The sequence below is a fragment of the Lissotriton vulgaris genome, chromosome 6 (genome assembly GCF_964263255.1).
Source record: "Lissotriton vulgaris chromosome 6, aLisVul1.2, whole genome shotgun sequence".
In the NCBI taxonomy this organism is placed as follows: domain Eukaryota; kingdom Metazoa; phylum Chordata; class Amphibia; order Caudata; family Salamandridae; genus Lissotriton; species Lissotriton vulgaris.
In genome coordinates this window covers 1,494,985,800-1,495,057,888 of record NC_141694.1, presented here as the reverse complement: position 1 = coordinate 1,495,057,888, position 72,089 = coordinate 1,494,985,800, and positions in this window count along the sequence as shown.

The window sequence follows — 72,089 nt, the reverse complement described above, 5'->3', positions numbered from 1 at the left end:
CCTGTCTGGGACATATACGGCGGTGTTGGGGTCATTCGGCTCTGCGTTGGGCTGGGCGTGCATGTCAGCCTGGTCCCCGCCCATTGTTACCAGGAGCAGGCAGGTTGGGACGGAAGGAGACCGGAGGTGACAGCGTGTTCTTCTGCAGCTGAGTGAGAAACAATTGCTTTTCAACAACGCTTTGCCATCCCCACGCAACGCTTTCCAGTGACTAAGCATGATGCACTCTGGGAATGCGAGTCACTACACAAGACTCGCCAATAGACATTTGCGTGTGCCTGTGGGCTGAAGGGGTGGAGCAGAGCAGGTCAAAACAGGAGGGGCGTGACATTGTGTCAGATACATTTGCCGCTTCCTGACTGACTGCAAACACCTGCGGCGCTGAAGAAGGCTTATTAGAAGCCGAAATGCATTCGCTATGACAGGGGTGTCCAATGTTTCCTTACCTGCTGTGGAGGAATAAAGGCTGTTCCCACTCGTTCTCCTGTGTTGGCCTCTTCACTTTCGGCGGCTGCTAAGGGTGATGGATCGTATGTTTCAGCGCGGAGTCCAGTAACGCGCTAAGGGGCCCCCGTCTCACCAAGCTGACTCCGACTTTGCTGGTTGCTGCTTCGGTGGCGTTTTGGAGTTGCCCAGGGTACCGGGATTTGTCGGGGTCCACCTGCCTGTCTGGGACATATACGGCGGTGTTGGGGTCATTCGGCTCTGCGTTGGGCTGGGCGTGCATGTCAGCCTGGTCCCCGCCCATTGTTACCAGGAGCAGGCAGGTTGGGACGGAAGGAGACCGGAGGTGACAGCGTGTTCTTCTGCAGCTGAGTGAGAAACAATTGCTTTTCAACAACGCTTTGCCATCCCCACGCAACGCTTTCCAGTGACTAAGCATGATGCACTCTGGGAATGCGAGTCACTACACAAGACTCGCCAATAGACATTTGCGTGTGCCTGTGGGCTGAAGGGGTGGAGCAGAGCAGGTCAAAACAGGAGGGGCGTGACATTGTGTCAGATACATTTGCCGCTTCCTGACTGACTGAAAACACCTGCGGCGCTGAAGAAGGCTTATTAGAAGCCGAAATGCATTCGCTATGACAGGGGTGTCCAATTTTTCCTTACCTGCTGTGGAGGAATAAAGGCTGTTCCCACTCGTTCTCCTGTGTTGGCCTCTTCACTTTCGGCGGCTGCTGAGGGTGATGGATCGTATGTTTCAGCGCGGAGTCCAGTACCGCGCTAAGGGGCCCCCGTCTCACCAAGCTGACTCCGACTTTGCTGGTTGCTGCTTCGGTGGCGTTTTGGAGTTGCCCGGGGTACCGGGATTTGTCGGGGTCCACCTGCCTGTCTGGGACATATACGGCGGTGTTGGGGTCATTCGGCTCTGCGTTGGGCTGGGCGTGCATGTCAGCCTGGTCCCCGCCCATTGTTACCAGGAGCAGGCAGGTTGGGACGGAAGGAGACCGGAGGTGACAGCGTGTTCTTCTGCAGCTGAGTGAGAAACAATTGCTTTTCAACAACGCTTTGCCATCCCCACGCAACGCTTTCCAGTGACTAAGCATGATGCACTCTGGGAATGCGAGTCACTACACAAGACTCGCCAATAGACATTTGCGTGTGCCTGTGGGCTGAAGGGGTGGAGCAGAGCAGGTCAAAACAGGAGGGGCGTGACATTGTGTCAGATAGATTTGCCGCTTCCTGACCGACTGAAAACACCTGCGGCGCTGAAGAAGGCTTATTAGAAGCCGAAATGCATTCGCTATGACAGGGGTGTCCAATGTTTCCTTACCTGCTGTGGAGGAATAAAGGCTGTTCCCACTCGTTCTCCTGTGTTGGCCTCTTCACTTTCGGCGGCTGCTGAGGGTGATGGATCGTATGTTTCAGCGCGGAGTCCAGTACTGCGCTAAGGGGCCCCCGTCTCACCAAGCTGACTCCGACTTTGCTGGTTGCTGCTTCGGTGGCGTTTTGGAGTTGCCCGGGGTACCGGGATTTGTCGGGGTCCACCTGCCTGTCTGGGACATATACGGCGGTGTTGGGGTCATTCGGCTCTGCGTTGGGCTGGGCGTGCATGTCAGCCTGGTCCCTGCCCATTGTTACCAGGAGCAGGCAGGTTGGGACGGAAGGAGACCGGAGGTGACAGCGTGTTCTTCTGCAGCTGAGTGAGAAACAATTGCTTTTCAACAACGCTTTGCCATCCCCACGCAACGCTTTCCAGTGACTAAGCATGATGCACTCTGGGAATGCGAGTCACTACACAAGACTCGCCAATAGACATTTGCGTGTGCCTGTGGGCTGAAGGGGTGGAGCAGAGCAGGTCAAAACAGGAGGGGCGTGACATTGTGTCAGATACATTTGCCGCTTCCTGACTGACTGCAAACACCTGCGGCGCTGAAGAAGGCTTATTAGAAGCCGAAATGCATTCGCTATGACAGGGGTGTCCAATGTTTCCTTACCTGCTGTGGAGGAATAAAGGCTGTTCCCACTCGTTCTCCTGTGTTGGCCTCTTCACTTTCGGCTGCTGCTGAGGGTGATGGATCGTATATATATATATATATATATATATATATATATATATATATATATATATATATATATATATATATATATATATATATATATATATATATATATATATATATATATATATATATATATATATATATATATATATATATATATATATATATATATATATATATATATATATACATCTATATATATATATATATATATATATATATATATTTATATATATATATATATATATAACGAAAACATGCCCCCTTTAGTACCATGCAACAGGCCCACCAGACGTGCTTGTGTGTAGAAGTCCTTTAGTCTTGACAAGTATTGCAGCATAAAGCATTTGGACTCCTTGAGAGTCTTAATCATATGCAACATGCGAGGGTGAGCAGCCATCTGATCCTATATAAGCTCAGTTTCAAAAACAGTGATGAAGGTCTACAAAGTATAAGCATTTCAAACCGAATTTTAAAGTGGCAGTGGGTAAGTCACTCAGATATTAAACATTACTTCACGCATGAAATAGTGCACACTTTAAAAATATTTAATCCAGTGGTCAATCCATTATAAATATATTATTTTGCATGTACAGATCTCATTTATTGATTTCACTCTGCGTTTTTAGAAGAACTTGAAGACCACAACTACCATAATGCTTTGTGCTTTATCTACATGATGTCCCATCCTTCAATGTCTTTCATTTAGTTACTCAATCACCTTTGAATATATGAACTAAAAGTCCACACTGCACCTTCAAAGGATCAAATTCCATATATGGCAGTGTCATTTGGTATTACTGTTCTAACAAAACTAATGTCACTCTCATTTCAAACCATGCCTCTGTTACCATTTTTTGACTTGCCTTCTTCAAGTTTTCATCTGTATGCCGTGCACGGGTCAATTGTCCCCAAACACCCAGGCTGTTTCAAAAGGGGATTTCCAAGCAGGGCAGGCCTCTCAACAGTGGCCCTGCCAAACACACTTTGTCGACATCCAGATATACAGCCAGCTGGCATCCCTTTGAGATACTGATCCAAAAGCGTGTGACGCTAGGGTCGGGGACTGTCAGGACTGTCAGGGTGCATATGTCCCAAATAAATTCGAAAACATGTACTCATTTAGTACCATGGAACAGGCTCACCATATACCTATATATATATATATATATGTATTACCTACTGGCGGTCGCCAGTAGGTAGATACAGTTAGGACCTACTTTCCATAGGAAATCCACAATATTCTATTTGGAATAACTTTGGCGCTGGTCGATGAATACACGCAAAGTTCTCCAAGTAAATGGCCTGCTCCGCTCCGCTCCTTCCCTGAAAGTTTGGGGGTGATTCGTCAAGTGGGGGCTGAGAAAAAAGGGGGGTCCCAAAATGTGTTTTCCCCATGCAATTTTCCGTAGGAACTTTTAAGTGAGGCTACAGCCCGAACTGATGAACGGAATTACACCAAATTTGGCAAAAGGGTAGAGTTCGGTTCACAGATTATGCTTTTTGTTAAATGGTGTAAATCCGTTCAGTAGTTCCTTAGAAAATCAAAAGTAAAATCATAGATATGCGAACCCTACCGATCCCCCCCCCCCCCCAAAATTAAGGCACCACTCTGCAAACGTGCCCCCTGACACGTTTGCAGAGGGGGAAATAATTCACCTTGAATACTGGGGGTCCCTGGGGTCCAAGTAGCCCACCAGAAACCTCCTATATGCACCAGGGGGCTGCCTTACAGAGACGTGTAAAGAGGCCATGCCCCTTTTTACACCTCTCTGCAACGCAGCCCCATGGCGCATACTGGAGGTTCCTGGTGGGCTAGTTGGCCCCCAGGGACCCCCAGTATTCAAGGGGAATTAGTCCCCCCTCTGCAAACGCACCAGGGGGCTGCGTTGCAGTGAGGTGCAATGAGGCCATGCCCCTTTTTACACCTCTCTTCAAGGCAGCCCCCTGGCACATACTGGAGGTTCCTGACCCCCTAGGCCTGCTCAGGGGGTCCCACAAGGACCCCCAAGGCCAAAAAATGATATTTTTTTTAAATCAAGGGATACGCGTAGGGTAGCGTACCCTGCCGACCCCCCTCCCCCAAAAAGGCACCACTCTGCAAACGCGCCCCCTGACGCGTTTGCAGAGGGGAAAATAATACCCCTTGAATACTGGGGGTCCCTGGGGGCTGCCTTACAGAGACATGTAAAGAGGCCATGCCCCTTTTTACACCTCTCTGCAACGCAGCTCCATAGCGCATACTGGAGGTACCTGGTGGGCTAGTTGGCCCACAGGGGACCTCAGGATTGAAGAGGAATGAATTCCCCAACTTAAAACGCGCCACTGGGCGTGTTTGCACACATGTCACCTCAGGCCCCGCCCCCTTCCTTCACTATTGAGCAAAATATTCCTCTAAAACCAGGCGAACTACGAATTCCAATTTACTCACCTGTTATCAGGCGAGACCTCAGTGCCGCATCTTTCAGCCCACTACTGATCCTGAAAAGTAATTCTAACCATACTTACAGTAACTTGAATTTCCTTCCATAGGCTGACAATGACTGGTTTCACTTGGAAATTCTTCAAAGTGTGAAGTTTTGGAACTTTAAAAAATTCCTCTAAAATCAGCCGAACTACGAATTCCGATTTACTCACCTGTTATCAGGAGAGACCTCAGTGCTGCATCTTTCAGCCCACTACTGATCCTGAAAAGTAATTCTAACCATACTTACAGTAACTTGAATTTCCTTCCATAGGCTAACATTGACTGGTTTCACTTGGAAATTCTTCGAAGTGTGGAGTTTTGGAACTTTAAAAAATTCCTCTAAAATCAACCGAACTACAAATTCCGATTTACTCACCTGTTATCACGAGAGACCTCAGTGCTGCATCTTTCAGCCCAGTACTGATCCTGAAAAGCAATTTTAACGGTACTGACCAGTAACTTGAATTTCCTTCCATAGGCTAACATTGGCTGGTTTCATTTGGAAATTCTCCGAAGTGTGGAGTTTTGGAACTTTAAAAAATTCCACTAAAATCAGCCGAACTACGAATTCCGATTTACTCACCTTTTATCAGGAGAGACCTCAGTGCTGCATCTTTGAGCCCAGTACTGATCCTGAAAAGTAATTCTAACCATACTTACCAGTAACTTGAATTTCCTTCCATAGGAATCCATTGTCTGGTTTTCACCAGAAAAGTTTTTAAGTGTCTATTTTCACAAACTAAAAATATTCCTTAAAATCGCCTGAATGACTTAAACGCATTCTTTCAACTGTTTACAGGAGATGCACCAGTGCTGGAACCAGGATCCACCACTGAGTAAGAAAAAGTAATGATAACACTACTTACCTGTTAAGTGAATTTCCTCCCATAGGATAACATTGGTGATTCTATGTGAAAAAAATTGTGTCAACTTTTAAAATACAATAATATTCCTTAAAAATCACTACTGTAACTAAAACACTTTTACTCAACCATTTACAGGAGATGTCCAAGGACTGAATCTAGGATCCAGTCCTGTGGTTAGAAAAGTAATCCATAAAGTAACTAATTGCATTTAACTAGAAAAATACATTGAGGTCAATATTGCATTGTGTTTGAAATTGTGTTGCCCATTGTAACAACTGTAACTACTTTACTTAAAAGTCTATTGCCTATCGATCCTGAGGGCAGATACATCATAGCGTCCTGCAGGGGTATGGGGCTAGACTTACTGGTGGTGAACGCTTATGGTCCCAATTATGATGCCCCGAAATTCTCTGAATCACTAGCTGGTATGATCGCCGCACATGACATGCCCCAAATACTGTGGGGAGGGAACTTCAATCTGACGCTTAACCCAGACAAGGACAGGTCGACTGGCCCACCTCGCAGGCCGGCGGCGGCGGCACAGATGCTGGCAGCTAGACTTCTCGTTCTAGATATGGAGGACGTATGGAGAAGCAGAAACACTGGCCCGGGAGGGTACACCCACTACTCAGCCTATCATGAAGTGCACACTAGAATAGATTATTGGTTTGCCACCTCGGGGATGCTCCGCAGCATCAGAAATTGCAAGGTCCTGCCGCGCACACTGTCGGATCATTCCCCCATACTGTTTGTCTTGGCGACCCCGGCTAGGAAAATCCCCACATTTACGTGGCGGTTTCCACCATACTCGCTCCTAGACCCTGTTTTTAGAGGGGAACTGGCTGAGGCGATAGACCTATTTTTTTAAAAGAATGTGGGGTCAGTGGAGGACTTTCACATGGTGTGGGAAGCGTTCAAAGTTTACATACGGGGCATTGCTATGTCTAAACACTCCAGCGTTCTGAAGGCTATAAGGCTCCGGCTATCGGACCTAGAGAGCCAGCTGCAGGCCCTAGAGAAGCGGCAAGTGAGCCGACCAGATAGTGCTACGCAGGAGGAAATAAAGAGTCTCATTGCGGAGTACCACGATGCAGCAGACAGGGAGGTAAAACACTTGGGCAAATATGCCACCGCCCGCACTTATGGTGAAGGTGAAAGGCCTAGCTCATTGCTTGCTCAATCAATCAATCAATCAATCAGTGACACTTATAAAGCGCGCTACATACCCATAGGGTCTCAAGGCGCTGGGGGGGGGGGGGGGGTGCCGCTACTGCTCGAACAGCCAGGTCTTCAGCTTCTTCCTGAAGGAGAGGTGGTCTTGGGTCAAGCGCAGGTCGGACGGGAGGGAGTTCCAGGTCTTGGCGGCCAGGTAGGAGAAGGACCTTCCTCCTGTAGTCGCTCTTCGGATGCGGGGGACGGCGGCGAGGGCGTGGTTGGCTGATCGGAGGTGGCGTTTGGGAGCGTAGAAGTTGACTCGGCTGTTGAGGTAGCTCGGGCCTTGGTCGTGTAGGGCTTTGTGTGCGTGGGTGAGGAGGCGGAAGGTGATTCTCTTGTTGATGGGGAGCCAGTGAAGGTCTCTCAGATGTCCGGAGATGTGGCTGGATCGTGGGATGTCGAGGATGAGTCTGGCTGAGGCGTTTTGGATCCGCTGGAGTCTCTTCTGGAGCTTGGCGGTGGTCCCGGCGTAGAGGGCGTTGCCGTAGTCCAGTCGGCTGGTGACGAGGGCCTGGGTGACGGTCTTCCTGGTCTCTGTGGGGATCCACCAGAAGATCTTCCGTAGCATGCGTAGGATGTTGAAGCACGCCGAGGAGACGCTGCTGACTTGCCTGGTCATGGAGAGGGAGGAGTCCAGGATGAAGCCCAGGTTTCGTGCATGGTCTGTCGGTTTGGGTGCGGTGCCCAGGGCGGGAGGCCACCAGGAGTCGTCCCAGGCGGAGGGAGAGGAGCCCAGGATGAGGACCTCCGTCTTGTCCGAGTTCAGTTTCAGGCGGCTGGTCGTCATCCACTCGGCTACCTCTTTCATCCCTTCGTGTAGGTTGGCTCTGGCGGCGGCGGGGTTGTTGGTCAGGGAGAGGATCAGCTGGGTGTCGTCGGCGTAGGAGATGATGCTGAGGTGGTGTTTGCGTACGATGGCCGCGAGGGGGCTCATGTAGACGTTGAAGAGGGTGGGGCTCAGGGATGATCCTTGGGGGACGCCGCAGATGACTTCGGAGGCCTCTGACTTGTACGGTGGTAGGCGGACTCGCTGTGTTCTTCCGTCGAGGAAGGAGATGATCCATTCCAGCGCCTTGTCCTGGATTCCGATGTTGCTGAGGCGCCGTACCAGGGTGCGGTGGCAGACCGTGTCGAATGCCGCGGAGAGGTCTAGGAGGATGAGGGCCGCTGTTTCTCCATTGTCCATCAGGGCCCGGATGTCATCGGTGGCGGCGATGAGGGCGGTCTCGGTGCTGTGTTTGGCTCGGAAGCCGGACTGTGAGGGGTCGAGGGATCCGTTCGTCTCGAGGAAGGCGGCCATCTGCTTGTTGACGGTCTTCTCGATGACTTTGGCTGGAAACGGGAGAAGCGAGATGGGGCGGTAATTCTTGAGGTCGGTGGGGTCCGCTGTTGGTTTCTTGAGTAGAGCGCTGAGTTCGGCGTGTTTCCAGCTCTCGGGGAAGATGGCGGTGTCGAAGGATGTGTTGATGATGTCTCGCAGGTGGGGTGCGATGACAGCGTTGGCCTTGTTGAAGATGTGGTGAGGGCAGGGGTCGGTTGGTGATCCGGAGTGGATTGAGTTCATCGTGCGGATGGTGTCTTCTGTGCTGATCGGGGTCCAGGCGTGGAGGGTGGTGGTGGGGGGGGGTGGCTGGTCGGTCGTGGTGTGCGTAGGTTGGTTGTTGAAACTGCTGTGTATGTCTGTGATCTTGTTGTGGAAGTAGGAGGCGAGGGAGTTGCAGAGGTCTTGCGATGGGGTGATGTCGTTGTTTCCTGCGTTGGGGTTGGAAAGCTCTTTCACGATGTTGAAGAGTTCCTTGCTGTTGTGTGCGTTGTTGTCCAACCGGTCCTTGAATGCTGTTCTCTTGGCGGCGCGGATCAGCTGGTGGTGTTTCCGGGTGGCAAGTTTGTAGGAGGTCCTGTTGTCCGGTGTCGGATCCCTTTTCCAGACTTTCTCGAGGGCTCGGCAGTTCTTCTTGGAGCTCTTGAGTTCGTCGGTGAACCATGGGGCCTTCTTGCTGCCGGGTCTGCTAGGCGGGGTCCTCAGCGGGGCGAGTTCGTCCGCGCAGTTGCTGATCCACTTCGTGATGTTATCGGCGGCCTGGCTGGGGTTCGCTGAGCTGGCAGGAGGGTGTTGGCTCAGGGAGGTGGCGAGCTGGTCTGCTGTGATCTTGTTCCAGCTTCTGCGGGCGGTGTGTTGCTGGTGTTGGTGGGTCGTCGTTCTCTTGAAGGTGAAGTGGACGCAGCTGTGGTCCGTCCATTGAAGCTCTGTGGCGTGGCTGAAGTCGATGTCTGTGCTGGATGAGAAGACGGCGTCGAGTGTGTGTCCGGCGAGGTGGGTGGGGGTGGACACCAGTTGCTTGAGTCCCAGGTTGGCGAGGTTGTCGAGCAGGGTGCTGGTGTTGCGGTCGTTGTTGTTCTCCAGATGGAAGTTGAGGTCCCCCAGGAGGATGTAGTCAGCGGAGGGGAGGGCATGCGGGCTGACGAAGTCGGCGATGTCCTCGCTGAATTGCGTGCGTGGTCCCGGGGGTCGGTAGATCAGGGTGCCTCTGAGGGTGGTGTTCGGGTTGGTGTGGATCTGGAAGTGCAGGTGTTCGGCGCTGGTCAGGGTGTTGTCGGTGCTGGTCGTGAGACGGATGGTGTTCTTGTGGATGATGGCGATGCCTCCTCCCATCTGGTTGGCGTTTCGGTCCCTCCGGACGATCTTGTAGCCCTCCGGGATAGCGATGGCGATGTCGGGAGCTGAAGAGGCGTTCATCCAGGTCTCCGTGAGGAAGGCAACGTCAGGGGCTGTGGCGTCTAGAAGGTTCCAGAGTTCGATGGCGTGTCTGTGGATGGAGCGGGTGTTGAGCAGGATGCACTTGAGGTGGGTGCTGCTGGAGTTCGACTTGGCGGGTGCTGGTGCGGGGCTGGTCCGGATGCAGGAGAACTTGCAGGCATGGCAGCTGAAAGGTCCGTGGGTGTGTCGTGGTGTGGCTTGATGGCATTCAGGGAGTCGGCCGGAGTTGAGAGCGATGAGGGTGGTGGCGGAGTACGTCAGGCGGGTCGGTCGGGGTCTTCGTGGGCCAGGGGTCCTGGCGCTGGTCGCGATCCGGTCGCGGACGGGCGCAGACGGGCTTACCTTTGGCGCGCCTTCGGCGCACAATCGGCGCGCCCGCTGCGCGTGACCGCTGCGCGTTCGCACGGTCGCCATTTAAAGGCGAAGTGCGCGGGTGGGCGGAGCAGCTGGGAGGCGGGAGCGGGGAGGGAACAGAAGAAAAAAGGGGCGGGGCTTGATGGCGGTGGCGGGAAGCGGGAGCGGGGAGGGAGAGCGGAGGGCGGCGAGGTAGGCGGGCACACAGGAAGGAGGCAGGCACAAATGGAAAAAAACACGAAGAAAAACGGGGCACTGGGTACAGGCAACAATGCAGGTCAAAACAGAGGCAAAAACAGAAGACAAACGCTCTGACGGCAACTAAAAAAACAAGCACAAATTTCCGACAGAAACCGGCAAAAACAAAGGGGAGCGCTCAAGACGGCTAACATTCTTATAGGCAGGAGAGGGAAGCCGCTGGTCACAGAGCTGAAAGCAACTGATGGCCAGCGTGCCATGGATGAGGCAGATATAGCTAACGTCTTCAGAGACTACTACTCGGAATTGTACTTCTCGAAGTCCGGGGACTTGTCAGCTGAAATTCTAGATTACCTGGAGCATATAAAGCTCCCGTTCCTCACTAACTCACAAAGGAAATTCCTCATGTTTCCTATACAACACGACGAGATTAGGGCGGCCCTGGCCTCTATGCGCGCGAGCAGCGCGCCTTGCATAGATGGCCTGATGGTAGACTTTTACAAAACATTTCAGGAACAACTGCTACTGTATATCTCCACTTTGATGAGTGACATTTGCATTCAGGGCAGCATGCCGGGCTCCATGAGAGAGGCAATGATAGTTACTATCTTCAAACCAGATAAGACACCCGACGAGTGCGGATCATACCGGCTGCTGTCACTACTAAACTTAGACACCAAGTTATATGCCAAAGTCCTAGCAACAAGGCTAGCGCTACTAGCCCTCGAATTAGTGGCCCCTGAGCAGGCAGGATTTATACCTAGCAGGAACCTGACGTATAATGTTAGAATGGTATTAGGGACAATCCAGCATGTCAAACAGGACACAGCAGCCATGGCAATATTCCTCGACATGGAAAAAGCATTTGACTCGGTGGAATGGCCGTTTCTACTCCAGGTATTACGGAGGATGGGACTGGGTGAGCCCTTCCTTCAAATGATTGGCGCCCTTTACAAGGGTCCCTCGGCTAGAGTGCGAGTTGGCAATGCGGTTTCGCAACCTCTCTACATCGGCAGAGGTACTCGTCAGGGGTGCCCCCTGTCCCCGTTATTGTACGCTCTAGCTGCAGAACCGTTGGCCTGCGCGCTGAGAGAGTACCATAGCCACGAGGGCATACGCTTCCCGACCTACAAAATAGTGGTGTCAATGTATACTGATGATACGCTGCTCTAAGTTCATGACCCTGCGACGAACCTGTCCCCGCTGCTGAGAGAGGTGGTTCACTTTGGTGCGCTCTCTGGCCTTAAAGTCAATTGGGCAAAATCGATAGTATTTCCTCTCACACCTGTAACTAGGCAAATAGAGATGGAATACCCGCTCCAGTGGTCCGAAGACCCGATCAGATATCTTGGAATACAACTCCATACGGACCCGGAGCTGCTCATAAGCCAAAACTACGGGAGAGCAATTAGTAAGCTGGAAGATGACATAGTGCTCTGGAATAGACTCCCACTCACTTTGATGGGCCGCATAGCCGTTATGAAAATGGTGGTCCTGCCGAGGTTCTTCTCTTTCTATTTACTGCCATTCCAATAGTATTAGCTAAGGCTTTTTTCCAACGGCTGACGAGTCTCATGATTAGCTTAGTTTGGGCAGGGAAGCAAACTAGGGTCAAGTGGTCAATTCTCACTCTGCCCTACAGTATGGGAGGTCTGGGCGCCCCAGACCTTGAACTCTACTACAGAGTGGCACCAGCGTCACACCTACACACTTGGGTGCACGGCGACACGATGATTTCGCATGTCCGCATGGAGCGACTGTTTGCTCACCCGCAACCGCTCCCGGCCACGATCTGCATGCCTTTGGACCGTAGAACTGGAACGCTGTACTCCATAACTGCTACTAACCATGCTTGGCACTCGCTACTGAAGCGGCAGAGAGGGGTGCTGCTATATTCACCAGATATGCCTCTGGAGTGGATTCTCTGGCTCCCGCCGTTGGGAGATAAGGGTGTAACTAGGGAGCTGGCGAAACTCGGAATACATAGAGCAGGCGACCTATTTCAGGATGAAGTGGTCAAAACTTGGGACCAAGTGGGTGGCGACCGCAGGGACATTCCTATGCTGCAACGATTTCAATACCACAGGGTGCGATGTGCTCTATTGGAGCTAATTGGCGCGGACATGGAGGAACCACCAGAAGTCCTAGAATTGACATACGTCATCAAGGCCAAGGAGCCCCGCAAACTCCTCATGAACCTTTATAGGATTGCTAGATCGCAAGGAGAGCACCAACTCATGAAAGCGAGACTGGCTTGGCAAAGAGACCTGGAGACCACGATAAACGACGCGGTGTGGTGGTACTGTTGTGAAAGCACGAAGCGGATCTCGCTCAATGGGCGGCACAGGCTGATCTACTTTAAATTCCTGCAGAGGGTCTACTACACCCCGGAGAGACTCCATAGATACGGTCTACGGCAAACGGCAGACTGTGAACGATGCCACACTGCTAATGCTGACTTCATGCATTTGGCGTGGAGCTGCCCGGGAGTCCAGGCGTTCTGGTGCGACATCTTCTCGGAAATGAGTAAGATCCTGGAGGTAGACATAACCCCGGAACCTGGCTTAGCACTCATGGGAAACTCAAAGCGACTTCCAGTCGCGATTCGCCGACTTACGGATATGGGGATGCCTATTGCTAAGAGGGTAGTGGCACATTGTTGGATGAGAGGACCGCTCCCTACCAAAACTAGATGGGCGCGAGACATGTTGTACTGCAGCACCCAAGCGGAGCACTATAGTGAATTACTGCCCCCCAAGAGGCGCCCTAAAAACTTTTGGGCTTTGTACCAAACGTACCTTAGTGACACGGAGCGAAGGGGACCGCAAGTCCGGAGACAGGGACCCCGGACCAGTAGACTGACAATGGCACAAACTCGGTACTACGAATAGTGGGATTGGAGGGAAGCACACCTGACTCAGAGATTGGTACACGGAGCCTGTTAGAGGGGGAGTGAGAGACGAGCTATTGACAAAGAGCGGGATGGCGAGGCGGGCACACTGCTTACCTCGTGGGTGGCTGGGGCACCGGACCGTGGTAGACACTTTTGCCTGGGCGGCTCTGATGTGGAGCTGGCGTGGCTCTTGCGTGCATTTAAAGGAAGCGTGGATGTGAAACTGGACAAGGCCTCTTCATGACACTTATACACTTACCACAAACTGTGATGCAAGGAGGGCGGGGAGTGTGGGGGGGGAGTCCTCACTTGGATTGTTGTTTTTGTTCGTAAGTTAAGACACGAACGCACCTAACTTTAATCTGAGCTTCAGTGTTGAGGGGAGGGAGAGAGGTGACGAGCTGCTGGTGTACGGACTGAAACCAGGCAAGATAACTGCAACGTGCTCTGTCGGAAAGGATAGACGGCTGATTTATTTGCCCCCTCGAGGGATACGCCGCTGGACCCCCGGGGTTGTCGGCTGATGGGCTGTGTCTACTCATGCCTGATGCTCAGTTTACATATGCATAATGCGGCCGGCCCCTGAGGTTGTAGGCCTAGAGCTGTGTCCTTGAAGTTCATGCCAATTAAAAGTTGTTTAAAAAAAAAAGTCTATTGCCTATTTGCAAAGTATTTAAACTAAAGTAATTCATTCTGAGAAAGTATATTTTGTAATGTAATGTATAATGTAATTACAATGTAATTAAAAAAATAAAATATCTAAAAATAAATAGTTTAAAAAAAATGTAGTAAATCAGTATAAAAAAATATATAACAATTGATATATTTAAAAATTGTCATTTAAAAAACCTTCGAAATTCACTGAAAAAACCAAAGGTTTCAGGCCTGATATAGTTAGGAATTAGCATTTAAAAAACCTTTGAAATTCACTGAAAAAAACATAGGTTTTAGGGGTGTTATAGTTAGCTGGACATTTCACTCGTACAAAACCATTGAAATTCCTCGGATATAGTTAGTTGTACTAACTATATCTTGCGCGCCCGCAATCCACTGCTGATGATGCACATATTACATCATTCATGACATGGTCAGTGACATCACTGATGACATCTCAAATGACATCACTGATGACATCATCCAGGTGACGATACACCTCATCATACACTAGTATAACCTTTCATCACTCACTGTAAAATATAGAGTACCATATGTGAATCCATTAACACACCAATACAAGTTTCTAAAAAGCCACTCAGTGATTCCTAGATCTATACACACATCTAATCACTTACCCACAGATTCACTCATACATGCAGTCAATGATCAATAGAACACTATCAAATATACTTATACACCTATATCGACATTACACACCAGCACACATCCTATTCACTTATGAAGTCATCCTATTCACTTATTCAAACAATGGATCATACTTACATTTACTTAGCTATACACTTACACAAACACCACTTTATCTATTCATACTTAGTGTGTTATAAAATCACTATTACAAGTATACAGTTATCCATACAGTCACGCATACAATCACTGAGTCTTATGTACACTTATTTATAAACAACAACTGACACATACATTGCCTTTTATTTTTCTACTTTGTTGGACATGTACCATTAAGAGAGATATTTGCTCATCACCACACCCATAAAGATATTCACTCACCCAAACAACTGTTATAACATGTAGACTTAAAATCATATACCTACTAAATCAACAATTCACACATCTTTGGGCAGTCGCACACCTCCCACCGAACCACACACACATTCACTCTCCCATACAAATACTCAGTTAACTAATCAATAACTAATATAGACTTTCAAATAGCTAGTAACCAACTGGAGAAGTAGTTTTTACAACAACTGACAAAGTGATACAGTTGTTCACACAGTTTAGTTACTATCCAATATATTTAGAGAGACACTTTAAATTAGTCAAGTAAACAGTCAATCACACTGCTACTAAATCCTCCATCCAGATATTTATATTTATATATCCACTCATTCTTCAATGCAAATTGCTATATATATAATACATATTTAAATAACGAAGCAAACCAAATTCACTGGATGATGTCATCAGTGATGTCATCAGTGATGTCATTTGAGAGGTCATCAGTGATGTCACTGACCATGTCATGAATTATGTAATATGTGACATCATCAGCAGTGGATTGCGGGCGCACGAGATATAGTTAGTACAACTAACTATATCGGAGGAATTTTAATGGTTTTGTACGAGTGAAATGTCCAGCTAACTATAACACCCCTAAAACCTACGTTTTTTTCAGTGAATTTCTAAGGTTTTTTAAATGCTAATTCCTAACTATATCAGGCCTGAAACCTATGGTTTTTTCAGTGAATTTCAAAGGTTTTTTAAATGCTAATTCCTAACTATATCAGGCCTGAAACCTATGATTTTATTCCGTGAATATATATATATATATATATATATATATATATATATATATATATATATATATATATATATAGAGAGAGAGAGAGATAGATAGATAGATAGATAGATAGATAGATAGATAGATAGATAGATAGATAGAAAGATAGATAGATAGATAGATAGATAGATAGTTATATAGATTGCACTTGTATCGCTCGACGCTGCCGCATCCCAGTTCTGCTACTCCGACTGGTTTAAAACGAACAAGCCAGACCCAGCTCTTGTGCAAAGGTAGTGTTTATTCCATCAAAAGTTTAACACCTAAGCAGTCCTGCATGACATAGTTATATAGATATATATATACGTAAACACACACACAAAAAATATATATATATAACCTACAGACGGTTGTCAGTTGGTAGTTATAGTTAGAACCTAGTTTCCATAGGAAGAGCATTTCTGACTTGGCTATAACTTTGGGGTCGGTTGACCAATCTTCATAAAATTTTCCCAAAAAAGTGTCAAGGTAGGTTCTGTGTCATGGAATGTTTGGGGTGATCTGTGCAGTGGGGACTGTGAAATTGGGGCACGAAAGAAGGGTGCACTTATAATGTTAATTCCCATAGGAACATTTAACTGCAGCTACAGTCTGAACTGCTGGACAGACTTGCACCACATTTGGCAGGGAGGTAGACGTTGGTTCAAAGAAGTGTCTGTTGCTTATTTGGTGTAAATCCGTTCAGAAGTTGTTGAGAAATGTAAGGTCAAAATTATAGATGTATCTCTGGCCGCAAAGCCTTCTCGAACAAAGATGAGCTTGTGCAGGGAAACGCACTGCTCTGATTGGCTGCCAAAACTTCAACCAGGTAGTGTTGGCAGCCATCTTGGGACTCTGCTTCACCAAGTCCCCAAACAAATAAGTGAAAATAAAGAAAAGGGAGCAGGGTAGGAGTACCCTGGCCCCCAAGCCCAGGGACCCGCTACAGCATAAAAGCATTAACAAAACAAAAAAAAGAATTGCAGCAAAATTGCGATATTTGTGTAAAAGAACTTGGACTGCCGTGCTTGCTTTTAAATAACTCCCAGGTGGGCCAGGTCCTGGGGGTATGTACTAACTATAGCAGGGGCCCCCGTGTATCAAAGCCCTGGGGTCTGCCACATACCTGGGGCACTTTTCATTATTAATGTGGGTGGGCACACTGGGAAGGTCAGCGCACTGCAGGCAGGGAAATAGCCACCTCCCTGGGGCTATTTCCAAATATGTTGGGGGGCCTCCCAGACTCCCCCTGCCCTGGGGACAGCCACCTCCCGGGGCTAATTTAAGCAATATAGGGGGTCTTCACGGACCCCCCCTGCTCCGGGGACCACCATCTCACCAGGGTTCATTTGAATATTGTTGGGGGGGCCTCATGAACCCACCCTGCCAGGGGACTACCACCTCCCTGGGGCTAAAATAAATACCAAAGCGTGGGGAGCTCCGGGCCCCACATGCAGGCCGGTGGACCACCACCTCCCCGGGGCAAATTTGAATAAAGGTGCACGGCCCCCCCTCCAGAAGCCCAACCTGGTCCTGGGGACAACCACACCCCCAGGCCCGGCTCCAGCAATTTCATTGTGTGCCCACCCCGGGACATTCCAGTATGTTATGGCATGGCGGGAGCACTTATCCCGCAATGCCACACCAAACAGTGTGCTGTGCTATGAGCAAGCACACTTCGCTTTTTATACACAGGAAGCTGCATGTCAGCAGCTCCCCTGAGTGTAAAAAGCAATGCCAGCTCCCGCAGGAGGTGGAAGTCGGCCGGGGCCGCGGGGGCCTTCAGGCCTTCAGGCTCATCTCGCGGTCCCCAACGAGGTGGCCATTCCCCAGGGGATGGAGTGTCCGGGGCTTACAATGGCCAGGGAGGGGGGCCACTCTGCCCCCTCCCTTTAAGGATTATGTTTAAAATAAGTAAAGGTCTTGCCTTGGGAGATAGGGGCTAAAGCCAGCCTGAGGAGGGGGGATGCGTGGCCCCTTCCCTTTATAAAAAAAAGGGCAGGTCCCAAGAGATGGGGTCCCTCTGCCCAAAATGGTCTAGTGAAGGGGGGCCGCGCGCCCCCTTCCTAAAAAAGAAAATAATCAACAACAAAAAGCTGGCAACTCACCGGAGGCCCCGCTCCCTTTCTCCACTACTGTACAAACGCAGCTCCTGGCGCACTCCTGGTTGGGGGATGAAGTCCTAATGGCTGCTGAGGGTCCTTAGGGGCCAAGAAGACATCCTGTTCTCCCCAGTAAGCCCAAACAGTGGGATTGCTGAGAGATGGTTGGAGGCCATGCCCCCTATCTCCACCACCCTGCAAACACCTTTCTGGGTGCACAGCTGGTGGGTGGATGAGGTCCTGAGGGTCTCAGGACTAAAGTGGACTTCCTCCCTGAAGCAGTAAGGTGCCAGGAGGTGCGTTTGCTGAGTGATGAAGAAAGGGGGTGTGACCTCTGAAAACCTCTCAGCAATGCAGCTGTGTGGGTCTTACTGGAGGTAACAGGAAGGCTAGTTGGCACCAATGACTCTGAAGAGCCAAGGAAAATTCATCCCCAAACTAGTAGTGTGCCAGGAGGCGTATTTCCAGAGTAGTGGAGAAAGGGAACGTGGCCATCGAAAACCTCTCAGAAAACCCACTGTGTGGGACTTGCCTGCTGTAACAGGAGGACTTATTGGCATCAGGGACCCTCTGGAGCCAAGGGGACTTCATCTCCCAACTAGAGGTGCATTTGCAGAGTGGTGGAGAAAGAGGGCCTGGACTCGGACAACTTCTCAGCAATCCTGCTGTGTGGGACTTACTGGAGGTAACAGGAGGAGTATTTAGCCCCAAAGGACATCCCTGGGGGCCAACTACCCCTCCTGTTCCCTCCAGTATGTCCCATTCAGCGGGATCGCTAAGAGGTCTTCAGAGGCCACACTCCCTTCCTCCACCGCTCTACAGACGCAGCTCCTCGTGCACTTCTGGTTGGGGCATGAAGTCCACTTTACTCCTGAGGGACTTTGGGGGCCAAGAAGCCCTCCTCGTACCTCCTGTAAGTCCTACACAGCAGAATTCCTGAGAGCTGGTTGGAGGCCCCGTCCCCTTTCTCCACCACTCTGGAAATGTGACTACTACTTTAAAAACCATAGAAATTCACTGATAAAACAAAGCTTACAGGGACATTATAGTTAGGAATAAGTATTTAAACAAAGGCTACAGGGACGTTATAGTTAGGAGATTATAATTTTTTGAAACCTTAGAAAGTCACTGCAAAAAACAAAGGTTACAGGGATGTTATAGTTAGGCTGACATTTCACACGTACAAAACCAGAGAAATTCAGCAGTTATAGTTAGCTGAGCTAACTATAACTCGCACCCTCGCAATGCACTGCTAATGACCTCATATATTACATCACTCATGACATGGTCAGTGATATCACTCATGACATCATCCACAGAATCTTTGTTGGACCCACTCACACCCCAACATAACCTTTCGTTCATCCACTCCAACTTCCCCACTAGATGCTCAAAACCATTGACACACCCATACTAGTACTTACACATCCACTCACTGATTCATAGGTCTACACACACATCCACTCAGTTACTCATACAGCCACTCATACACCAACTCACTGACTAATACAACCACTGCTATATCTACTCATATACCCATGTAGCCCCTCACACACTGGCAGTCACTCACAGGGCTACTCACACACCTTCTCACTCACCTACAGAGTCACACAGTCATTTACTCACCTATACAGTTATACACACACCCACTCATTTATTTATACAGATACTAACACATTCTCTCTCGCCCATACAGTTACTCACACAAGTGCATACTCTCCCATACAGCCACTATCACAAACCTTCACTCAAACATACAGACATTCATATACTTCAACACTCACCTACACTGCCTTTCACATATCCAGTTACTCACCCATATACCACTGACATATCCACTCACACATCGGCACAGCCATACTTACACTCAGTCATCTATGCAGCCCTTCGCTTAAACACTCACTAACCCATACAGCCACGGACTCACCCACTCACTCATCCATGCAGGCAGTCACACACTCTCTCACCCAGCCACACAGACAATCATACAGGTACTCAGATAACCAATCGTTCACCCATACAGCCACTCACGTACCCACTCACCAACCCATACAGCCACTTAGACACAAACGGACAGACTGATACAGACATTCTTACAACCTAGTCACTCATCCATACATTTACAGAGACACCTAATCACTCACTAATACAGTTAGCCACGCACCCACTGAATCACCATACAGGCACAAATGCACCCACTGTTTCACCAATACACCTTGGTATATATTTTTAACACATAAACCTTTTAAAAACACTCAGAGTGACTGGATGATGTAAACAGTGATGTAGTTTGAGATGCCATCAGTGATGTCACTGACCATGTCATGAGTGATGTAATATGTGAGGTCATAAGCAGTGCATTGCAGGGGCACAAATTATAGTTACCTCAGCTAGCTATAACTGCTGAATTTCTCTGGTTTTGTACAAGTGAAATGTCAGCTTAACTATAACATCCCTGTAACCTTTGAGTATATATATTTCTGTCAGTCAAGCCATTTGTAAAATGGTCACTATTAGTCAATGCAATTATGAGGCCATGCAAACAGCCAATGTTACTAAGTTGGAGAAGTTTTGGCACTCACTTAAATATGAAACCAAGAAGATAGATCCGGATTAATGGATTCATAAATATCCTCAGGAGCAAATTATATTTGAATGACTGTTCAATCAGGGGAATCTGTTTCTTCCCAATACAGAGTCATAGGCCAACGTTTTGTTTTTGTGCTACAACTCAAATAAAACTTTAGATCTATTTAAGAGATGTTTTGGTAGCCCTCAGTGAGATGGGACATTCAATGATATATGCAACAGTGGTCCATTTGTGCTCAAATAAATAAATTGCATCAAAAGACCCCTGGGTTTTTTCCCTCTCTGTGCCACATTAACCCTGGAAGAAGATTTCATTGAACTTCATAACTTATTTACTATCATTACCAAAGTACACTGGTTGTTGCAGACTTCTTTTCCAAGCTACCTACTGCTTCACGGCTGGGTATGGTTTTTCTGAAAGAGCTTGCCCGGTTCCGACTGATAGATGTTCCCAGCTAATTTCCAAATTCTAGAAAATGCTAATCCAGCATCTCGGCACAGTCTATTTTAATCCAACGAGCCATCACTACCAAACTGATGGCCAGACTGTGGGAATTAACCAGTCATATGATCAATACCTGTGCTACTATGCTATGAACCAACAAAAGCAGTGGATCGCTAATTTGCCCTTGACTGAGCTGGCTAATAATTTACTCATTACATTCTTCTTTTGGTCAATCCCCATCCTATTGTTCTTTCGACTTTCACCTGCAACTTTTTCCAGACATCGCGCCACAAACCTCTATTCCATCAATTATATCTCTACTAACAGCAATCTCTACTATACATTCAAACTCGATCCTTCATTTACAGCAGGCTAAGGCAGATTACAAATGTTTTTGCAGATCGCCACAGACAATGGACCCCCAGATACAAAGCAGGGGATTTAGTTTGGTGATCAACTTGTTTTTTGTCATTGCCTGCTTTTCATTTCTAAGTCATACTTCTATGTGTAGACTCATTTATTAGCGCCTGATTGCTAGGACAGGGAATGGTAGTCTTAGCAATCCCTGTTTTGCTTAAACAGAACTCCAAACCAGTAGCATCCCCTCCACTAGTTATTAAAGATGGGTCCCAACTGTTTGAGTTAGAGTGCAAGTGTATAGTACACTGAAGGAAGGTAAAGAGTCAGTTGCAATAACTGATAGGGTGGAAGGGCGTTGACCTAAACGTTCTTGGGAACCACCAATGTTTGTCCACACCCCTAGATTAATGACTGTTTTCCATCAGAAATTCCCAGAGAAACCAGAACCAGGAGGGAGAGGTACTGAAAGGAATGAGTATGGTATCTGAGATTTGTGTATTGCTAAAAGAACACCTGTGAGGTGCATCCCTTTAAGGATGCGGTGGAGCAGCCTCTGGGGTGCCATGAGTAGCAAGCGAGCCTGAGTCAAGGGTAGAGGAATTCTGGGTCACCCCAGGTAGCAACAGTATGTAAACATCATAAAGACAATAAGAAGCTGCCTGGCAATTTTTGTGTTGTATTGACTATTTGCTTGTAGTTTGTTTCGCTCACCAATCCCATCCCTCACCATTGGTATTTTCCTACTTTATGGTTCCTCAGTATTCTGACCTCTTTTGCCTACTACTCCGACCTTACTCTTGGATCCTGTTTTGGTTCTGGCATACCACTGTGTTTTCCCTTTATGTTTTTTTGACCTCCTTGCTGTTAAGCTGACATTACTCTCTGCACTTATTTGGCTTTGTGGTATTGCTCTGTTCACCTCTTTTCTTTTCCCTACTCATGCGAGCCCTGATCACCTTCCTGATGTTGGGTCTTACTAGCTTCATTTCCGCTCGGCTTAGGTTCACCGTAGCCCGTTTTACGGAAGCCGGTGTGTATACTTGTATGGGTGTACTGTTTGTCTCCCTCTCCCTCTTAACTCCATTCCCCAACCCCTCCGACGTTTGACCCTGGTCTGACACATCCTCCATGGTACAGACAGGGACAGCCTCTGGGGAGTGAGGTGAATTTTTGTCAGAACTCATCAGATAACATTGTCAAAACCTGACAACATTCACAAACACTTGGTTCTAACCATGTACTCGATCTCTGCTAGAGATTATTAGGCGACGGCGGACCGAGAGACGCCGCCCAAGGAAGAGGAGACCTGTACCACAACTAAGGAATCGGGTTTTAAAAGGAGACCGGTGACTCAGCTCGTGTCCTATTTGGGAATCAGTGATAAATGGAGAAGCACATGATGGGTGCCACACTCCATATGAACTTGTGACAATTGATCCAGGATATTTGAAACATGATCCTTGCAGGATTACTAAGAAGACAAGGACTGAACCCTCGAGGTCCTGAGGATAACCCCCACCAATAAGGGGCTTCGAAACGCGTCGACCCTCTGTTTGTTCAAGGCCAATCTTGAGATAATACTGTTATAAAAATATTGAGATTGTAAAATGGTTTTGATGGCCTTTCAGACGACTATGGTGTTGTCGTTAGAAATGATTTAAAATAAAAATAGCACCCCACCATTGATAAGAATGGGTTCTGTTGAACCTCGGTGAGGATATTTCACGCTTTCTCTTTCTTCTACTAAACTTTTCTCACTTTTGTCTTAGTATTATTATTTATTTTGTGTGTATTTACCCCTCATCCAAAATTGCCCTGATTGCTAGATGAATGTGTATGACAGTTTCACTGAATAAATGATAGATGGTGAATGGACTGGATGAAGTTTATGGTCCCATTTCAAAATAGGTTTGTGTGTGTTTTTGTCTGAAGCTTTTCACACAATATGGATTAACTTTAGCACAAATTCACTTTCTCTTCCGCCCACTTTGTATAATCATCAAACTTTTTAGATATAATGTGATAAAAAACATTTATGAACTTTAAAAAATAAAGAGATTAAGTCAGTCACAATTTTTTTTGTGTTTATGCGACAAGTGTTTAACATCATTGTGCATTTAAAACTCGTTGAATTGACAGGCAGTACTGGCATCTTGTTTTGTTGAGAGATTATTAGAGGCACTCACTGCATCCCTTCTCAGATCACTTAGTGAACAACGGTTCAGAAAGCCCTGATTCTCAGAAAGAATGTATATCTCAGACAATTATCTCACTCCAGCACAAACAACATTTTATTTATGTAATGTTCACAAACACATATTTTATTTTTAGTAGCTTTTCAAATAGTAGGTGTCAATATTAAAAAAGTGAATCGCTTTCTGTTTACTGGCCTCAGAAGGATGAAAGATTTCAACAGCCCTACCGGGATTCTAATATGGCGCAACCCCAATGTAAAATCTTAGTAAATCTGGACCTCAGTAGCCCATATAAATTATATATACCAAATAATTTAGGGGGGGGGGTATAAATTGTATCTTATATTTAGACTGTAGATTAATACATATAATGATTCGCCAGAAAAGTCATTCTAGATTATGACAATAAGCAGCCAATATTGCTTGTCCATCTGTAAATGAGGAAGAAACTATTATATGCCATGTTTTTCCATTTCCCTCATCCATTATCCTCTCAAGTAAAATACTGAAGTCCAGCAATGGTACTTTTTGAACAGCAGCCAGATCTGAATATTGTCAGCAAGCAACAACAGCCTCTAAAAGGTGGAACTGGATATTCCTAAGAGTTGCAACTAGCAGAGTGGCCGTTTTAGGAGGGGTCACTTGACGTGCCAATGCAACCACCTTTGGGCTACATTGTCCTAGTGGCCATGTTGAAAACCTCCTCACACCCTACTTTCAAAACATGATCTCATGTATTTATAATAACAAACCTTCCACCTTTATCGGAGGGCTTATTCGTAATACTCGTACCCTCTGTGGATTTTTTTGTTTTAAAACCCTAGTATTTATATAAGTGCAAGGCCTAACTATAACGTCTCTTTAACTTTTGTTATTTTCAGTCAATTTTTGGAGTTTTGTTAAACATAAAATAATGTATTATTAACATACGTAATTATAAAGTCACGTTTAACTTTGTTTTATTGATTTTTGACATTGAAGCAAATACATTACAATTCTCACATACTCCCATGTAAGTACATTGAAGATTAACCCCGAGCATAAACCCGTCCCCATTATAGCGACACCAGTTAGCGAAAGTTTGTTGGGGTATCGAGTGTCCATGGGTGCAGGCGGGGCCAAGGCTCCCGGTACTTGGTCGCTTGTCCCCCCCTCCCAAAATGCCCAAAAAGAACAAAAAACAAAACTCTCCCCCTGGAACCCCCCCACCCACAACCGATGTGCCATGTCCCTGCCCCCCTAGGTCAACGTATGTGAGGACAGCCAGATGTCTACTTTCCAGGAGTATCTGTTGGGGTCAAAGTGTCAGTAAGTCGCAAGAGGCGAAGATACTTTGGGCAGGTAACTTTGTTAAATTCCGTTGAGAGGAGTGACAGAATAGGTTGCCAACTTTCGGTCCGACTCTTTGGTAATTATCCACTTTTCAAAAGCTGTCAGTCTTCTTTTGACAAAAGGGCGTACCTCCGGCTGTGTCAACCAATGTCGAATTTGAAAGTACTGAAACCTTTGCGGGGCTTTGATGCCGTAAAGCCACGATAAATCGGAGAGTTGGATGAAACCCTCAAGATCGAATAGATGGCCCTCCGATCTACAGTCCAACAGCCGCCACTGCTGAAACGCCCGCCTCTCTAATCCCGGACTAAATTCAGGGTTATCAAACAAAGATGTGAGCGGTGAAAGGAAAGTGGTGAGCCCCCTCTTAGCCGCTACTGTGTCCCATACACGCAGCACAGTGCGAGTGATCGGGGATTTCTGAAGGTAAGCCGGCCTATCAGAGCGCTTTAGGAAAGGTATCTTCCTTAGCGATGTTTGCGCCATCGCCCTGTCCTGAAAGAGCCATCTCTTCTCCGACTCAGGCCGGCTCCATTCCACCAGTCTCTCAATTGCGCCACCTGAAAGTATTGCTGTAGGTTTGGGATACCCATGTCCCCCTCACCAGGAGGTAGGTAGTATAGGTCTCTACACATCCTTGGCCTTTTCCCGGCCCATACAAAGTGTTGCACCGCTTCTTGTAGCCTTTTTATGGTACCCAAGGGTGGGACCACCGGGAGGGTTTGAAAGATATAGAGGAGCTTGAGTAAGACGGACATCTTTACCGCCGCGACGCGCCCAAGCAGTGAAAGGGGTTGTTTTTGCCATCTCCTTAAGTCTCCATGAACCTGGGAGGTGATATTTGTGTAATTCAGAGTGACTATCCGCTCAGTGGATGGGGTTAGGATGATCCCCAAGTATGGGATCGAGGCCTGAAGTTGTAGGACCCATAATCCAAAGAAGCATTGTGGTTTGTATGAGCGTTGCAGTCTAACAGGAGGAGCATTGATTTCCCCCTATCAATTTTGAAGCGGGAGACCCTCCCAAAGGCCACCGGCTCCCCCAAAAATGCAGGCACTGATTGTTTAGGCTTATTCAGTGCAGCCAGGATGTCATCTGCGTACAAGCTAATTGAATGCTGTTACCCCAAATTGAAATTCATACTATGTTGGGGTTATCTCGAATCCTCTGTGCCAGGGGTTCTACATAAAGCGCAAAAAGAAGGGGCGAAAGCGGGCATCCCTGCCTCGTGCCACAACGGATGTCGAAGGGCTTTGAGCCTATGCCGTTGACACAAATTGTCGCTCCTGGTTTGTCGTAACAGCTGGCGACCCATGCCCTAAAACGATCCCTGATCCCAAAGTGAGCCATTGTTTTATTTAAAAAAAAACGGTCTACCCTGTCAAACGCCTTCTCGGCATCTATGGACAGGAGCATGGCGTCTGACCCCCTGTAATAAGCTTTGTCTATTAACTGCAGGAGGCGTTTAGTATTATCACTGCATTGTCTACCGGGGATGAAGCCAGATTGATCCGGCTTGATGATGCCAGGAAGCTGTGGACCAAGTCTGGAAGTGCGTACCGCTGTGAGGAGTTTAAGGTCTAGGTTGAGTAGGGAGATTGGCCTGTAAGCGGCACATTGGGTGACGTCCTTACCTGGTTTAGGTAGTACAATGATATCGGCCTCTAACATATCAGAGGGTATGGACCCCGGCCCCTGGAACGAATTAAAAAGTCTGGTTAGGAGCAGTGCTAGTAACGGGCAAAAGTTTTATAAAAGCCGGCGGAGAAGCCATCCGGCCCAGGCGACTTCAGGGGTTTGAGACGAGATATCGCTCCGACCACCTCCTCTGTCCTGATTAAGCATGGGCGAATTTTGCGAATCTCGCGTTCGCGAATTTTGCGGATTTGCGAATTCGCAATCCGCAAAATCCGAGAATTCTAGCGAATTTGCGGATTTTTTTTTTTTTGTGTTCGCAAGGATTTCTGCCAGTTCGCGAGGGTTTCGTACCAGTTCGCAATTGCGAACTTACATTTCGGCAAGCAACGGTCGCGATTATGTTGTTTCTACGTCTGGTTCATCATCACAGGTTCCCAGCACCTTCTGTTTCACCACTGCAACCCTCTGTTACATCAATGCCACCCTCTGGTTCATCATCACTGTAGATTATGGGGGGAAAAGCAAGCACACCAGCCCTGCTTCAACTGACATGAATTAATTTGGGGTTAGTTTATTAATGTGTCACTGTTTTAAAACTCCAGTCTGGCACCTGCTTCCTTATCTGTAATTTGCTTTCTGTTGCAGTGCATTTTTTTTTCCCAGGACCTTTGTGGCCTACTTGTAGCTATTCTATGAGCCTGCTGTGAGGGTCAGAGCAGGGTCATACAATTGTTGCAACTAGCAACTGAATTCTGGAGGGGCCCCAGTCAGGAAGCACTACAGGGAATTGTTACTAATGATGAGTTTGAACTCTAGCACCTGCCGCGTGCTTTCAGTTTGCAAAACATGTTTTACTGCAATTTTGCGGGATTTGCGGGGAGCGAACACTCGCGAGATCGGATTCGGAAGCCGCAAATTCGTGCGAATATGCAATTTGTTTTTTTGCGGCGTGTTAGTTGGCAAGGTTTTGTGCGTTTTTGCGAGCCGCTCGTAGCGCAAGGCGCGAAGTTACCCTCGCGGTCGTTCAAGGGCGCGGCCATCTTGTTTGCCTGGCGTATTTCCGTTTCCGGGCGCGAAGTGTAATCTCGCAAAGTCTGCGGCTTGCCAGTACAGTTTCGCGCTTGTTCGCAAGGAAAATCTCGCGCGAACTTACCCGCGCGGTCGTGAACAGGCGCGGCCATCTTGTTTCTCATTCATTGCTATGGTTCTGGGCATGGTCTTTGTATCCTCTCTAAATCTCTGCCATCCTTTGCTTGTTTGTAGTTTTTTTTAATCTATTTTACTTATTATCTATCCCTCTATTTTTCTAGCCCTATATTTTTGTGTTTACTGCTACTTTTGGTTAACTACTTTTTTAAACTCTTTTCTTTTCTTCTCTTCCCTATTCTATTTTCTTTATTCCTTTCCGCCCAGACCATGGTGAAGGGAGCCGGGAAGCATCCCGAGAAGGGGAAGGGTCCCGCACCCCGTGTCCGGCTCCCGTGCGGGCGTTTGAGGGGGGGGGAGGTCGTACCCAGGGAGATCTTTACCCCGGAGGAGGTGGGACAACTCATTTTTTATGTTCAGCGCCGCCTCCCCAGGACCATCATGGGAGGCGGCAAGATCAGTGCCGGGTACGGGGTCCGGGAGCGCCGGAAGCGGTGGGAGAAGGTGTGCCAGGCCATTTACCACCACTCTCGGGTCTGGCGCACCTACAACCAGGCCACCCACCGCTGGACGGATGTCCTGACCCGTGAGCGAGATCTGCTCGACCTCCTTGGCCTTGAGATCCCCGGGCTTGGTGAGTAGTAGTAGCTATTTCTTTACTACTATGTTTTCTCCTGCTGTGTTATTATATTGCAAATTTTTGTTTTTTACCAAGAGCAATAATGCTGCTCATTACATTGTAGGTAAATTATATTTCAAAATCTTCTGTGCATTTCAGGTACACTGCTCTACTTCTTCTCAGTAGTGTTGCTACTATGCTTATTTGTTTTAGATTTTGTGTTCATTTCATTGGCCTGTGAAATTATGTATGAGTGTAGTTTAAAGAACTGCGTAATGCTACACACTAAGGTTCAGATTTTTAATTACCGGCGCATCCCTGCAAAGTAGCAGGGATGCGCCAGTAATTGTGCGTCACGCCACCATCACCCATGGTGCGCCGTATTTACAATGCGGCGCACCATGGGCCCAAAACGTCACCAAAGCGTTACGCATCTGTGCCGTAAAGGCGGCGCATTGCTGGAGTTGCGTCGCAACGATGGTGCAGCTCCATCAATGCTCTGGGGTGCCCTATCTCCCAAATGCTGCGTCAAGCCGTACGTCTGCTTCAAGCAGGCGCAGGGTTTGAGTCACGCATCATTGTCCTCAAAATGACTGATTGAAATCTTGTAGATTTCCCTCAGCCACTTTTAGGATGCGTTCCTGCGCAGGAACGCCCTCCCTTGCGCCGGAACACCCCCTTATTGGCGCAGGGCTTTACAACGTGATGCATCTCCCATATGCGTCACGTTGTTAATATACGCCGCACCATTGCGCCTCTTTTGTGCTGTCGCTGCGTCACAAAAGTCACGCAACAATGGAGCAAAAGAGCCGCAAGGGGCTTCTAAATCAGCCCCTACAGACTCAAGTCCAGTCCTTCCTTTGTACACATGGCCATAAGAAGAAACAGTGGTGGTGGATTGATAGTTTGAGTATTTTAATGACTGGTTAATGTAGTAGGAAACTTTAGTGTTGTCGCTGATCTTCAATCACGATGGACTTTGGCTGTCACTTCGCGTGCTGTGGACTGCTGCCTGCCAATCCTATGCAAACCTTTTTAGTACTTTGTTTAGTGAGTTACATAAGGTAATTTCCAATTCGACGGTCCGCAAATCAAGCAATACCAAAGTAATAACGTAGTCGACCACATGAGATTGGTCAATAATATATCCCGTGGAGTAGTTGTCTATTTGCTATTTCGCAAAAATATTTTGTTAGTTCTTTTGAAATGTTTGATTTGGTTGACAAATATCATCCATGTTTTCTGTTTTTCTTTCTTTCATGTTGTACATCAGCTTCCCCCAGGGGCAAGAGGAGGACACAGGAGGAGGAGGAGGGTGCTGTTGACGATGCAGGCCAGGACCGGGCAGGCGAGGGCTCCTTTGCTGGCCCCAGTAAGTTTTAATTTTAATATAGAGTACTTATTTTTTCCTAGCGTTCCTCATTCGATTTTTTCTAAATCGTCTTTGATCTTCTTGTAGACAGGATCTAAATTCTTATCCTGCCTCGACTATGACTCCGTGTAGTATTACTAGATTATTCTTATTAGTCTGTCTGTGTAGCTAACTAAGATTGCACATTTGGCATTTCCATTGGACTCCCATTCTAGTCAGCAATAGATCTATGCACTGAGTGCAGTCCTCTGGGATTGTCCATAATGTCTTTTCAAGTATTCTAGATGTTTATGCTTTGACAATTGCCAACAATAAAAAGGTGAATGACCACCAAGAAAGAATAAGATACTACTTTACTTTTGGTTTGGATAGGAGGACAATCCATTCTACTACTGTTGCAGGGACAAATCTGCACAAACAGAACTATGGACACTAAATAATGCATTGCTTAGCTTATCAATTATAATAGGTGCTGTTAGACTTTCCACATACCTCAGTGATAACAGACTTTGTAGTTGAACCCCCAATCTCCTTACTGACTAGATAGTGTGGCAGAGTCATTTAGCTCCCAAAGTCACCGATGGCAGAGGCACGAACTTATGCTTGCAAAAATTCCAAAACCTTTAGCTCATCCACTCTAGTCTGGAGGACCAAAAACCACAGAGTCTATTTGAGTTTAAAAGCTTTATTAAAAGTAAACACATTTATTGAAATCAAGTTTGTCATAAAAGTAAACGTTTAACTGGAAATGGAAAAGTGCTTAGTGCTGACGATTAATTGGACACATTTCTTGTGGTCGAGCCGAGCTCTCACCTGGTTTGAACTTGATCCTGCTCGTGTTCTTAGAAGTCAAGCTTCTGTCTGTTAGGAGAAAAAGTGGTGCGTGTTAAAAATAAAAAGCAAGCATTCATCAGTTGTGCCAAAAAGTGTAGCAAGACAACAGCCTTCCAGGGAAAAAGGGACATTTTTACTTTACAGTAGACAGTCACAAATTATTAAATTGTATACAGTTTTTTTCACATTTCTTTCTTCCTCCTAGACCAAATATTATATAGTAGTGAGTGGTGTATTCTAACATTATTAAATGTACTTTATAGGTGGAACATCTGGAGGCGGGGCCAGCGTCGAGGTGGTGGTGGCATTGGACGAGGAGGACAACTCTGGGGAGGAGGCGGTGCAAGTGCCGAGCAAATCTGTGGGGGATGACACGGTGGTGGCGGGCAGAGGTAAGCTATACATTCCTTACTCATTTGAGATTGAAGACTGCAGAGTGTGCTTTCTGCACGGGTGTATTATAAATAAACCAGGTAGTAGGCTCCTCTAAATGTACTTCGACTTAGCTGTGAAGTTTTTGGCGAGAAGAATCCCAATCAGATCTGAGGTGAACTTGATGGAAGGGCTGAACGAAAAGCGAAAGAAGGGTGTAAGTAAGTGTGGAAGGACGAGAAATGTAATGATGACTGGCAAAGAAGAATGATATGTGTTTGCTTGGTCCCCGAGGTGGCTGGGAAGGAAAGAATATGGTATGGTGCATGGCTGGGTAAATGATGAAGCAAGGATGGGTGTAAGGAGAACAGCCTGGGTGGGTGAAACAGAAACTGTATGTGTGCATATACTTTGAATGGATGGATGCCTGGATCATTCATGGTACTATCTGACTCTTAGATAGCATATGTGTATCTAGAGAGAGTAGACGGTCACTGGATGAACTAAGTGTTACTTTGAAGAGCATGTAACACTGCACCCGCACGTCCGTTCCAGTGTTGGAAAGGCAAGGAAAAGAAGTTGTAATTTTGTCCAAATACTACCATGAATAGTAGCAGTAGTTTGTATTGCAACTGCAAGCACAGCATATATCCGGTTATTACGGTGGACACTCCCTACCTCTCTTAATAACTTTAGTTTAGTAGTAGTACGTCATTCATGTGTGGGGTTATCACTGTTCACTCCATAATAAGCAAAGCACCTAAAGTCATCCCATATGTCATCAAATACATCCCATGTGAAGTGATAGATAATCAGATTATTTAGCTTCTTTATTTTCCTTTTCTAATACTCATTTGCACTGTAGGGTGAAAGCTAAATTAATTAAGCAGTAGCCCTTTTAACAGAGTATTCTCAGTGCCACCCGTAATAGAAAAGTAAGAGCTTCACCACCTGCATGTACTGCTCCGGTACAGTAACGCAAGTCTGTCTCACTCACCATGGTGTGCGTCTGTTTTTCTCGGGTGCAAGTTCACTGCACTGGCATTATGCCGGCTTGCATAAGATAACGTACCAATTTTCCTAAACAAGAGAGAAGAAGAAGAATAAGACTGGTGTACTGTCATAGTCGACTGTAATAGAAGTCCATAGTGCTTGTAGAATTTGTCCCTTAAACTCCCACTAATGTTAGAGCAAGGATGAAGAAGTCGGAGGTTACATAGATACTGTCCTCAATAGTTATGTACTGTGCTTTCAATTTGCTACTTGTACTGTGACAACTTTCTGCTCAATCATTTTGTGTTAATCTTAAGGAGCATTGGTTACAGACTATGTCTTTCTTTCTTCATGTAGTTGCTCCTTCCAAATCCAAGACACCATCAAGGAGGAAGGAGCTGGCTCGAATGGCCCGGCAACGGAGGCTGGATGCCACTGTCGCTGAATATCGGCGGCTGGTGGCCCTGGAGGAGGAGGAGACGCAGTCTGGTACAACAACAACGTCCACGGGGACAGCTGCATCCTCCTCCGTGCGGGCTGCCAGCCAGCGCAGTGCTCCAGCGGTACGGAGCCGGGCTACCAAAGCCCAACGCCAACGCCGAGCAGCAAAGACAGCAGCTGCCCCCCACAGGATTTGCAAGGCACACCGGCGCCGCTTATCCCTCAGACTGTCCTACCTGGAGCAGGAGGTCCTGAACTATAAGAACTTGGTGGAGGGCCTCTGCTTCGAACTTGCCACCCTCCGCAAGGAGCATGATGCCCTGGCTGCTAAAGGCAACAGCACCCTGCCATAGTGTCCCTTGCCCCTTTTTTAGAGACTTTTGGGGGGTGGGAATTGGGAGTTGGGTTTTTTGGGGACTTTTGAAGGACAATCGTTGGGGTTAGGGAGGGTCTTGCGGGAGAATATTTTGTTAGGGCTATAAAAATATAATTTTTGAAACTTTATCTGACCATACCTGTTTTTTACAGCTTTTGAGTCTGGTGGGTGGGGGTTTAACAGTAAGTTTGTTTTCCTGAATAGTCCTGTGACTTTAGTAGTACTACCGTCAATCTCTCGTCTCTCCTAATACTCCATTATACTACCTCCAACCAAACGCCTATCTTACCTGTAATTTCTGTTTGCAAGTAGGGCTAGGCCCAGGACTGGCTCCACGGGAAACAGCGAATAAGGTTGGCAATCCTGGGCGGATAAAATTTCCTCATAGCGGTGGTACTAGTGGTGTGACACAGTGGCAGTTGCATGCCTATGAAAAAAAAGAAAATGAAATCTGGTTTGTCCTCCTGAGCAATACAACGGTACAATAGAGAATATAGCAGGTGACAGTACACTAGAACAGTGCCACATTGTAGCCTAACAAATGGTAAAGTATAACTACTAATTCGGTTGAAGTTCTTTGACATTAGCCATGGGTCTTTATCAAGCAGAGTAAGAATATATCCTCGGATTTCTTCACCAGCCTGTTGGTATCACCTTATCCTCCCCAGCAAGTGTGTGGATTTGTTGCTGCAATTTAGTCACACATCAATCAAAACCACACAGCCCGGGGGAAGAGGGTTAGGGTTTGAAAAATGGATGGGTACGGGGGTTTTTAGGAAAGGTTTTGTGAGACAAGAAAAAAAAGCACAGCATGGACAAACAATTGTGAACATAAACAAATCTTTGGGTACAAACCTATCCATCAATCTTTGAAAGTGCATGCACTACTGCATGCATGTCAGTGAAAAGTCAGTAGTACTTTCGACAACTGTGGAAGAAAGAATGCGACAGTACAGGGCGTGTGTGGAAATATTGATAACTATATTCAAGATAAGGTCTCTGTTGCCAGATACCTGAGAGCCTTGCTGGTCACTATAAATCCATTCACAACACTCAATGGGGTTGGTCTGGAAGGTGTAGTAGATAGAAAAGGAGAAATTGCTCTTTTTCTAGGTGTCCCCTCACTCACCAGGGTTGCCCCTTGGTGACATGCTTCATCATTGGGGCCATCCCAGTCCTCTACGGGCTGGGGCGTGCTGCGACTTGCGAATTACGTAGGAGCACTTACAAATGACTATGTGTGGTGCAGATGTGATAGTGGAGTGGACTAAGTGATGTGTTAAAGGATCAATTTAGAAGCAGAGAGAGATCCAAGAAATGCAGTCACAGTCCTAGAAAAACACAATGGATACTGTATCTGTATGTTGTTGTAGTTGTCCTGTTGAATTTGGTAAGTAAGTTGCATGCAGAAATAAAATCCTCTTATTAGCGGCACTCCTCCATTGCAGCTGACGCTTCGTCCATCGATGTTGGTCACCACCAGAAGACACCCTGTAAAAAAAGCACAGCATGGACAAACAATTGAACATAAACAAATCTTTGGGTACAAACCTATCCATCAATCTTTGAAAGTGCATGCACTAGTGCATGCATGTCAGTGAAAAGTAAGTAGTACTTTCGACAACTGTGGAAGAAAGAATGCAACAATACAGGGCGTGTGTGGAATTATTGATAACTATATTCAAGATAAGGTCTCTGTTGCAGATACCTGAGAGCCTTGCTGGTCACTATAAATCCATTCACAACACTCAATGGGGTTGGTCTGGAAGGTGTAGTAGATAGAAAAGAAGAAATTGCTCTTTTTCTAGGTGTCCCCTCACTCACCAGGGTTGCCCCTTGGTGACATGCTTCATCATTGGGGCCATCCCAGTCCTCTACGGGCTGGGGCGTGCTGCGACTTGCGAATTACGTAGGAGCACTTACAAATGACTATGTGTGGTGCAGATGTGATAGTGGAGTGGACTAAGTGATGTGTTAAGGGATCAATTTAGAAGCAGAGAGAGATCCAAGAAATGCAGTCACAGTCATAGAAAAACACAATGGATACTGTATCTGTATGTTGTTGTAGTTGTCCTGTTGAATTTGGTAAGTAAGTTGCATGCAGAAAAAAAATCCTCTTATTAGCAGCACTCCTCCATTCCATCTGACGCTTCGTCCATCAATGTTGGTGACCAGAAGACACCCTGTCCACTGCCTGCCTGGCGGATGCTGAATTGCGGCTCGCTAATGTGAAGCCTAACTCCATCCTTTTTTTCCCCATTGCACAGACTGAAACCCGGCCTGTAATTATTCAACGAAAAACAGGAAGTGATATAATATTACAACACCACTGATAAATAAATATAAGGTATGTAGGCTGTGGAGTGCAAAAACTCACACTTTGATTTTCCTAGTAGACAGTACAATATTTTTGACAGTGCGTACTCTGTCTGAGTTACCTTTTGAAGGATAAATAAGTATGGGCAAATTAATGTAGCGGATCTTTCCCCTCAAGCTAGGTGTACTGTAAACTGTGTTTTAGAACAAAATTAGATCTTCCCAGCAGTGCTCCCACCCAGACCCTTACTAAAGCCAGTCGCAAAAATGTAGAAGACCCCCAATCAAATCGGAAAAAACGAGGCCTAGCAGAAAACTGGTGACAAAACGTACTTTGAAAGTAAAAGTAGGCCCAAATACCCCCTTACCCACCGTGGATTGCATTCAAACCACTTGCAAGCAACCAAGCAAAAGTATCCATAGCCAGCATCGCTCCAAGACTCGAAAACCCCCCCACCCAAACACATGCAATAGAAATACTGCTAACCCTAACGAACCCTAAGTTAAGAATAGTGGCAAAGGCTTTCTTTAACTATGCCAAATCCCCCCTTTCCCACCCAGGATTTTCTTCAAATGACTTGCAACCAAAATTACACATTCTCACGAGTGCTCTAAGACCCCAGAACTCAGTTGCAAAAATGTAGAACACCCCGAAACACATGCAATCCTGCTGCTAGGGCTAACGAACCCTAAGTTACAAAAAGTGCCAAAAGGCTTTTCGGCGTGGATTTTGTCCCAACCACTTCCACCCGGTATTAGACCTTCCCAGGAATGGCCCAAGACCCGCCAACCCACCCGCCAAAAAGCATAACACCCCCAAACAGGCCAAAAGCAACATCTCCTACTTACAATATTTCTCGGCCTTCGGTCCAAACGCGCTGCGTAGCTAGGCCATAAGTCGGGTTTGCCACCACGGATTTCCTGAAAAGCAAATGCAATCAAGATTAGAGTGTCCCAGCAGTGCTGACAGACCCCGAAACTCACCCACAAACAGACAGAACCCCCCCCTAAGAGCACCTGAAAGGCAAGCAAGTCAGCAAAATCACTAAAAAATTTGCACCTCGGATTTGGTCCAAACCACTTTTATCCGGTATTAGAGCTTCCCAACAATGGCCCCAGAGCCGTCAACCCAAGAGAAAACGAGTAGAAGACCCCCGAACAGCCAAAGAGCAAAAGTACAAAAATGGGGACTTAGTCATTTTTTCCCAAATTTCCCAAATCACTCCGCGCGCGCTCTGCAGCTAGGCCCTAACTCCCCTCTGCCACCATGGTTTTGCTTCAAACCTCTTGCAAAGTAAAGTATCCATATCCAGCAGTGCTCCCAGACCCCGAAACCCACCCACAAACACCAGGAAGCCCCCCAAACCGGCCCCCGAAAATGCTACATTGAGCAAAATGTCAGAAATAGCAACAAAAAAAATCGGCCTGGATTTTGTCCCAACCACTTCTACCCGGTATTAGACCTTCCCAGGAATGGCCCAAGACCCGCCAACCCACGCGCCAAAAAGCATAACACCCCCAAACAGGCCAAAAGCAACATCTCCTACTTACAATATTTCTCGGCCTTCGGTCCAAACGCGCTGCGTAGCTAGGCCATAAGTCGGGTTTGCCACCACGGATTTCCTGAAAAGCAAATGCAATCAAGATTAGAGTGTCCCAGCAGTGCTGACAGACCCCGAAACTCACCCACAAACAGACGGAACCCCCCTAAGAGCACCTCAAAGGCAAGCAAGTCAGCAAAAACACTAAAAAATTTGCGCCTCGGATTTGGTCCAAACCACTTTTATCCGGTATTAGAGCTTCCCAACAATGGCCCCAGAGCCGTCAACCCAAGAGAAAACGAGCAGAAGACCCCCAAACAGCCAAAGAGCAAAAGTACAAAAATGGGGACTTACTCATTTTTTCCCAAATTTCCCAAATCACTCCGCGCGCGCTCTGCAGCTAGGCCCTAACTCCCCTCTGCCACCATGGATTTGCTTCAAACCTCTTGCAAAGTAAAGTATCCATAGCCAGCAGTGCTCCCAGACCCCGAAACCCACCCACGAACACCAGGAAGCCCCCCAAACCGGCCCCCGAAAACGCTACATTGAGCAAAATGTCAGAAAAAGCAAAAAAACATATCGGCCTGGATTTTGTCCCAACCACTTCTTCCCGGTATTAGACCTTCCCAGGAATGGCCCAAGACCCGCCAACCCACCCGCCAAAAAGCATAACACCCCCAAACAGGCCAAAAGCAACATCTCCTACTTACAATATTTCTCGGCCTTCGGTCCAAACGCGCTGCGTAGCTAGGCCATAAGTCGGGTTTGCCACCACGGATTTCCTGAAAAGCAAATGCAATCAAGATTAGAGTGTCCCAGCAGTGCTGACAGACCCCGAAACTCACCCACAAACAGACGGAACCCCCCTAAGAGCACCTCAAAGGCAAGCAAGTCAGCAAAAACACTAAAAAATTTGCGCCTCGGATTTGGTCCAAACCACTTTTAGAGCTTCCCAGCAATGGCCCCAGAGCCGTCAACTCACCTGCAAAGAGGTAGAACAACACCCCCACAAGTGCTGAGTCTTTCTTCATTGGGCGTAAACCAGCCCTCTGCTTTGATGGAAATAGGAGTCTGGAGGAGGAGGATAGAGGAGCATGTTCTTCTGAACTTGTGAACCTGAGGAATGCAGACTGCGGCACCTTCAAATCAATTAGCAAACAAGTGAAGACAGTTCTGCTGATGGGCTTGTTTTTGTGATTATCTGATTAAAGTTTGAATTATATTAACTGTGCACAACAAAGAAAGACAGACACACAGGAATAAAAGTGAATAAGGACGAAAAAGAAAGTTATTGATTTGTTGTCTCATTTTCAGGGCTCGGTATCACGGTCCAGGAATGAGAATAAGGCTTCGTCATCATACTCTGCGAATTCAGGCAGGGTGAGCTCAGTGTCACCTGACAGAGTAGAAATTCCCTCATCTATGTTGCTGGCCACCTCGTCTTCATCCGGCGCGCTTTCTCGTACTCTGAAATCTGGTGGTATGAGGTGCTGATTCATCTTGATCATTGTTAACCTCTCCACATTTTTGGGCGAGAGGCGGCTCCGTTTGGAAGTTACAATGCCACCAGCAGCACTGAAAACACGTTCAGAAGACACGCTTGCGAGTGGGCAAGACAAGTAGTTTAAAGCCAGGTTGGTGAGCTGTGGCCACAATTCTTTTTTCCCATGCCAATACGCCAATGGGTCAGCATTAACATAGACCTCTGTTGAGTCATTCAGATAGTCCTTGACCATCGAATCAAGGTTCTCCTCCAAGGTTCCTCCTCTTTGCTTAGCTGTTGTTGTGACCTTTTGAGAACCAAACCCAAGCCGAGCTAGCCAATCCTCTTCAGCCTTCAAATTTTACTGTTGCGTCTGGTGGTGCAGATGATCCGGTTGCCGGTCTCTTTAACGGCTGAGAGGTCACTTGTGCCGCAGCCACAGGTGCAGAAGAGGATTGTTGTGACTGGGGATTGCCTGCTGATGCTGATGTACTGCCTTCTCCTTCAATTTGCTGCCGTTCTCTTTCAAACCTCTTGGCTGAGGAGGCTATCCACCGTTTGTAACTTGTAACATCTTCATCAGCAAAAGGAAAGAATGCTTGGCCTGCCAGCGCCTTTTTGTAGCGTGGATCCAGAATAGTAGCACAAATGTAATGCTGGTCTGAGTGGATCATTTTAAGACGTTCATCACCTTGTAGGTGCTCTAATAATTTCTCAGCCAGAACAAAAGAGTCTTGGTTTTTTTCATCTTTTTCAAACACAGAACACACCTCCTTCAGCTGGTGCTCCAGCATGTACAACAATGGGATAGCTTTTCCCAAATTACAGTCCTCCTTGCTGACTGCACGCGTGAAGAACTCAAAAGGACGAAGCATGCATGTCAGGCTTTTAACTATGTTCCATTGCGCCGCACCCATCCTCAGGTCCTCCTTCTGAGCTGTACCATGTGTTAAGAAATAGTGATCGAGTACCGTATACTGCTCATACAGACGCTCAAGCATGTAGAAGGTTGAGTTCCAACGTGTTACCACCTCCTGGATGAGTGCTTTCACTGGCATTTGACGTTGATATAGCAGGCTCCTCAGCTGCTTCCGGGCCTTAAAAGAATGGCTGAAATGGTTGCACATTTTTCGGCAGGTGTCCAATACTCTGCACTGTCTTTATTACCCAAGAATTTTTGGACAACCAGGTTTATACAGTGCGCCAAACACGGCACTCTGAAATAGTCACCCAGCTTCATGGCCTTAACTACATTGGCGCCATTGTCCGTGGAAACATAACCAACCTGGCGTTTTTTGGGGGACAGCCAGTTAAGGACCTTTGTGTTAAAGACATCCAAAATGTTTTCTGCTGTGGTACGTTTCTCCAAACCAAACATGGCTAGTGTTGCATGTTTCCGAGCAGCTTTAAAAACAATGTCCGGGTCAACACCTGCGTTTAGCTTTGCTTTAGCCCCTGAAAAAGAGACCCAGTGTGCAGTGATGCACATGTAATCAGCGCCTGCACCACTGGTCCACATGTCTGTTGTCAGATGTATAGTGTGAACAGCACTCTTCTGCAAAGCTGCCCCAATCACCTTCAGAACATCTTCATGTAGTGCTGGAACCGCAACTCGGGCAAAATAGAACCGGCTAGGAACCTTCCATTTAGGGCAGAGCGCTGCCACTAATTCTAGAAAACCAACCCCTTCTACAAAAGAAAAAGGGAGAAGGTCCAGAGCTAGCATTTTAGCCAGCTTAGTGTTATACAGACGCGTCAGTGGGTGGTTGCGTTCATATTGCGCTTCTGTAAACAACATCTTTTTAATGTTGCCCTGGACCAAGGATTTACTGGATGATGATGATATCTTCGACCCAGTTACGCTCGCTGATGAACTTTTTCGCATTGATGTCTCACTCTCTCCCACACTCTTAGTGTGGCTCACATGGGATGTGCTGCTGACAGGGGTACTGGGTGTAAGTGAAGTGTTTGAATCGTCTTCTTCCTCCTCGTCATCATCAGATGAAAAATCAACGTTTTCATTACGTGCAATTCGGGCTTCCTTGACCGCATCTAGGTGCGCAAGCCATTGGACAGCGTGCGTTCTCTTAAGATGACCTCTCTGGCCTCCGGTACCATAGTTGGTACCAAATTTACCACGACTAACTCGAAGCTTACAAATGCTACAAATGGCTATGTTTTCCTTTTTTGGGCAAACACTAAAGAAGTCCCAAACTGGAGACTTGAAATGTCTTTGGGGGCCGGAGGAGGCGGCGATACTGGTGGTGGTGGTCCTGCTGCTAATGCCAGATGAAGTGGAGGATGTGGATTGCCGAACTTCAGTACGTTTTGCACTTTCACCACCACTAATTGAGGTCGAGGTGGATGGAGGTCCCTTCTTGCGAGGAAGAAATATGGAAGCGGTAGGTGTTGGTGTACTAGTTAACTCCAAATCCAATGATTGTTGTGTTTCCATTGACTCCTCGTCGACATCATCATCACGCTCAGCAGCTTCTCGGGATAGGGTCAAAATGTCTCTTTGCTGCATGCCCGCTGGGGCTGCAGTGACCATTATGATGACTGGCTTGTCGTCGTGAGGGGCTTCATCAGCAGCAGTATGCGTCACTTCTTGTTGAGCCTCATCACACTCCATAGCTATGAGTTTTTCGACGACCTTCCTTTTACGCTTAGGTATCTTTGTCAGATCATGGTGTGCCTCACTCTCAGACAGCCGTGGTGGCCGTGGTTCCCAATCTTCATCCAGATCATCAGAAGGAGGTGGGCTTGAAGAAGATGTAGACACCCCCCTTGATCTTTTCCTTGCTAGGGATGCGGAAGACAATGAATGATCATCAGGAGGAGTGGCTTCCTCAAATGATACCTCGGTCTGATTGTCAATTTCCTGATGTGCCCCTACTCCGGGAGGAACAACTATTGTGGGCACTTGTGACCCTCCATGCACCTCTGCTTGCGCATCTCCTTGCGCTGCCTCTCCTTCCACATGTACTTGGGCTTGTACTTGCACATGTTGTTGTTGCGGCTGTGGTTGTTCAACACTTGTCAGATGAGTTACAACAACCTATGTTGATTCAGGGACATTGCTGCTACTTTCTTGCGATGAGCCAACATCACTGGTCGATGGTGATTGAAGAAGTACACTGACTGCCTCTGAAGCACTCAAGGGCTTTGACTTAAGTTGGCGTGGTGGTGGAGGCACTGAGCCCAATGGAGCGGGGGTGCAGCTGCAGGCGTACTTTTTTTTTTACTCCCAAAAAACGCGGCGGCCGGCACACCAGCCTCCTTGGTAACTTGCTTCTTCTGCTCCTTACTAGCAACTTTCTTGCTAGAGGAGCTACGGAGACCTTTTTTTGGGGCCATCTTCTTCAGAGCAGGTCAGAACAGCAGGCCGCAGTTGCACGAGTTGCAGAGTTGTCTGAGGCCAGACATGACGTTGCGTGACGTTATGCTGCACACACACCGCTGCAGAACTTCTTCCTGGCACTGGTGGTTCTCTTGAGTCTTGTGCACCTAAAAGCAATGGAAGACAGAGGAACAACAGTTCAGTTATACACCCCAAAAAAAATCGAAAAAAAACTGAAAAATCAGCAAAATCCCATGCCCTCCATGATGCTTTCATTCAAGACACCCCACAGAAAGACTAGGCCCATGCAAGACTCAATACCCCTGGTGAAAAGGCCACAAGTACAGCCCCAAAAAACGAAAATCACTGAAAAATCAGCACAATCCCATTCCATCCATGCCCTCCATGATGTTTAAGTTCAAGACACCCCACAGAAAGACTAGGCCCATGCAAGACTCAATACCCCTGGTGAAAAGGCCACAAGTACAGCCCCAAAAAACGAAAATCACTGACAAATCAGCACAATCCCATTCCATCCATGCCCTCCATGATGTTTAAGTTCAAGACACCCCACACAAAGACTAGGCCCATGCAAGACTCAATACCCCTGGTGAAAAGGCCACAAGTACAGCCCCAAAAAACGAAAATCACTGAAAAATCAGAACAATCCCATTCCATCCATGCCCTCCATGATGTTTAAATTCAAGACACCCCACAGAAAGACTAGGCCCATGCAAGACTCACTACCCCTGGGCATAAAGGTTGAAAAGTAGGCAAAATGGTTGCAGGCCTAACAACACTGCCTGCATTCAAAATGGCCACTTGCCTCCCAGCACATGGCCAGGGCCTGTAGCAGCACTCAAAATGGCCCCCACCCACATGGCCTGTCCCCATGAACACCCCCAAAAATCGAAAAACACAGAAAAATCAGCACAATCCCATTCCATCCATGCCCTCCATGATGTTTAAGTTCAAGACACCTCACAGAAAGACTAGGCCCATGCAAGACTCAATACCCCTGGTGAAAAGGCCACAAGTACACCCCCAAAAAACGAAAATCACTGAAAAATCAGCACAATACCATTCCATCCATGCCCTCCATGATGTATAAGTTCAAGACACCCCACAGAAAGACTAGGCCCATGCAAGACTCAATAACCCTGGTGAAAAGGCCACAAGTACAGCCCCAAAAATCGAAAATCACTGAAAAATCAGCACAATCCCATTCCATCCATGCCCTCCATGATGTTTAAATTCAAGACACCCCACAGAAAGACTAGGCCCATGCAAGACTCACTACCCGTGGGCATAAAGGTTGAAAAGTAGGCAAAATGGTTGCAGGCCTAACAACACTGCCTGCATTCAAAATGGCCACTTGCCTCCCAGCACATGGCCAGGGCCTGTAGCAGCACTCAAAATGGCCCCCACCCACATGGCCTGTCCCCATGAACACCCCCAAAAATCGAAAAACACAGAAAAATCAGCACAATCCCATTCCATCCATGCCCTCCATGATGTTTAAGTTCAAGACACCCCACAGAAAGACTAGGCCCATGCAAGACTCAATACCCCTGGTGAAAAGGCCACAAGTACAGCCCCAAAAAACGAAAATCACTGAAAAATCAGCACAATCCCATTCCATCCATGCCCTCCATGATGTTTAAGTTCAAGACACCCCACAGAAAGACTAGGCCCATGCAAGACTCAATACCCCTGGTGAAAAGGCCACAAGTACAGCCCCAAAAAACGAAAATCACTGAAAAATCAGCACAATCCCATTCCATCCATGCCCTCCATGATGTTTAAATTCAAGACACCCCACAGAAAGACTAGGCCCATGCAAGACTCACTACCCCTGGGCATGAAGGTTGAAAAGTAGGCAAAATGGTTGCAGGCCTAACAACACTGCCTGCATTCAAAATGGCCACTTGCCTCCCAGCACATGGCCAGGGCCTGTAGCAGCACTCAAAATGGCCCCCACCCACATGGCCTGTCCCCATGAACACCCCCAAAAATCGAAAAACACAGAAAAATCAGCACAATCCCATTCCATCCATGCCCTCCATGATGTTTAAGTTCAAGACAACCCACAGAAAGACTAGGCCCATGCAAGACTCAATACCCCTGGTGAAAAGGCCACAAGTACAGCCCCAAAAAACGAAAATCACTGAAAAATCAGCACAATCCCATTCCATCCATGCCCTCCATGATGTTTAAGTTCAAGACACCCCACAGAAAGACTAGGCCCATGAAAGACTTAATACCCCTGGTGAAAAGGCCACAAGTACAGCCCCAAAAAACGAAAATCACTGAAAAATCAGCACAATCCCATTCCATCCATGCCCTCCATGATGTTTAAATTCAAGACACCCCACAGAAAGACTAGGCCCATGCAAGACTCACTACCCCTGGGCATAAAGGTTGAAAAGTAGGCAAAATGGTTGCAAGCCTAACAACACTGCCTGCATTCAAAATGGCCACTTGCCTCCCAGCACATGGCCAGGGCCTGTAGCAGCACTCAAAATGGCCCCCACCCACATGGCCTGTCCCCATGAACACCCCCAAAAATCGAAAAACACAGAAAAATCAGCACAATCCCATTCCATCCATGCCCTCCATGATGTTTAAGTTCAAGACACCCCACAGAAAGACTAGGCCCATGCAAGACTCAATACCCCTGGTGAAAAGGCCACAAGTACAGCCCCAAAAAACGAAAATCACTGAAAAATCAGCACAATCCCATTCCATCCATGCCCTCCATGATGTTTAAGTTCAAGACACCCCACAGAAAGACTAGGCCCATGCAAGACTCAATACCCCTGGTGAAAAGGCCACAAGTACAGCCCCAAAAAACGAAAATCACTGAAAAATCAGCGCAATCCCATTCCATCCATGCCCTCCATGATGTTTAAATTCAAGACACCCCACAGAAAGACTAGGCCCATGCAAGACTCACTACCCCTGGGCATAAAGGTTGAAAAGTAGGCAAAATGGTTGCAGGCCTAACAACACTGCCTGCATTCAAAATGGCCACTTGCCTCCCAGCACATGGCCAGGGCCTGTAGCAGCACTCAAAATGGCCCCCACCCACATGGCCTGTCCCCATGAACACCCCCAAAAATCGAAAAACACAGAAAAATCAGCACAATCCCATTCCATCATGCCCTCCATGATGTTTAAGTTCAAGACACCCCACAGAAAGACTAGGCCCATGCAAGACTCAATACCCCTGGTGAAAATGCCACAAGTACAGCCCCAAAAAACGAAAATCACTGAAAAATCAGCACAATCCCATTCCATCCATGCCCTCCATGATGTTTAAGTTCAAGACACCCCACAGAAAGACTAGGCCCATGCAAGACTCAATACCCCTGGTGAAAAGGCCACAAGTACAGCCCCAAAAAACGAAAATCACTGAAAAATCAGCACAATCCCATTCCATCCATGCCCTCCATGATGTTTAAATTCAAGACACCCCACAGAAAGACTAGGCCCATGCAAGACTCACTACCCCTGGGCATGAAGGTTGAAAAGTAGGCAAAATGGTTGCAGGCCTAACAACACTGCCTGCATTCAAAATGGCCACTTGCCTCCCAGCACATGGCCAGGGCCTGTAGCAGCACTCAAAATGGCCCCCACCCACATGGCCTGTCCCCATGAACACCCCCAAAAATCGAAAAACACAGAAAAATCAGCACAATCCCATTCCATCCATGCCCTCCATGATGTTTAAGTTCAAGACAACCCACAGAAAGACTAGGCCCATGCAAGACTCAATACCCCTGGTGAAAAGGCCACAAGTACAGCCCCAAAAAACGAAAATCACTGAAAAATCAGCACAATCCCATTCCATCCATGCCCTCCATGATGTTTAAGTTCAAGACACCCCACAGAAAGACTAGGCCCATGCAAGACTCAATACCCCTGGTGAAAAGGCCACAAGTACAGCCCCAAAAAACGAAAATCACTGAAAAATCAGCACAATCCCATTCCATCCATGCCCTCCATGATGTTTAAATTCAAGACACCCCACAGAAAGACTAGGCCCATGCAAGACTCACTACCCCTGGGCATAAAGGTTGAAAAGTAGGCAAAATGGTTGCAGGCCTAACAACACTGCCTGCATTCAAAATGGCCACTTGCCTCCCAGCACATGGCCAGGGCCTGTAGCAGCACTCAAAATGGCCCCCACCCACATGGCCTGTCCCCATGAACACCCCCAAAAATTGAAAAACACAGAAAAATCAGCACAATCCCATTCCATCCATGCCCTCCATGATGTTTAAGTTCAAGACACCCCACAGAAAGACTAGGCCCATGCAAGACTCAATACCCCTGGTGAAAAGGCCACAAGTACAGCCCAAAAAACTAAAATCACTGAAAAATCAGCACAATCCCATTCCATCCATGCCCTCCATGATGTTTAAGTTCAAGACACCCCACAGAAAGACTAGGCCCATGCAAGACTCAATACCCCTGGTTAAAAGGCCACAAGTACAGCCCCAAAAAACGAAAATCACTGAAAAATCAGCACAATCCCATTCCATCCATGCCCTCCATGATGTTTAAATTCAAGACACCCCACAGAAAGACTAGGCCCATGCAAGACTCACTACCCCTGGGCATAAAGGTTGAAAAGTAGGCAAAATGGTTGCAGGCCTAACAACACTGCCTGCATTCAAAATGGCCACTTGCCTCCCAGCACATGACCAGGGCCTGTAGCAGCACTCAAAATGGCCCCCACCCACATGGCCTGTCCCCATGAACACCCCCAAAAATCGAAAAACACAGAAAAATCAGCACAATCCCATTCCATCCATGCCCTCCATGATGTTTAAGTTCAAGACACCCCACAGAAAGACTAGGCCCATGCAAGACTCAATACCCCTGGTGAAAAGGCCACAAGTACAGCCCCAAAAAACGAAAATCACTGAAAAATCAGCACAATCCCATTCCATCCATGCCCTCCATGATGTTTAAATTCAAGACACCCCACAGAAAGACTCAGTCCGCCCACCACTGAGTACCCCTGGGCAAAAGGCCCCAAAACAGCCCAAAAATCGAAAATTCCAAAATTGTAGTTGCAGCAACTGTAATGCCCCAAACAAACTTACTTGTGAAATTTCTAATCCAAAAGTGATCCAAAGAAAGTCAAAAAGGCCTCAAATCCAAATATCCAGCAGCATCCACAAAAAGTAATCCTTCCATCTCCAGATCCAAATGAAAAGTGACCAGGAGATGGACAAAGCACTGGGAGGAGCCTGCTGGACAGGAACAGGAAGTTGAAGACTGTGGGGCACTTCCTTCCTCCCACCCCCCCTCCCCAAAATGGACTCCTCGCAAAAAACGTGCAGGCAAATGTCAACCTGAGGAGTTATTCAGATAAAAATCATCATTTCCAGAAGGTTTATGCTGCTTGCTGGTGGATTTCTTGTGCAGAATTGCAAATGTTATATTTTCGCGAGTGCGAGATTGTTGCTGCTTGCCGCATCTCCAAGCTCGCAATTGCGAAATTCCACGATACGTGATCACGCCGTACTCGCGTTGACAAACTCTCGCTGTGCAAGTTGGCAAGCCGCGATTACGTAATCGCGCTCGCCAAATTCTCGCGGGATCCCGCAGCAAGATCCAAAATGGCACAGCACTCGCAAAATATCGAGAAAAACAACACGGCAAACGCTGAATGACGGTAAGTGAACGCCGCGCGCCGCAAAAATGGTATCACCCAGAAAAAAAATCCGCTGCGTGCGAATTTAGCGGATTTTGCGGGAAATCCGCGAATCTCGCGGATTGCGAATTTCCCGAAAATCCGCGAGCGGAGCGGATTTTACGCCCATACTTAGTCCTGATAGGCGCATCCAGTGAGGCGGCGCCGGCCACATTGAGAGCAGTCGTCGCTGCCCTACTCACGTAGGCTTCTCCATCTTTGTCAAGAGACCGATCTGCGCTGTATAGCGAAGCATAAAACTCTCTAAAAGCCTCAGCTTTCTGGTTGTCGCTACCCAGTTTCTCTCCCCCAGAGCCACAAAGGGTTGTGGTTTTAGACCATTGGACTCAAGCTCTAAGCGTACTTGAGTGGAGACACCCCGTCTTGCCACCTCCTATGTAGTATGTGTGACGGAGCCTCAGGGCTGCATATTTGGTACGGTCAAGATCTAATCCAGAGAGTTGCACCCTAGCAGCCTTCAGCTGCTTCCAAATCCTGGGAGCTCCCGTGCGGCTGTGCACCCACTCGAGTTCGACCACCTGAGCTGTTAAGGATTCCTGATTTTCATTATGCCCTTTAGCTTCCGCAGCTGAGGTGGCTATCAACTCCCCTCTTACTACTACCTTAAGTGCTCCCCAGATTGCGGTCAAGGGTGTGCCCAGCTTATTGTTAAGTGTGAGATAGTCAGTGATGCTATTGTGTAGTTGTTGGGTCACCCCCTTCCATTGTAGTAGGGCCTCCCGCAGTCGCCACCTTTCCCCCGCTGTCTTGGTCTGTGGTATCCCTATAGTCACCACCACCACGTCATGATCCGATATGGCAGCTGGAATAATATCTATTCCATCTACTAGTGTGTGAAGCTACGAGGATCCTATAAAGTGGTCTAGCCTGCCATAAGTATGGTGCACATGAGAGTAGTAAGTGTAGTGCATGCTTTTAGGGTGCGCCTCCCGCCACAGGTCCAACAGTTCCCTTTGAACCATCCAGTCCTTCCCCCTGGTGAGATCGCTCCTGTCGAGCCAAAGCGATGGTCCGATCTATCTGCCTCCCAGTCCATGACCAGACTGATGTCAACTCCCACTAGTGTGTATCTGGCCTGGGGACATAGAATCTCCGATAGAGCGCCATTGAGAAAGGCTTCTTGACCTAAGTTGGGGACGTACAGGGACCCCACGATCATGGACATACCGCCCACCCGTATATTGTACGCTAGCAGCCGCTCTTTGATCTCTTCTACTTTATCTCCCACCTGGCCGCGAAAATGTCTAGCTAATAATATGGCTATCCCCGCTTTCTTATCAGTGGTATAGGAGTAGAATTGCTGAGGGAGCGCCCGGGATCTCATCTGATGCCAGTCTTTTGATAGGAGTTGTGTTTCCTGTAATAGACATATCGAGGCGCCGGAATTCTCTAGATACAATAAAACTGTGCCTTTTAATAGGGTTATTGAGCCCTCTCACATTCAGGGTAATAACTAAGCATGGGCGGAAAATCCGTTTCGCTCGCGGATTTTGCGGATTTTCGGTAAATTCGCAATCCGCGAGATTCGCGAATCTCCCGCAAAATCCGCAAATCCGCGAGCAGCGGATTTTATGGCTTGTTCGCACTGTTCGCGTGAGTTCGCGGCTTCCCAGTACAACTTCGCGCCCCGCGAATAAGCGCAAAATTGCAGAAATACGATCTTAGCAAAACTGAAACTACTTACCAGGTTCAAAAGTTCAGGCTCATCATTAGTAGCCATTTCCTGTAGTGCTTCCTGAGGGGCCCCTCCAGAGTTCAGTTGCCAGTTGCAACTATTATGTGACCCTGCTCTGAACCTCAGAATAGTTACACATATGCCACAAAGGTCCTGAATTACAGCTAAGGGAGACAAGCAGGAGCCAGGCTGGAAGTTCAAATCCATTAATCAGCCCCTAATTCATTATTGTCAGTTGGGGCAGGGCAGGTGTTGTAACTAATTTTGCAACAATGAAAGCACTTAGCAAGTGCAAAAGATCACTAATCAGGAAGCACTAAGGAAGCAGGTGCCAGCTAAAAAAATATTCTGTGACACATTAATCAGCCCCAAATTAATTCAGGTCACTTGAGGCAGGGAAGGTGTGCTTGCTTTGCCACAATAATGTACACTGACTGGACAACCAGAGGGTGCTGTGATGAAACAGAGGGTGGCATGGGTGGGCCAGAGGGTGGCATGAGTAGTCAGAGAGTGGCAGTGGTGACAGAGAGTGGCAGTGATGAAGAAGAGTGTCCCAAACAGGCTGGACACGTAGAAAAAACAAGTTCGCGAAACTTGCGACCCGACAGGTAAGTTCGCGTTTGCGAAATTGTACAAAACCCTCGCGAACTGGCAGAAACCCGCGCGAACACACAAAAAAAAAAACCCGCAAATTCGCGAGAATTCGCGGATTTTGCGAATTGCGAGTTCGCAAATCCGCAAAATTCGCGAACGCGAGATTCGCAAAATTCGCCCATGCTTAGTAATAACTTTCAGAGTGGCCCCCGTCATTCCACCTACATGCCTAGGGATAGTATAGTCATAGCCGGACTACCCCTGCATGGCATCTCACCAGGACCCACGCCCTCAAGGCTCACCAGTTCCCTCCCCCCACCCACAGCGCCCTGATCCCCCCAGCCCCCCAAACCCCAACCATCCATCCCCGTCCCAAACTTTTACCAATCTGCTAACCCTTACCCCTCCTCCCCCGCCCTAACCCTAACTGAACATTCCCAACAGTTTACCATAGTCCAAAGCCTGCCCACTCGTACTGCAAACCTTTGGTGAAGTTACCTGTATGGGCATGTAACTCCAGCAACCCCGGCCCCCCCTGCCTCCCACAGCCAGCTAGGAATCAGTGCGAACGTGTCCCCATCTTAAGAGAAAATGATTCAACAGGTGAGGTGCCTCTTGACAACGCGTTGAGGGCCGAAGCGCATTCCTATGACATCGGCGTGCAATCCGGTTTCAATTCTGCCATAGGCGGTCGTCTGCAGCCCACACGTTGCCATCCTCCCCTCGGAGATTTTTGAGAGTGATCTGGGGAGGTTTCCGGCTCGCTGTGCTCCAGACCCAGTAGGGCACAAGTCTCTTAAAGGGATCTCATTTGATGCAACGCCCCATTCCATTTGAAGATCAAGCGGCAGGGATGACCCCAAGCGTAGGGTATCCCTTTGACCCTCAGGAGTGAAGTGACTTCTTTGAACGCTTTCCTTTTTGAAGAGTAATGGCAGACAGGTCTTGAAATAGTGCCACTGAGTGTCCTTGGTGTTGGAGAGGTTGTTTCAATCGTGCTTCCCACAGGATCTGCTCCTTCATTGGAAAGTCCGGCAGAAATGCCAAGATGTCTGGAGGGGGGGGCAGATGCGTGCCGAGCCAGTCCCACTCTGTGGGCCCAATCGATGCGGATTTCGAAGTCTGAACCTTCGCCGACTACCTCCCGAAAGAGGCCCAGCAGGTATTGGGTTACATCAGCTCCCTCTGCTTTCAATGGGACACCTCGGACCCGAATGTTATTGCATCTCAACCTGTTCTCTAAGTCTTCAGTGTGCGCTTGCAGGTCCACCTGCTGGTCCTTAAGGCGAATGAGTTCTTGTTGGAGGTGTTCAATTTCTTCGCTTTTGGTGTGATCATTGTCCTCCACGGCTGCCACCCGTTCCCCCAGACCATCCACTTTGCGTCATCTCTCCCTTGAAAAGGGTCTCCAGGAACGCCCTGGTGATAGGTACTTTCCCATCCTCGTGATCCGTCTGCTGCTTTGGGGTGGGGGGGAGGAGGCCCTCTGTCGCCTTTGCTGGGGTCTTTGAGAAGCATGCCTGTCAGCGTACGCACCCCCTTCTTTCTTGTTGTGGTCATGATAGAGCGCCTCCACTTAGGGCCTTGTTCCTGTGAGTCGCCAGTACCTCAAGAGGACTTCACCTTCGGACCCAAGTAAAGTGTACCTGGTATGTTCGTCTTATTCGAATATGTGTGGCAACGCCACGCCAACCTCCGTGCCAGTCGAATGCTCACTCTTGGGGGTGGGGGTTCATAGAGATTCTAGGGCCACCACGCTTCAAGTTTCCGGGCGACAGGTAGGTGCAGCTCTATTACAGGTGCGTGGTCAAGCTTTCTGGTGCGACCTTCTCTTGTTCTCTTGTAGTTGGACCAGGTTGTTCCGGTGGATTCCCGTAAGGAAAGTGCTGCAGGATAGCACCTAGAGGACCGTATGGTGGCGAAGGCAATGTCTTTTCGCCACCCTGGGCCTTGCTGACGGTACCTGTGTTGAGGGTGGCCTTGCCACCATTGTATTCTGGTGGGCCTCGCCAGCGCCGGTCTAGTCCTCAACTTATGCACTGTTAGTACACGTGGAAGCCCTACAGCCTTCTCTCACTGTAGCCGATGGCTCTCGCTGCATGAGGGGGTTGTGCTTGGGTGAGTTTTCTTAGGCCCCCCAGCTCCCCCACTCCGACATTCCGGGAGCCGGCTTAGATGTCCCCTGCCTTGTGCCTCTTATGATAGGCCCATGTTGTGGCACCAAACCGCTGTTAATCATGGCGCCGGGTCCTCACTGTTACCCAGGAGGGGGCCCTCCAACCGCCCCTCCCGATGCTTCGCCAGTACCTTCTGGCGTGGCTCCGGGTCTCCCCGCAAACGGAGTGTGCAGCTGGGCTCCGCAGACGCTGTGCTCTGGTTCCGTCACCCCCAAGCCTCAATATCGGGCCGACTCGATGGAGGGACGGCCTCTGTAATGCACTCCCCTGTTTCTTGTGAGTGTTCCGTGGGATTCACTCTGGTCGCTGCACAGTCCAGTATTTTCCACCGGGCCTGGTTTGAAGTACGGGATCCTGAAGGACTGCGATGGGGGCTAGCCGTACTCTTGACTTCCCTACAGGGTCAGCAAAGTCGCGCCCATGGTCCGGCCCGGAGGGTGTCTGCCGCACTCTTGGGGGGAGTGGCGTCCGCCCACGCTCTCCCAGGCGCAGCAGCCTCGGCCTCAATTTTAGCGCTGCCGCCCGGGAGCACTCGGCGGCCCTCCGGCGTGTAAGGCACGCCCCCTCAGGCAGCCATACGATCCGCCACCCCCTCGCCGCTGCGGCCCATCACTGTGCTCCAGGTGTGGGTAGAGGGTTTGCCGTCAGGGCGCTGGTGTCTCCGCTGACCAGGATGCGAGGGAGATCGTTCTAGCGTCCGCTCAGCTTGGGCGCCATTTCGCCGAGCACGCCCTTAGACCGAAGCACAGTCCGCCAGCGAGATGAGGTCGCCGGAGTCGCTCCTGGTGAAAGCTCCGCGCCCCCCGTAGTTCCATGTTCAATTATATGCAATTCTGGGAACTATAATGCATAAATCTGCCAGAAGAAGGGGTCTGGAGCGAGGAGCGTCGAGGTCCCGCGCCTGTCTAGGTCGCCATCTTGGCCACGCCCCTCACAAGTCACTTTAAACTTTGTTTTTTCAGTGAATATTTGAGTTTTTTGGATTGTACTGTTAACATTTATATAGTACCCCTATGTAGGGCGCTTAAGCACTTGTGTACATGGGTAGCACTCTCCACCATGTAGTTTGTTTGGTTGGAAGAGTGGTGTCATTGTTTTGAATCTGTATGGGAAGTGTTTCCTTGTTGTGTGTGAGGACCACCATGGTCCTGTTATCGTGTTGTGGGACACAGCGCTTAGCAGTGGGAGAGATAGGCATGCAGTTTATGGTTTTCAGTAAGCTGCAGCTTTGAGTAGCTCTGCACATCCCTTTTTGGCATTTCTTATGTTCATAGTCCACTAAGCTAGTTACTGTACTGGGTTGCCCATTCTGAGATATTTTGTTAAAAGTTTATGATCATGCATAGGTTAATGGAAGAAGTGGTGGACCGATCTGCTGGAATGGGCTTTTTTTAATATCAATTCAAATGTAATTGTCACTGTGAAATGGCAAGAAGGAGCTGTAGTATGTTGCTAGTCGGGTCAGTTATTCTGTGCCTGTTCAGTTGGTGAAGGGTGGTTTGTATCTGTGGACTGGTATAGTACTGCGTGATGGATATGACCTTTAGCAGTGTTGTATTACGTGAGTATAAGCGTGTCAAACCGTAAAAGGGAATGCTTAAGCAACCTATATGAACTACAATCAACTATCTGACTGCTGAGTGTTATAGAATTCATTTTAGTGTGCGTTATATATTGTAATGTAATTACATTATATAGCACTTACTACTTCTGAAGAGGCATTAGTGTGCATTTACACTGCACACTATTCTAGGTCTCAGGGTTAGTGCATTTTCTGGGTAGTTATTGTTGATTATTGTATTTGTCTTCTGCTCTACAGGAACCATTCCATGCCTTTACTTCATTTTTAATGTGGTAGATCACATTAGTAGGAATTAGAGGTGATCTTTAGTGGGAGAGGGGGACATGGGAATTTTATGTATTGGTTGGCGGTGTTATTAGATGAGCTATGGAGATTAGGTATAGTTGGGGTGCATGGTATGATTTTTAAAGGAGAGGTTGTGATCATAAAAAAGAATGTGAGCAATTTGCAGAGATACAATAGTAACAATTATGGCAAACGTGTATGTCATTTAGAGTAGGCTACACTCATAGAACGGAGACCTGCAGAAGATGGGAATTAAATAGAAAGGCACTTGAAGGAAAAAGGAGAGTTTTTGGTCATATTCACCCAGCCCCATCATTGAGCATAGTTTTTGGCTGTGCGCAGGTGGGGATTGGCTGCCTCTGCGGGCAGCTAGTGCCTGTTGTCGGCCCCACACAGTTGCACAGCCCTCCACAGACAACAACCCCACATTTTCAAATTTAAAAAAAACTGTTTTTCAAGGCGCCACGGTCTTCCTAGGTACATCAGCAGAGAGCAAGCTTCACTTTTGATAGCTTGCACACTGCCACGGGACCACACAGGAGCGCCACGGTGGGTCTGGTGGAAGTACTGCGGGACCTCATAGAGGCATTACTGCCCCTGCCTCCCTATACTACATTATTTACAAAACCCAACACAAGGAGACGAGTCTCGAAGTCCTTAAATGGCAACCCCAACATTTCTGTTGACGGTGCAGTCAGCCAACCAGATTGCTCGGTACCACAGGACCAGTACTAGTACCGCAGTAGAGAGGGGCAGATGGAAAAATAGCCTACTGCCAATCAGAATGTTCTTTTTTTTTAATTCACTTTACTACTGCAGTACTGTGGTACTCTTGAGGGGCCAACTGTCCAGACAGCACTATATTTTTAAGCGTAATTTACACCAAAACGCCAAAAAAACACAATTTCTGAGTAAAGACCTAGGCTTGCATGTATGAAACAATTTTGCTTCACAGACGATTTGAATCACAAAACTCAGCCATTTGCTAATGTAAAATAGCCTTTCATGATGTATGAAAGGCTTTTTAGTCACAATTTTAGGTCATCACAATTTTTTGCGATTACCAGAAATTTCAAACGCAAATAGGTAATCGCAATTTGTGATTCTGTAAGCACATGTACCAAGCATTTTCTCAATGCAAACTGAACATTTAGGAATTGCTATAACCATCAACATGAAGTTGATGGTAGCCATGTGCAAAATAAAAGAAATGCGTTTTTCACAGTACCATGTAGTGCACACATGCCCCTCGGGCATGTGTGTGCTTTACATGTGCACATTTATTTTTTGGGGAGTGCTTCAGGGGGGCCCTAGGCCGCCCAGCACCCTTGGCTTTGTGTACTCTCATTTGCGATTGCCAATTAGGTAATCACAATACCTCTGGGCCTTTTGGCCCATCGGAACGAATGGAGTAATATTACTTAATAGTGATTCGCTATTTTCCGAATCGCTATTAGGTAATCTTAAGGAATCGCTAAATCTTTGGCAATTCCTTACATACATAGCAGTTTGGGATTACCACATAGTGATTCAGTAAAAATCGCTATTTGGTAATCGCAAAATGTTATTTTGATTCATGTGGCCCTTTCGTTTTATGCACATTTTCTGTTTTTTCGCTAACGCTTCTTGAAATTCTGATGGGAGCATACAAAGGAAAACGCATTTTGGGACCTCAGCTTTTTCACAGCACCCACCTAATGGGTCATCCAGAACCTTTTCAGGTAAGAGCTGAGAATGACAAACACTTCCCTAAAGCTTTACTTTCATCATTGGTCTGAGACCTATTGGAAAGTTTAAAGATATTTATTTTAATGTCTCTTCTACTGTTTCCAATTTGTTGGTGTATTTGTCTTCATGTACTCTTGTGGTTTATACAGGACAACCAAATCAAGAGGTAGAGAATCTGAGGCACTTGAGTTGCAGGTGTGGGGGTTTGGAATTCCTGGTGGATCATGTCCTGTGTTGTCATCTAGATTTCCTGAACATATTGTACCAAGGTGAACATGAAAATAGTAAAAAAAAAAAAAACACTGCAAGGAATCTACATCTTCCTACTTGGCTCCTGATGCTTTTCATTCCCTTTTCCCGGTTGGCAGATTCTTCAGAAGGCTGTTTATTTTCCGGATCGTTGGTAGAATTCCTAAGGGAATGAGTTGATTTTTGCTGCCATTTCACAGCCCTCCCTCAGCAGGTGTCAGATACGTGACACCTTCAGGTTTATGTGGGTGTCATCACTACAGGAGTAAGAGCAAGGGAAATGTTCCGAAATAGGTCCCCAGAGAGGCAGGTGAAGCAGAGCCACATTGGAATCGAGGGAGACACCCTCAAGTGGATTCCCTCATACCTCACCAGAAGAAATCAGAGAATCTGTCTCCCTTCGTTCACCTAGGAACCCAAGAAGACCGTCTGCGGAGTCCCCCAAGGATCGTTCCTCAGCCCCACCCTCTTCAACATGTACATGACCCCCTGGGCAAGACCTTGGTATCGCATGGACTCAACATAATCTCTTACACCAATGACACCCCGCTCAACCTCTCGGAGTCAGAAGACTCCTCCACCACCAGACCCAACTTCCACAGATGCATGATGAATGTTGCCAACAGAATGAAAGACACCTGTCTCAAGCTCAACACGGAGAAGATGGAAGTCCTCATCTCTGGAAACAACACCTCACCATTGAACGATGCATGGTGGCCAGCTAAATTTGGTAATCCCCGCCCCAACAGACCATGCCTGCAACCTCAACATCATCTTGGACAGCAAGTTATCTGTGAAGAAACAAGTAAACTCAGTCTCATTCACTTGCTTCCACACCCTACGCAAGCTCCATACGATCTTCAGGTGGCTCCCAGTAAACATCAGAAGGACCTTCATGCCGGCCCCCATCACCAGCAGGCTGGACTCCGGAATATACTCTAAGTGGGAATCACCGCAGGCCTCCTGAAGAGACTACAGACAATACGGATGTATGACGTTAGAACGCATACGTTTACCGCGCGTTCCATTACAAGGCGGTCGTAACAACGAAAGTTGTTACCACGCATTGCGCTGGGGGGGCGCAAAATTAAATAATTTAATTTACTATTCCAACACCAGTCCCCGTGGATAGTAGGGAAGGTGTTGGGATAGTAAATTAAATCATTTCCTATCCTGGAGCGCCCCCCAGCGCAATGCGTGGTAACAACTTTCGTTGTTACGACCGCGTTGTAATGGTAGGTCGTGGTAACGCGCGCGTTGTAAGCGTTGCATACCGACTACAGACAATACAAATCTCAGTGGCAAGACTCATCCTCAACCTTCCCAGACGGACCCACATCACACTACACCTCAAGGAGCAGTACTGGCTACTGATCCAGAAGAGATGCCAGTTCAAGATGTTGACCCATGCACACAAAGCCCTGCACAACGAAGGACCAGCATACATCAACAAACGCATAACCTTCGACCAACCAACCAAACACCTATAATACGCCTACCTGTTCCTAGCAGACACCCACTGGATCCGCCGAAGGAACAATGGAGTTCGGTCCTTCTCACACCTGGCCGCCAAAGCTCAGATAAACCTTCCCCTGCACCTCAGGACTGCCTCGCCGCTTCGGAAATTCAGGAAAGGACTCAAGACCTGGCTGTTCGAATGAACAGATCACCACAAAGCAGTTACCAACTCCAGCACCTCGAGACCCTCACAGGTGATTTGCTGCTCTTTATAAATCCCTAACTGATTGAGTGATTGGAGGATTTATATGCTGAACAGGCAGTGTGAAAGATGGGAGCATTGACGAATTTGTCAAGTGATGCCAACTGATTCTGAGATGAACTGTGTGAAACCAGATAGAAACAGAAGTGGTTTCCATGCCTTACTTGAATGCGAAGCCAGAATGCCTGGATGGTTGGCACTTCCTAAAGTTGTGAAGATGTAAGTACATTAACTTTTCCAAGATTCTGCATATTGTATGCAGTCTATAGGCAGGCAGCTCTGTAGTAAGGCTGAGTCTAGGGGTGTTGTTCAGTATACTGCGTCTAATATAACTGTGTGTGACAAATTGCGAACGAACAAAGCAGCATTTAAAACTGACAGTTCAGAGTCAAAACAATCCTAATTCAGTAAATGCATTTTAAGAATTACAGATTTAGCGAGTCAGTTTCAGGGAAGGTGGTAAGGGGGCATCCATCCAAACAAAATGGTGGATGCCTCACCCTCGCACGTCTTGCATCACACGCCTCCTTTAGAGGTTGGGAATTTACGTTTCCCCTTCGCAACATTTTTGTGGTGGGGCTACCACAAACATGGTGTCACAATAGTTTTTCCTGTCGAGAACTGCCGGAAAACCATGGCAATCGCTGACGAGAAGGCATTTTAAAATGCCCCCCATGTGCTAATTACCAAATGTCTCTCAGGCACCGGGAAAAAGTCCCAGGGCGACAGGAACGCTTATTTTACATTTTCTGATGAAGGATTACATTTTGCATATTCTAGCATGGGCTTTCAAAGAAGGGATACTATATATTTCTGCAAATGGCCCGCTTTCAAATTCTTGTGTGGGCATGGAAGACATGCACGGTTCTTGCTGCTTAACTAACAGTGTATCACCCATCAAGCAGAAAATAATCCTTTCTTTCCAAACTTTCCCTCCCTTGAAAAAAAACTTGATTTTACGTACCTATGTGTAAATCTGTGGATTTGCACAGATTTCTCATTGATCTCTTCAGCACTCTTTATCTACAAACCAGAAAATGAGTGCATAATTGTGTTGTACAAGGGTAAGATTGGTCATTAACAATTTACCACATTAGGTTAAAGATTTCTCACCAATGCTTTCTGTTTACTTTTTCTGCAGTTCTATATAGTAAGGATTCAGTACACGGGGAGTATTTGCACTGAAAAGGAGGTACACAAGTTATATCCTAAATATAGAGTATAGAAAATACAGTCATCAATTGTATTGATACGACTGTTAGATGACTCTGTGTGTAAAGGTAAATGTTTCCCACATAGATATCTGCGGTACTCAGAACCTCGGTGAAAACTAGCTAAAGCCGTAGACAGCCTGCAAATACTAATCTGAGTGAAAAGGCGCTTGACACAATGGGAAGGGTTTTGCATGAGTAGAAGCAAAGGCCTTCATTATAGAGTATCTCTTATATGTCCTTCTAGTTTACACTCAAATATATTAGGAGAGGAGCAGACCTCAGAATTGCAGTCCTTTGTAGGTTACGTTTGGGAATTTAAAAATGGTTTTAGGGAAACATTGCTGTGCAGAAAGACCCTAACTGGGGACTGTCATTCACATAAAATTATTCCTAGATGTGGACAGTATTCATAGATGTGGTATAGCCAGAGAAAAGCAGTTCAAGATGTGTAGGGTGATTGTCACTATATCAAGGGCGATAGTAATGACATACAGAGACATTTCATCCCTACATCACCTACCAATACTCTCTCATGGTAAATATACACTTCTATTAACTGCACATCTACTTAACATGACCAAGTTAGTGGCAGGCAATGTAGTAGGCGCAACATTTTTAACATATCCTACATCATCATCATCATTAATCTTTATTAGACTATCTAAAGATAGCCATAAAAGAACAGTCAATATAAAATAAAACCAATACAATCAAATTATGAAAAACATTACAACTTATACATGTGTATTGACCATAACGTTCATGCTTCTACATCATGAGGTAATTCATAAATATTACAGGTAAAATGATCATATCCTACATGTATCACATGTGATATAGTGAAGGTGTATTTATGTAGCGGTACGGAGAGAGGTTTGTCTAACTCTAATACAACCATTTATTCAATATGAATTAATGTATGTCAGTGCCACAGACCCAGCAAGAAGTGTGGTGTTAAAGGACACAACTAGTACCACTGAAAAATTAGCAATTTCAGTAAACTCTACATTGATACACTGTCAAGATTCACTTCAGGTATTGCAGGCATTAATTGCGAGAGCTTCATCAGCATTTTTGCACTGCTGTGGTTCTCTTAGTAGGATACCACTTTATGTACATGGAGTAAAATGCAAGTCTATCTGCTGGATAAGGCACCTCCTCTTGGGTCAGTATACATATGCAGCTGCTATTTGATTTGAGAAAATACATTTTAAAAAGAGTTTACCTGGCAAGCTCAATGTCAGAGAATGTTAGATTTGATCACTGAGGATTTTAAATGTGTTTCATGTTCAATAAACTTAAACAGTGTTTCTAGGGACTTCCTATTTTTATTGTGCAGGAAATGTGGAGTTAGATCCTGTTCATCAGCCACCTCACAGAGATCCACCTGGAATAAAGGGCTTAGTTAGTAGGCAGAGTTGATACAGTAGGTTTGGTAATAAAATAACTTTTACGAGAAGCAGTTATTACCTGGTAGTGAGTGAGCACAACCACACAAAGTTTGCACCTTGGAAGAACTAAAGAACCCAAGTCACCTAAGCCAGCAGGTAGGAAATTGAAATAATGTGCCAACTCTCTCATGTTACTTACCACCCCTGGCTTGAAATTTGAGAAATGTGTTTCTTACCTATGTTTAAGGGGAGGGTCCTGGTTTGGCATTGCTTCAGCTTACTTCTAGCTGAGAAATTGTAAGCCCATTTACTTTCTGCCATCCATGGATCTTTGCCTGCATGAGAGGCAAAGGAAGAATTATTTTCTATCTCGAAGTCTCACTGCGTATTATCTCATTTGGACTCTCAATTACCCAGTCCACAACTGGAACAAGGTTTAGAGGGATTTATTAAAAAAAATCAAAAATAAGCTCACATAGACCACTCGTAGCATGAGCATAGAAATACAAAATTAGTAGAACTTGTCCAAATCTCCTGAATAAATGAGCTTGATACAGAAGAGAAAGTATGATTAGTTTGATTATTACGAAATAAACAATCAGGAAAAAGACAGGTAAATCAAAATATTAGTTGAGTTTCCACAAGTAACATGAACAAGTAACCCTTTCCTGAACTGCACTAGCAGGGAACCCCTTTTTCTAATGGATGATGGACCAATGTCCAGGAAAAAGGAATACAAAAGTGTCAGCAGAGAAGTCTCAGGTAGAAGTACTTCACAAATGGGTCAAGCAGCATGAAGCCACACAACCATAGGTCTACACCCTACGAACTCGAAAAGGTATCTGACTCCCCTAAGTACCGCCAATCAATATCAACTATATTCGAAAGAACATGTTCCAGTGACCTTCCCTCGAATCCTTTTCCATCGGGCAGGCGTGATTCCTCCCACTACCCACACACAGATAAGTGATCCTTCTCGTCCTTGGCCATCCTTCTTTGTTTTAGGACAAAGGTGCTGAACGAGTAATTGACCCACTGCATCCCAATTTAACACAGACAAATTTACAGCTACAATAAAGATTCAAGGAGGGAGAGATATGACAGTGGCAGTCTTGAGACACACAGGAATGACACCGACAGAGAGGCAGCAGTTAGCAATCATTGTATCTTGTAGGGAAGCAGAAGTAGGGGATGGGTGTCGGCGCTCGGGGGAAGTTATACCATATGGATACGGATGTGGGCCAAATCTGTCTCTGGACACTTATTATCTGTAAACTTGTCAACCACCCCAGGTTTATGCGGGGGGGCCTTCCTCAGACTGTCACATTTCCAGTTAAGCTTAAAAATCCCATTCTGGAACGTGCTGTTAGCTAGTGATGACGCATCACTGCCTTGAACATTATCTCCTTAAACAGGGACAAATATGTACATTATGCCAGAATGAGCTAACAGTTCATAAGTGAAGCTGAGAGGCTGAGCTATGGATAGCATGTTGCCTGTGGTATTAAGGGCCGGATTTAGATCTCAGGGGATGGGTTGCTTCATCACAACAGTGATGGATATCCCGTCCGCTGAATTATAAATCCCATTATATCCTATGGGATTTATGTTTTGGCGGACGGAATATCTGTCAACGTTGTGAGGGAGTAACCTGTTTGCCAAGATCTAAATCAGACCCTAAGTCTCACTTCAGCCTCAGAAATGATAAAGATAGCATTGCAGGTTCCCTGGTGGGCAAGATGAAACTTAGTTTTATCTGTAGAAATGCACAATTGGAAGAAAAATGTTTGTCTATGCTGTCTGCACAGCTATCTATATGCAACATTTCCCAAACCCCTCAAATAAACTATTCCTCTAATCGCACATCATCTATCAGCCTTACTCTAGTAACAGGGGCAGCTCCTCCATTGGAGCGGAGGAGCGTGTCCCCACAAAAATGCTTCCCAAAGCCCCAGAGAGGAAAAATAAAATGGTAATTTATTACCATTTTATTTTTATCATCCCATCCTGAACCAATTGTCAGGACGAGGCAGGGCCTGCTGAGTGGCAGCAGGGAGGAGTGGTAGGCAGAGGGCTGCCTGTGCACTGTTTAAAGTGACATGCGCATTTTAAACAGTGCGACAGCCAGCCAGACATGCGCACTTTAAAGTAAACCTCTCAACCCAGTTGTCTTAAGACAGCTGGGTTGAGAGCAAATGCAGGCCTACAGCGTGCTGGGGAGCGCCAAGAGAGGCTGCTCCCTCCAATCAGGGTGCGGTTCTCATGCTGGTTACCAACATGTGAGCAGCCAGTCAAGGAACGAAGAGATCCGGTAAGTGTTTTATTTTATTTTTTATTTTATTTGCGCACACCCCACCTCCTCCCTCCCTGCAGTTGCCAGCCACCACTGACCAGTGAGTAGATTATCCTCACTGACATGGGCGAGCTGTCGGCACTTATGCACTTATGCCCATGCACAGGGCCGTCACGTTCAAGTAGCAGCTAGGTGATGTTTGACCTATGCCCTGTGCGTTGCAGGGACCCCGACTGCCGCTGCTTAATGTATTTTTATGATGACAGAGATAATGGGAACCTCCACCAGTAGCAACATATACTGGTAGCTGCCTCCACATGTGCCTCCAAATGAGTCCCAGAGGTGATCATAGTACCAGAAAACCAGAGAGGGCCCTGTGTGACATTTGTGATACTGGCCCTGCAAAAACTTCTGACAGGCCTGCACCTCAATACTTAAATCTGAGGCGAGAATCCCCTTCTAAGCCATGGTTCACTCCTGCGCTGAGGACTTTGAAACATGCCTGTAAGGTTGCTGAGAGGGCTTGGCGTTCTGGTGGCTACCATCACTCTGATAAAAACATCCTCAGATCCAAACAAAAACTTTATTATGTGGCGATAGGAGAGGCCAAAGGACAGTACTATGCCGCTCGTATTGAGCGGGCTAACAACAATTCCAAAGAAATCTTCGCAATTGTGCAGAGCTTCCTGTCCCCCAGTGACCAGGTGGCGGCTGCTCCTGCCACGGAGTCCTGGTGTAACACCCTGGCGTCATTCTTCAGGGATAAAATAATCAGTATCCAGGAGACCTTTTTGTCCCCTCTCAGGAACAGCGGCCCTGTGTTGCCGGTGCATTTGCCTAGGGCTGAACCGGCCCCGCCTTCTCAGAATTCAGTCCCATTGACTTCGCCAGTTCTCTCAGAATCCTCAAAGCCCTTAAGTCTGGCTCTCCCAATGATCCCTGTGTGGCCAGACTATTATCTGATGCGGCTGACACCATTAATTCAGAGGTGAATTTCTTGGGCAACAAATCATTGCGGGAAGCTTGTGTGCCAAAAGCTTGGAAGCATGCCTTGATCCTTCCTTTACTTAAAAAGCCGTCACTCGATCCATTGCTCCCAGAAAACTATCGTCCTATCTCGCTTCTGCCAAGTCTGGCTAAAGCATGTGAGAAAGCGGTCACATTCCAACTTACCAACTTTGCTGAGTGGGCTGGTTTGCTTCATCCGGCGCAGTCTGGTTTCCGTGCTTCTTATAGCATGGAATCTGCTTTGCTAGAGGTCACAGAATCGATTTGGGAGTGTCTGGATGCCGGCGGGAGGGCAGCATTGGTAATGCTTGATCTCTTGGCGACGTTCCACACGGTGCCTTACGCCAAGCTCCTTGATCGCCTATCTGAAATAGGAATTTCTGGGACGGCTTTGCAATGGATCAACTCTTTTCTGGAAGGCAGCAGGTATGGCTCCCGCCGTGTGCCTCTGTGCCCATGAGGGTATCCACTGGGGTTCCGCAGGGGTCATCGCTTAGCCCTCTTTTATTTAACATATAAGTGACTCCGTTGATTTTTCTGGCGGAGTCATTGGGGGCTAAGGTGATGGCCTATGCCGATCATACCCAGCTGCTGTTCACCTGGAGCAAGGAGGATGACTCGGTTACGAGACCCCATCAGTGCCTGTTGTCAGTGTTTCATTGGCTGGCCAACGCACAGCTAAAATGTAATGAGGGAAAGTCGGAAGTACTGCTGTTTGGTTCTTTCGCTCCGGATTTCAGAGGAAGACTCTGGCCTTCGGGCTTTCCCCGCCCGACTGAGAATAACGGTGCCGCCAAAACCCTTACCGTTTGGTTCGATGAGAATCTGAATTTTGTGACGCATGTAAAAAAACTGGCTGGCACCTGTTTCGGGGTGCTGAAAAGTTTGAGAAAGTTTCTTCCCTTCTTGCCCAGTACGGCCAGAGAGACGGTTGTTCGGGCACTGATTCTTTCTCGCTTGGATTACGCCAACGCCCTCCTAGTTGGCAGCCCAGGTTTCCTTGTGAAGAAATTACAAGTGGTACAAAACTCGGCTGCCAGACTTCTTGGGGGGTTGTCATCCAGGCATAGTGTGCGGGCACATTTACGGTCATTACACTGGCTTCCTGTCGAAACTCGCCTGAAATTTAAAATGTTGTCAATTGTGCAACGGGCCCTTTATGGTCTCAGCCCCATCATTTGCAGAAGAGACTTGCTTTTTACATACCAGGGAGACAGTTGCATTCCTCTTCTCAGCTGCTGATGCAGACTCCGAAGTTCAAGCATCAGCGACTGGGGGAAAACTCCTTTGTGCGCAAACTTGTTTGGCCTGGAATGCATTGCCCTTGGCTTTGAGGGCCACCCAGGATCCTCTTCTGTTTAGGAAAGCCTTAAAAACCCTACTGTTTTAATTGGTTAATTGTGCATCTCCTGCCTTTTCGATGTAAGCACTGGGACTTCCGAGTAGCTGTGCGCAATACAAATTAAAATAACATAACATCTTCAAAAGGCCTGTTAAATATTCCATGAGGCCCCATAGACAGACATCTATGGAAATGTTTGAATGTTTCAGTGGTTTCTATAAAACATCAGAAAGAGCAACTTTAACACAGCACTGCCAGAATATTCTCTTTCGGGCGAAAGTTCTTTAGAGTTTGTTACTTTGACGTGTTATGAGGGATTATGTAAAGCATCAGAAACCGCCATGCTTGTCACCTTCCTATGAATATTGGAAGAGTTATTTTATAGATGGCTCCATCCACTTTGTTAATGTGACAGGGTGTATACCATATGGATCTTTGTAATCATTTAAAAACTGAAGGAAAATCTTAACTCTGGAGACCCTTACAATCTCGGTGCTATTGTTTAAGAAGTTTTTAAAGAGGTGGAAGCCAAATAAGCACAACAATGATGATGAATACTCCTGTTTAGAGAGGAGCTTATTGCATTCTTTTCAGGAAGCCACGTCCAGGTTAATATACAGTCATGGAGGTTGTTGTTCAAGAAGACCTCTGCCAGTGCATTCAAGTCCACATTATGAATGAAACGAGTCAGTCACACATGTGTAGTCACAGCCTAAAACATGTCTATCGATGCACTGGACTATAAGATGCTGAAAGTGTCCTATCGGAAGATCTTGCACTGGGATTGCGAGGAAGCGCCAGTTTGTCCAGGTCAAGACCTCAATGATGCTGAGAGGTGTCTCTTGCTCCTAGAATTTGAATTCCTTCCTCTGTATGTATTGTATTTTGTGAGGATATTACTGAAAAGCAGCAGACTGTTGTACATTGGAGGGGACCAAACTGAGAGCAAGTGAAACTGGCAGGGCTCTCTCCTTCGGCGTCCATGTGAGACAAGCAGTAAGCCGGGACTATTCACAAAGGCAATTTAGACTTGTGAGTATTTTATATATGCAATGTACTCTAATACTTTTGAGTAACTCTACTACTCTTGGTTAGCCAGAAAATCCGAGTGTAAAGGCAGCCAAACCCCTGAAAAAACAGCTGGGGTCAAATGTACATATATAAATTTCTCCTGCCAAAAATAAACAATAATAACCCCAGAAGCACACATGGCCAATCACTGATAACACCTCCCCTAGAAAGTAATAGAGATGAGGCCTTAAAATAAAACCCCATAGGAAATATTATTAAATTAATTCAATTATTCAAAATAGTTTAACATATAAATATATGTAATAAATGTTTAAAAATATATACAAATAATATATTTATTATTTAATTACAGAATATTTTAAGAATCTCTTTTGAATGTATAAATTAATGTAATTTTCAGTGGCGGCAGCCACAAACAAAGGGCGGTGGCGCCGGTGTAGGGAACGTAGGAGGGGGACGAGTGGGGGGTAGTTAGAATATTGAAAAAATAAAATAATATCTTACCGTAATTTGCCGGCCGCCTCCCACTCAATGCTTCCTCTCCTCTCTTCCTCTTCCCAGCAGACACCCACGTCACAGATTCCCATCTAATACCTGCGCTGCTCTCCTGTTAGGAGAGCAGCGTGGGGATTGGCCTGAGCGGGCTGAAAAGACGCTCCACTCAGGCCAGGGAGTCTGTGGGTGTTTATCCAGCCCGGCTGTGCAAGCAGCCGGGCTGGAGAACCCTAAGTATGCATATTTGTTTTCGTCGTTCTGAGACGGCCGGCCAAACACATATGCGCACTTAGGGAGTGCATTTAGCACTCCTCCTCCCGTGCACCGCCCCACCCCTCTCTCCAGCAGCTGGCTTCAAGTGAGAAATAAAACGATGCTAGAACATCATTTTGTTTTTCATTTGCTGACTCTGAGCCAGGCAGTTGGGCCACGCTCCTCCGCCATTGTGGAGGAGTCACCCCTGATAATAATAGTATTTTTTATAATATAATTAAACTACTTTAAATTAACTCTATATCCATGAATTTCAATAAATATTAATGCATAATAAAACATTTGTTTCCCACTGTTTGGGAATTTATTATTTAATTTGATATTCAGGAAAACAATTCAATTTAATATATTTAAATGAATTAAATATTTATTTCAAATTTAAGTTTACAGTGCTGTATCAGTTTTTGGTCTACATTTCAAATAAGTATATCAAAATAATTCAGATAAATATTTAACAATATTGTAATTGATTTTTTATAAAGTTTAATAAACAGTTTTACTATCCCCTATACTTTAGCATAGGGAAATCTCCACCCCTGAATGTGAAGCCGCACTATGGTAAAGTATAGGGAAAGGTAAACAAGTTAATTTAACTTGAAAAAATTAGTAAACATATTTTTTGTTAAATATTAATGTAAATTAATTGTATATATGTATTTTAAATATAGAACAAAATAAAACATGCTACAGCAGTGTTAACTTAATTTTGAATTACATATCTAAATATTTGAAAAATATTCAATGAAAAATATAATTGTCAAGTTTAAAATAAAAAAGAAATTCCCATTTAAAGCAAAAAAAAACATTTTTTATACATTATTGATGATTAAAAGTGACATGTAGAAAACTAAAACAAATATAATGATGTTTTAATAGTATAAACTCAAAAGGCTCTAATATTTCATGATTAGATAATATATTTTTGTTTTTATATTTTAACTTTGTTATATTTACTTATATTTTTAAGCATATAAAATAATGTAATGTAACGTTATTACCTATGTATTTGTTTTAAGTCTCTACCTCCATTATTTTCAATGGGACTGTTTTGCAGTACCAGTGCTTGGTCATGTGTGGTGCCAGACTTACTCAAGCTCTGAGATGGAGTAATTTCTACTGTTTTGGGTCCCTTTTTGGCTGTAGTAATTTAGAAGTGCAGTTTGTGAATAGCAAAGGGCTTACTCTTTTGTGGGTGGGTGTATGTCCACGGTGTCCCTCCTTAGGCCTCCCAAAGCCCCTCCTTAGTGCTCCCTAAACCCCTTCCATGTATGTATTCCTCAACTTTTACAGTCACTTCCCCTGGTCCTTCACATTTAGTATTACGTAGTCAGCTTATATTTGTGAGGATCTTCCCATAGAAAGGAAAGGAGAGGTGAAGGTGGAGATTTACATTCGTAGGTTTGTGAATAGCATTTTACAGCACTTTAGTAGTACTCTTGTAGTAATAGTAAACATGCTACAAAATGCAGTTTTTGAATAGGCCCCATACTGTTCACTTCTGGAGGAGGTGCTCCTTGAATGCAGAATGGATGGAACCTTTCTCTGGATCAGCTACCAGTGATGCTTCATGTAAAATCCGCATGGGCTGCTGTGGATGTGCAAGGTTCTGCAAGGTATTGAATAACACTATTGGAATTTGGCACAGTTGTTTCCCTTTTTATGTCAACATTTTTTTCACGCTCAGGTCATTATTGAAGTGCTGCTTATTGTACCCACAATTACCCTTAAAAAACTGAGGGCTGGACTTTCTCAAATGTCACAACACTTGAGGCAAGAATAGTTCACTCGTTGTCAAATGTGCTGAAACCTAAAACTGCGAAGTATTTGTGCATGGCTATTACTTCCTATCCCTTCCTCCTTTTAACCATGACCTGTCTTTTTTGTAATCGTATTTATATAGCGCTTACTACCCCTGATGAGGCGTCTAAACACTTTCGGCAAGTAGCACGCTACTCTGGAACCCAAAAAGAAGTAGTTGTTTTGTGTTATTATTATGAAATATTATGAGGCTCTGTTCTATTGTAAAACGAATGTTGCAAAATGTGCTTTTAGTTGGGTGAATCGAAATTATTTGTTCTCTGCGATATCTTGATGAACATCAATGCAGTATCTGTAATTACAGACAGTTCTTCTATAAGATCAAATGGGGGTTCCTTTCCCACTGTTTTCAAATGTTCTTCATCACTGTTTGTCGGCAAGATGGGGCTAAAGGTGGAAGTTGTCAGCAACCTTTTAGAGAAACAAATGAAGAATAAATGATATATGTTTTACTAAGCACTGTACTGATTTGACAGGATGACTTTGCTATCTTCAAAGGTACAGATTGTTAAGGCTGAGAGAGAACAGAAAGCCTTGGATGTTCTGACACACACATTCTTAAATCATGTTCAGGCATTTTAAAGTTGAACAAGTAAATCCTTCGTCTCTGGTGGTGTAGACCCTTCTTAACGCAAGAACAGTGGGGGGTGACAGGCACGGGTACTCTTCATCGGTTCTCCTTCTATACGTACAGTTGTTCTAGTTTTCTTATACTCAGGCTCTAGTCACAAACTGCCTTTGTAGTATGTAAAATAATACCACAGTAGTACTACTTACTACAAAATGGAACTCACAGACCAATAGGTTGAAATCTCCAACTCCGCCTCATCTTTTCTATGGATAGAGCTCCACACGTGTAACTTTACTTCTTTTTTTAAAAATAAATTATGTTTTCCATTGTTTAACATTGCAGAGCAATGCATATAAACAGTGAATTAAAAAAAAGAAAAAGAGTGAAAGAAAAAAAAAAGAAGCTTGCATGATATATAGGCGTTGTATAACAAACCATATAAATTGCAGGGAGAGAAGCACAGGTATCACACATTAACAATGAGTTAGATAAACCCCATTTGCACACTTCTAGGTGGTTCTGATGCAGGAGGGACGATATGAGTGCATTCTGGCATTATCGGTGGTCCTTCAGAGTCAACAGTCATTGTGTCTCTTTTCTATCTAGAAGTACCTAGAGACGTTCGGTGTCTCAGTGCATCCAGGTCTGCATCCATCCATGCTTATGCCTTCGGATCCGTGAATCAAATACGTTTTCAGAGGTTGTCAAATATCTCTGGGCTTGGAAGAGGGGGGTAGCAATTCCCCAGCAAATCCAATTGTTTGTTTACAGTACACATTTATTGGCAAACCACTGCTGGAATTTGGGAGCTCTCCCTCTGCCCTAACTACAGTTCAAAGCCTTTTGGCCATCAGAAGGCCAGGGCCACAAGTTTCCTATGCAGCGCTTCAATGTCCTTAATGAAGCCTAGGAGGCTGGTAAGAGGGAGTAATTCCATTACAGAATCAATCATAGTAGACAGAGCAAGAAAGGCCTCTCCCTATTATTTTTGCACTTCAGTATAGGGCCAAGTTAAGTGAACAAATTGAGCCCCAGGCAACCACAGCGAGAACACCAATCTTCTTCCCTCAGGCCAAATGTATAAATGCTCATGGGATTAGAATAGGCATCCTGCAAGAATTTATTATGTATGATCCTAAGCCAACTGCTAGAGGTGTTTGCCCCATCTGAATCTCCATACATCATCAAGGATTCCGCATCCCAAATCTGTTTCCCAACAATGCTTGGTTCCTTGAGGCAATACAGTAGTCTCCTCCTGATTTGCACAGTATAGTGTAGTGATAAGGTGTTTTGTGCATGTCGCATCTAGTAATCTGTCAAGTGTGGCAAATGAAGGGTGTTCATCAGGGAAATCAGGCACAGCGAAGGCAATTTGATAGTATGTGAGATGTGGAGATGCCACAGAGATAAAACTACTCTACCTGTACAGGTCACCTCAGTGATACAAGCTTCTCACCTGCAGTTGAGATCCCTTCAGCTGTTCAAGTGTGTCTGGCATTAAAGGGTGATAACTTAGTGGCAGATAACCCATGCCAACTCTCCTCCACAATCTCTCCCAAGCACTGGTCATACATTCACAGTAGTAAGATGTCTTGCAGAGTTATCGGAGAGGGCCCCTATAAAGGATGACGGAGGCACAAGGGACATATAATGTATCTCTACTGCCAAATGTGCAAGGATAGGGTAGGTCAGTGCCAATGGACTGCAACGTGTGCCCGCTGCATATATAATACAGCTCCAAGCTCCATGTCCATGTCTGTTCAATGCACATATAAGTCTGGATCAGCCAATGAGAACAACATTCCAGAGTTCACAGGTGATTGATTCTTCCACTTATCATTATAAGGAGGCTTACACAGAAACTCATTCAATATAATGGGGTAACCCTGTTACCCTCAGAACCTGGGAGGGTAGTTAAACAAACAATAATGGTTCTGTCAGATGGGAATACCTAATAACTCGGTATTCAACTCTATTATTAGAATTATGTGTCCCTCTCTGGGTACACATACAGTAGCCTTAGTAGCCTTACAAATAATAAAACACTGACCCAGGTAGAGAAAGTAATTCTTTAGTAATACTCTCTTTCAGTTATTTGACATATTTACATACATTAGTTAGGCTGTCCTAATTGCAAGTGAACCTATACAATACAAAACAACGTGGTTTGTGAGAGACTTAGTGCAGAATAAAAACGTACATACATAAATACACAATAGTACAATTACTCAAGTTTGTCAACTGTGAACACAATAGTCATTTTAGGCAAAATTCTTTCTTTCGTTCCGAACATACTTTGTACAGTTACATCTCAAAAAAGGTGCGTCGACGTTTTGACCCTAGTGGTGATGCGCTGACAACGTGTATCAGGGGCGGGTCTTCATCAGGACTTGAATAAGGTTGACAGCCTTCTATAGTTTCCTTGTAGAGAATAATTTATCTCATGTCTGTCAGCCGACTAGACACAATGGATGCTGTTGTTGCTCAGGTCCTAGTGAGTTTCTTCAAGGCACTTGGGACGGATATTCAATTCACTGGATGTCTCTGCTATTACTTGAGAAACACAGCAGAGGGCGACCATCTCCTTCGAGAACCACTTCGTGAATACACAGAAACTCAGCAACATGCTGAAGAGACTGAAATATTTTTCGTTTCCTCTGGAAGGAGATCTGCAGCTGAGCTGAGTAAAACATGGTGTAATGAATATTCGCTTGCTGGAGTTTCTGTTTGTGTTTTACAAAGGTGAATTTTCACCTTGCTTCCTGCACAGCAATGGTAAAGTCAGGTAAGAGGGAGAGTGCATTTCCCTCAAATGACATGTACCATTTTTCTCGAGCCAGGAGGAGAGCAGTGTACACGTGTCTAAAAGTAGGGAGGCAGGTGATTATAGGTCTGGCGGGTGCACCTGGACACAGCCTGTGATCTATGTGCCCTTTATACTAATAGTAAATGGAGGGAAATCTTGTGCACCAAGTAGAATCACCAGCATCCATTCTACATAGTACTCCAGTCTTCGTGCATTCGTAGACTCTGATGCTCCTAACATACAAATGTTACTCCGGTGTGATCTTGCCTCTAAGTCTTCATTTTTTCCAGTTATTACCTTGAGTACTTTTTTCATGTTAAGTAGAGATTCACTTTTTGCCACTCGATCGTCCTCTGTATCAGTAGCGGTCGGTGGTGGGAGTGCTGCCGGGCGGTGACGTGGGGCGTGGAGGGCTGCCAAATACCGGTAAGTAAACATATAAATAAATAAAACAAATTTCGTTGCATGCTCTGCATCGCCAAATGTGATGCAGTGCGTGCAACGAAATTTGTTTACTTACCTGTATTTGGCCGTATTCCGTAGTTTACTACCTCCCACCCCTCCCCCGCCCCACATCACCGCCCGGCAGCACTCCCACCACTGACTGCTAATGCTCTGTATTAGAAATACGCTGCTCTACCTCCTGTGGTCTTTTATCATACCTCTCTAACTTGTGGGATATATCATCCACCCTGAAACCTAGTGTGTCTATTTTTAGGTCTCGCCTGACCCAGCGCTTGCGCTAGCCTGGCCAGACCTTAAGTAAGAAGGGCTTCAGAAAATGCAACCCAAAAAATGCTAACGGCTACAGCTTGCAGTGCATGTGCGAGGGCACGCGCTTGAGCAGAGGCGCCATATGGGAGCTTGATCGCGATCACTTTCACTTTCGGGCGCTTTGTTTATT